The 67,897-nt window shown below is 43.1% G+C and overlaps 2 protein-coding genes across 5 annotated transcripts; one reads left to right on the plus strand and one right to left on the minus strand.

The window, feature by feature from the left end:
• The first annotated feature begins 19,599 nt into the window (after positions 1–19,599).
• LOC103122705 (intelectin-2-like) lies at positions 19,600–28,864 on the plus strand. Of its 2 annotated transcripts, XM_060198095.1 has the most exons (9): positions 19,600–19,682; positions 20,436–20,558; positions 22,683–22,746; positions 23,323–23,412; positions 24,100–24,347; positions 24,663–24,821; positions 25,278–25,398; positions 27,613–27,716; positions 28,589–28,864. In XM_060198095.1, exons 3-9 carry the CDS (start codon positions 22,731–22,733, stop codon positions 28,739–28,741), a joined length of 891 nt encoding a protein of 296 aa, XP_060054078.1. In that variant the 5' UTR covers positions 19,600–19,682; positions 20,436–20,558; positions 22,683–22,730; the 3' UTR covers positions 28,742–28,864. The 2 variants fall into 2 exon arrangements, with proteins under 2 accessions (XP_060054078.1, XP_007533375.2); XM_007533313.3 differs by lacking the exons at positions 19,600–19,682; positions 20,436–20,558 and adding an exon at positions 22,358–22,482.
• An 18,322-nt stretch (positions 28,865–47,186) lies between these two features.
• On the minus strand, positions 47,187–59,920 carry HSD17B7 (hydroxysteroid 17-beta dehydrogenase 7). 3 transcript variants are annotated; one of them, XM_016192662.2, is made up of 9 exons: positions 59,762–59,920; positions 58,017–58,220; positions 56,400–56,492; positions 54,446–54,560; positions 52,225–52,419; positions 50,959–51,063; positions 50,019–50,075; positions 49,467–49,565; positions 47,187–48,319 (listed from the first exon to the last, which is right to left on the minus strand). In XM_016192662.2, exons 1-9 carry the CDS (start codon positions 59,794–59,796, stop codon positions 48,212–48,214), a joined length of 1,011 nt encoding a protein of 336 aa, XP_016048148.1. In that variant the 5' UTR covers positions 59,797–59,920; the 3' UTR covers positions 47,187–48,211. The 3 variants fall into 3 exon arrangements, 2 of the variants coding, with proteins under 2 accessions (XP_016048148.1, XP_016048150.1); XM_016192664.2 differs by lacking the exons at positions 47,187–48,319; positions 49,467–49,565; positions 50,019–50,075 and having other exon boundaries at positions 50,999–51,135; XR_009551611.1 differs by lacking the exons at positions 47,187–48,319; positions 49,467–49,565; positions 50,019–50,075; positions 50,959–51,063 and having other exon boundaries at positions 52,401–52,419; positions 54,446–54,534; positions 59,762–59,919.
• Positions 59,921–67,897: the final 7,977 nt, after the last annotated feature.

A 67,897-nucleotide genomic window follows, 5' to 3' on the forward strand; every position in this document is an offset into this window, starting at 1 on the left:
CTGCATAAAAATCTTTGATCCTTATTTCCAGAGGGATAAAGAATATGGAAACCCTTTCTTTAAGGTTTTTCTTTATTTGGGGATTAATGGTTGTTTGTTGTTGTTGTTGTTTTAATATTTATTTACTCCCCTTTTTTGTCCTTGTTGTTTTATTATTGTAGTTATTATTGATGTTGTCATTGTTGGATAGGACAGAAATGGAGAGAGAAGGGGAAGACAGAGAGTGAGAGAGAAAGATAGACACCTGCAGACCTGCTTCACTGCCTGTGAAACAACTCCCCTGTAGGTGGGGAGCCGGGGGCTTAAACCAGGATCCTTATGCCAGTCCTTGCACTTTGCGCCATGTGCGCTTAACCCGCTGTGTTACCACCTGACTCCCTGGGGGATTAATGTTTTACAGCTGAAAATAAATACAATAATTTGTACATTCATAACATTTCCCAGTATTCCACATAGCAATACAACTCCCACTAGGTGCTCTGCCATCTTGTTACAGGACTTGAACCCTCCCCAGCCCACACCTACCCCAGAGTCTTTGACTTTAGTGCAATACACCAACTTCATTCCAAGTTCCGCTTAGTGTTTTCTCTTCTGATCTTGTTTTTCAACGTCTGCCTATAAGAATAAGGAAACTTGTAATGGAGGGAAGGGGATATGGAACTCTGGTGGTGGGAGTTGAATTGTATGGAATTATGCCCCTCATCCCACAACCTTGCCAATCATTACTAAATCACTAAATGGAAAGATAGAAAGGAAGGAAGGAAGGAAGAAAGAAAGAGATAGAGAAAGAGAGAAAGGAGGAAAGAAAGAAAGAAAGAAAGAAAGAAAGAAAGAAAGAAAGAAAGAGAAAGAAAGAAAGAAAGAAAGAAAAGGAGAAAGAGATAAAGAATCTTTTCATTCTAGAAGTGTTCCTGTTTGGGCACCTGCTGGCTGTTGCTCTGTATAAAGATTCCTCCTGCTGTTTATCTCAGACCCCCAGCTGTTCCAGAAACCTAGATGGCTCTGTGATTCTGGGTACATTTTCATGAGCAAGATGTAGCAGGCCAGATCTCTAAAAGAGACCTTCCCCCATGTGTGACCCTTCCTTCCATATGGTAAATTGTGAACTGTACCCAATGCCAACTGGCTCCTGTATAATGGTAGAACTTTTCTAGTTGTTTCTCATATTAGTATCTTGATCTCATGAGCTTCCCCTATTTATTATTTAATCCTACAGATGATAAAACCTTTTGGATTTGCTAGAAATGACACAGAAATGAAGTGGCAATGGGCACCAGGTGGGTTGTTCCCCTGCTTAAGCACTCACATTACGGTGTGCAAAGACCCAGGTTCAAACCCCTGGTCCCCACCTGTAGGGGCAACTTCATTAGTGGTGATACAGGGCTGCAGGTGACTCTCTATTTCTTTCTCTATCTTCTCCTCTCTTCTCAATTTCTCTCTGTCTCTATCAAATAGATAAATAAATAAAATTTTAGAAAAAAAGGAAAGGAAGTAAAAGTGTGAAGTGTTGATCTGTTATATTTGTAGAATAACTAACTATACTCATCTTTCTCTCCCTCTCAACTCTACCAGAGCACTACTAGCTGTGGTTTATGGTACTGTTTGGGATTAAACTTGGGGCCTTGGAGCCTCAGGTATGAAAGTCCTTGAATAGCCATTGTGCTATCTACACAGTACATGACACTCTATGTCATTTTGATTCACAGTCTGGCTGTTTGCACATATCATGGGTTCCATATTTACTTAGGAGATAACAAGTGTTCAGGTGAAAGTCTCAGGACTTTTTCTGCCATCTGGGGAGCGACCAGGGCCTATCTTAGTCTTTCCCAAGGAAAGCCAAGGTCAATGTTTGTTCTTATTGATCAGCTACAGGAGGGGGTGGACAAAATTTAAAATGTTAGTCAGGAGAGTCACAGGCAGGTGGCCTAGTGGTGGGGCTGTGAAAGTCTGTTTGCATAATCACTGGATTATCTCTGCCACACCCTGATTTATCTCTTGGTCAGGAGTCAGTGATTAAGCTAAGAAGCCTACTTATAGATTAAAAGCCCTTGGTCTCCCATAAGCTACAGGGAAGAAAAAGAACAAAAGAGGCTTTTAAACCACTGAGCTCCAACTCAGGGATTAAATTACTATTGAAACAACTGTCAATTTCCACAACTGTGAACTCTTTAATTACCTTACTTAGACACAATTCAATCCAGGCAACAGTGATCAGTAATTTGAAAAGTACTGAGAAAGGGACCTCACAACAGACTATATAAAATGGTTAAAAGAACAAGAAGAAATATTGGAGAAATGAACCAGGACAAGAGTCCAGCTAAAAGCCCCCCCCAAAAAAGGTTGAATCACAAAATAATGAGGTCAGCATCCAAACACTAGTTAATAATCACAGGACTGAGTAAAGACTTTGAAAGAATTGTCATCAGAAATGAAGAAACAACAAATGAGACCATGGAAGAAAACACTAATTATCTCAGGGTTATTAGAGAGCTGAAAGCTGAAATAGCTGATCTAAGAACAAAACTAGCTGAACAAGCTAAAACAGTATCAGAGCAGGATAACAAAATAGATGAACTCCAGAAAACAGTAAGGGGAGAAAGAATAGAGTAAATAAGGCTGAAGACATAATTAGCAAGATTGAGGGTGAATTAGAGACAACTAAAAAAGAAGTAAGAGATCTCAAAAAGAGATTAAGAGATACTGAAAACAACAACAGAGACCTATGGGATGACTTCAAAATAAATAATATACTCATTATTGGCTTACCAGAGGAAGAAAGAGAGGAAGGAGAAGAAAGCATTCTTCAGGCCATAATAGCTGAGAACCTCTCTAGTCTAGAAAACACCAAAGACATAAAGGTTCAAGAAGCTAAGAGAGTGTCAAACAGAATTAACCCAGACTTAAAGACAGCAAGACACATCCTATTTAGAATGGAAAGTAATAAGGATAAAGAAAGGATCCTGAAGGCTATAAGAGAAAAACAAAGAGTCACCTACAGAGGAAAACCCATAAGATTAGCAGCAGACTTCTCCACACACACACAACAGGCCAGAAGAGAATGGCAAGATATCTATCAAGTGCTCAATGAAAAGGCTTTCAACCAAGACTAGTGTATCCTGCTAGACTGTCATTCAGACTAGATGGAGGCATAAAAACCATCTCAGACACACGCAACAGTTGAAAGAATCAACTATCACCAAGGCTGCCCTGAAAGAAGTTCTGAAAGGTCTCCTATAAATAACCAGATGACCATAAACATGCCATATATCAGAACACTAAAAATCTATAAGAATGGTACTAAAATATATTCAATCTTTGATACCAATAAATGTCAATGGCCTGAATTCACCTATTAAAAGGCACAGAGTAGGAAGATGGATCAGAAAACATCACTGTCTACAGGAAACCCACCTAACTCAACTAGACAAACACAGACTCAAAGTGAAAGCATGGAAAACTATCATACAAGCCAACAGCCCACAAAAAAGGGTAGAAACAGCTATTCTCATATCTGACATGATAGACCTTAAAATAAATAAACTTTTAAAAGATAGGGCTGGACCCTACTTAATGCTCAGTGAATCAGTCAATCAAAAGGACTTAACTATTATTAACATCTATGCACCCAATTAGAAGCCATCTAAATACATCAAACATCTACTGAAAGAGCTACAGCCATGTATATTTTTTAGTGTTTATTATTTTTTTAAATTTTTTATTTATGAAAAGAAAACATTGACAAAACCATAGGATAAGAGGGATACAACTTCGAACAATTCCCACCACCAGACCACCATACCCCATATCCTCTCCTGATATCTTTTCTATTCTTTAACCCTCTGGAAGTGTGGACCAAAGATAATTGTGGGATGCAGAAGGTTGAAGGTCTGGCTTCTGTAATGGCTTCCCCGCTGAACATGGACACTGACAGTTCGATCCATACTCCCAGCTGTCTTTTTCTCTAGTGGGGAAGAGCTCTGGGGAAGCAGAGATCGAAAGCACATTGGTGGGGTTGTCTGTCCAGGGAAATATGGTCACATCCTGCTAGTAACTGGAACCTGGTGACTGAAAAGAGAGTTAACATACAAAGACAAACAAATTGTTGACCAGTCATGAACCTAAAGGCTGGAATAGGCAGATGAAGTGTTGTGTGGGTCCTCCATTTTGTAGACAGCTATTAGGCATATTTTAGTTATATTTCAAAGGGCCTGTAGTTATACTAGTGTTTTGTTTTGTTTTGTTTTTGCCTGAGCCTGAAATCTGATATGCAGGTGGATCCTAATTATTGTCTGGGGAGATGATGTCATGGCTAGAAGAAGGACCAGAAAGCTGGATGAGGGAAGAGAGTAGCTTCCTAATATGGGAAATGTGTATAAATACTGCTGATTGTAAACCCCAATGATTTGATGTGATATGGGGCCCATAATTAGCTTAGGAGCCTGTGTGACTTCTGCATCCCTGTAGATCTGAGCTCATATTCTGTGGTCATGATTAGGATCATTCCATGTTGCCCCAGTATCAACCCATCTTCCTTCGGTGTAGCATAGAGTATGTTGTCCATCCTCTCTTTGGAGGATGGAACATTCTCTACCATTGTTGATCCAAGTTGAGGGCAAAGTCCTATGGAGTTCCAAAAAGTGGTCTAGTATGCTGTTCATGATAGAAATGACCAGATAAAAGAGAGAGAGAGATTTATTTGAGTTCTAGACCCATCAAGTCTGTTTGGGAATCTCAGAACTCCCTGATTAGGGCTCCAGCTGGTGGAATGGCCTGATAGTGACTAAAGAGTCATAGTTAAAGTATCCCAGTCACTTGCCCTTATTCAACAGGACTATATTAATAGCAACACAGCCATAGTAGGGGGTGTCCACACCCCACTCTCTCAACTTGACATATCATCCAGGCAGAAAATCAAAGAAATGAGGGAGCTAAATGAGATATATAAACTAGAACTATTGGACATTTTCAGACTCATTTAGCACAAGAAACTGGAATACACATTTTACTCAAGTCCACATGGGTCATTCTCAAGGATAGACCATATGTTAGACCACAAAGACAACATCAGCAAACTCAATAGCATTGAAATCATCTCAAGCATCTTCACAGACCACAGTGGAATTAAACTAACACTTAACAATCAACAAAATATTAGTAATAGTCCCAAAATGTGGAAGCTCAACAGTACACTACTTAACAACTACTAGGTCCAAAAGGAAATAAAGGAAGAAATCAAAATGTTTTGAGAGTTCAATGAAAATGAAGACACAAGCTATCAAAACATTTGGGACACAGCTAAAGCACTACTGACAGAGGTTCATAGCCATACAAGCACACATTAGGAAATAAGAAAAAGCACAAACAAACAGCCTGATTGCATATCTTAAAGACCTACAAGAAGAACAAAGGAACCCTAAAGCAACCAGGACAGAAATCACTAAAGTTAGGGCAGAAATAAATAACATTGAAAATAAGAAAACCATACAAAGATCAAGGAAAGCAAATGTTGATTCTTCCAAAGAGTGAACAAAATCGACAATCTTTAGCCATACACACGAAACAAAAAAGGGAGAAGACCCAAATAAATCAGATAGTAAATGAAAGAGGAGATATCACAACAGACAACTGCAGACATTCAGCATATCATGCAAGACTTCTATGAACAACTATATGCCACCAAGCTAGAGAACCTGGAAGAAATGGACGATTTCCTAGATACCTACCACTTCCAAAGCTAAGTAAAGAGGAACTAGATAACATGAACAGGCCCATCACAGCTAATGAAATTGAAACAGTTATAAAAAATCTCCCCAAAAATAAAAGTCCTGGACCAGATGATTTTACCTATGAATTCTACAAAACCTTCAAAGAAGAACTAATACCTCTACTTTAAAATATTCCAGAAGAGTGAAGACACTGGAATACTCCCTTCCAGCTTCTAAGAAGCCAACATCACTGAGATATCAAAAACAGACAGAGACACAACCAGAAAAGAAAACTACAGACCAATATCACTGATGAACATAGATGCTAAACTATTGAACAAAATTCTAGCCAACCAGACACAGCAGTATGTTAAAAAGATTGTTCGTCATGATCATGTGGGGTTTTCCCAGGCATGCAAGGTTAGTTTAATATACATAAATCAATAAAAATGATCCACCATGTCAATAAAAGCAAGACCAAAAACCACATGTTCATATCAATAGATACAGAGAAAGCCTTTGACAAAATATAACATCCTTTTATGATAAAAAACACTACAAAAATGGGAATAGATGGAAAATTTCTGAAGATAATGGGGTCTATATATAGCAAACCTACAGCCAACATCATACTCAATGGTGAAAAACTGGAAGCATTTCCCCTCAGATCAGGTACTAGACAGGGCTACCCACTATATCACCATTACTATTCAACATAATGTTGGAAGTTTTTGCCATAACAATCTGGCAGGAGCAAGGAATTAAAGGGATACAGATTGGAAGAGAAGGAGTAAAACTCTCCCTATAGCATACATAGAAAAATCTAAGAAATCCAGAATGAAGCTTTTGGAAATCATCAGGCAATAACAGTAAGGTGTCAGGCTACAAAAATAACATTCAAAAGTCAGTGGCATTCCTCTATGCAAACACTAAGTTAGAAGAAGTTGAAATCCAGAAATCAATTCCTTTTACTATAGCAACAAAAACAACAAAATATCTAGGAGTAAACCTAACCAAAGAAGTGCAAGACTTGTATTCTGAAAATTATGAGTCACTACTCAAAGAAATTGAAAAAGACACAAAGAAGTGTGTTGTATGCTTTACATTGGGTTGTTCTAGCTCTCCCCCTGCCAAGAAAATTGGTTCAGTCCTGCTATTTTTGCGGGCCCGCTTGTCCCCGCCCCAAGGAACCCCGAGAGAGTTCCAGAGTTCCAGAGTTCGAGAATGCTTGGCGCCGCCACGGGGGAAAGAGGCAGCAGAGTTCTGTTTGGTGATTAGTTTGGTTTAGTTTATGAATCATTGTTCCTGAATAAAGAAATACAGCTTCCCTGCCCGGCCGTATGTCTCTGGTCGTCTCTGTTACCTGCCCGTGAAGCTAGCCCAGCCAGCTGGAGCCTCCGAATTTTAACAACAAATGGCTCCCACATGGACCTGACCTGCGCATCTCTCAGATAAGTGAAGACAATTTGGCCACCTATGTACTATGGCCTTCTCTTCTGCTTGTGAAGAGATCTGCAAAGGCCTCTGCTCTTTCTTCATGAGACTGTTTTGCTGTTTCTGGAACATTTATCTCTGGACCACTCTGTGGTTTCCACTTGCTCGGGCAAACTCAAAACAGCCAGCAGAGTCGGGAAGAGCCAGCGGGCAAGAGGCGAGGCGCGGAGCTGCTGTTTCCACCTGGTTAAACAGCCAGCCAGCCGGCTGCACCCAGACAACCCCATGCATCGCGCCCGCAGCCCTGCAGCCCTTCAGCCCACACGCCACCACACAGGAGCCCGATGCCAACATGCAAGAGCCCGATGCCAACACGCTGGAGCCTGATGCCAACATGCAGGAGCCTGATTCCAGCATGCAGGCCAGGCCACAGGAGCCGGCTCTCCACCGCGTGGTGCAGGGTACTGGATGCATGATCCCTCCACCCTGCTCAGCCACTGCGAACAGGGCAGCAGACATGGCAGGGCCATGGGGCAGGGCCGCGGCAGCCTGTCATGGCCGCCACCCCTGGGCACCTCGGCCCACACCTTATACAAGGCTGACCCGCCCGCCCTCATGCTATGAGTTCTGGACAGATCCTGAACCTCCCGGGCTCCCTGCCGAAACTGGGCACACTGGCCGAGATCCTCAGCTCTGGTCTGAAGACAGACAAGCTGGAGTACGCAGAGATTCATGCAGAGATCGCAACCTGCAATTCCTTGAAGTGGAGCTGCGCGGGAAGCCACCTCCGGATGGTGACCCCCCCCCAACAACTAAGACAGTACATATCTAAATTCATGTTTAAAATGACATGTCTTTGTAACAAAGGTTTCTCTCCTTGTGTATTAATGACCATGTTTATGTGTATGTTTAAAGTTTGGTAAACAGTAACTTTAAGGCTAAATTCTTACTAGTCAAAGTTAAATGAAAAAGGTTTTCAACGTAATTCTCATAAAGATAAAATTAACTTACATTTAAAGACTGAGGTAAAAATTAGTTAACAATCAATATATTTTAACTAAGTTGTTCTAAAGACCTGTGCACACCTAGGGTGTGTCTCCATCTTGAATGAGTATAACAAAAGGTTAAATAGACTTGTTGATATGTAAAACTCTCGATTACCTTCTCTATTAGAAATGGTAGATTACACAATGGCTATGCTAATTATTCTCATGCCTGAGGTTTTCTTTCCTGCGCACACCTAGGGTGTGTCTCCATCTTAAATAGGTGTAACAAAAGGTTAAAAAGACGTTGTTGATATGTATAAGTCTCAAATTCCTTCTCTATTAGAAATGTTAGATTGCGCTATGATTATGCTAATGACAAGTTTTGTTTCATAGTAAGTAAATTGCAGCCAGCTGCCTTTGGGACTCTAGGCTGTTCCCCACCCCCATACAAATGCCTGTCGAGGCAAGTACGCCCCCCAAAGGCAAGAAATGTTTTTTTAAGCTGATAAAGTTTTGCCCACAGAGGCAAAAAAATGGCCCCCTCAGGCCTTCCCTTGGCAGCACACTGGTTCTTGTTTCTTGCTTACATGTTTCTCCATGTTTGTGCTGGTTTCTTTTTTAAAAATGCCTGTATGATAGAGGTTTCTGTTCACCCCACACCCCTGATACTGTGGTCATTTAGTTAAAAAGAAAAGGGGGAATTGTTGTATGCTTTACATTGGGTTGTTCTAGCTCTCCCCCTGCCAAGAAAATTGGTTCAGTCCTGCTAGTTTCATGGGCCCGCTTGTCCCTGCCCCAAGGAACCCTGAGAGAGTTCCAGAGTTCCAGAGTTTGAGAGTGCTTGGTGCTGCCGCGGGGGAAAGAGGCAGCAGAGTTCTGTTTGGTGATTAGTTTGGTTTAGTTTATGAATCGTTGTTCCTGAATAAAGAAATACAGCTTCCCTGCCCGGCCGTATGTCTCTGGTTGTCTCTGTTACCCGCCCGTGAAGCTATCTCAGCCAGCTGGAGCCTCCGAATTTTAACAACAGAAGTGGAAAGATATCCCATATTCATGGGTTGGAAGAATTAACATCATCAAAATCAATATACTACCCAGAGCCATCTACAGATTTAATGCTATCCCCATCAAGATCCCAACCACATTTTTTAGGAGAATGGAACAAATGCTACAAATATTTATTTGAAAACAGAAGACACCTAGAATTGCCAAAACAATCTTGAGAGAAAAGAACAGAACTGGAGGTATCACACTCCCAGATCTCAAATTGTATTATAGGGCCATTGTCATCAAAACTGCTTGGTACTGGAATATGAATAGACACACTGACCAGTGGAGTAGAATTGAGACCCTCAGAAGTAAGCCCCTATGCCTATGGACATCTAATCTTTGACAAAGGTGCCCTTACTATTAAGTGGGGAAAGCAGAGTCTCTTCAACAAATGGTGTTGGAAAAAATGGGCTGAAACATGCGAAGAATGAAACTGAACCACTGTGTTTCACCAAATACAAAAGTAAATTCCAAGTAGATCAAGGACTTGGATGTTAGACCAGAAACTATCAGATACTTAGAGGAAAATATTGGCAGAACTCATAAATTTTAAAGATATCAATGAAACAAATCCAATTACAAAGAAGACTAAGGCAAGCATAAACCTATGGGACTACATCAAATTAAAAAGCTTCTGAACAGCAAAACAAACCACTATCCAAACCAAGAGACCCCTCACAGAATGGCAGAACATGTCATACATCAGACAAGAGGCTAATAACCAAAATATATTAAAAAAACTTGCCAAACTCAACAACAGGAAAACAAATAACCCCATCCAAAAATGGGGGAGGACATGAACAGAATATTCACCACAGAAGAGACCCAAAAGGCCTAGAAACACATGAAAAATTGCTCCAAGTCTCTGATTGTCAGAGAAATGCAAATAAAGACAACAATGAGATACCCCTTCACTCCTGTGAGAATGACCTACATCAGAAAAGGTAACAGCAGCAAATGCTGGAGAGGTTGTAGGGTCAAAGGAACACTCCTGCACTGTTGGTGGGAATGTCAATTGGTCCAACCTCTGTGGAGAACAGTCTAGAGAACTCTCATAAGGCTAGACATGGACCTCCCCTATGATCCTGCAATTCCACTCCTGGGGATATATCCTAAGGCAACCAACACACCCATCCAAAAAGATCTGTGTACACATATTTCTTAGCAGCACAATTTGTAATAGCCAAAACCTGGAAGCAACCCAGGTGTCCAACAAAGATGAGTGGCTAAGAAATTTGTGGTATATATACACAATGGAATACTACTCAGCTATAAAAAAATGGTGACTTTGTGGGTTGGATGGTAATACAGTGGGTTAAGCACACGTGGCTCAAAGCAAGGATCCACAGAAGGATCCCGGTTCGAGTCCCCAGCTCCACAACTGCAGTGGAGTCGCTTCACAGTTGGCGAAACAGATCTGCAGGTGTCTTTCTATCCACCTCTCTGTCTTCCCTTCCTCTCTCCATTTCTCTCTGTTCTATCCAACAATCAATGACATCAACAATAACAATAATGACCACAACAAGGTTACAACAACAAGGGCAACAAAAGGGGGAAATTATGGCCTCCAGGAGCAGTGGATTCCATAGTGCAGGCACTAAGCCCCAGCAGTAACCCTGGAGGCAACTAAATAAATAAATAAATAGATAAATAAATAAATAATAAAAAATGGTGACTTTACCCTTTTCAGTCGATCTTGGATGGATCTTGAAAAATTCATGTTAAGTGAAATAAGTCAGAAAGAGAAGGATGAATATGGGATGATCTCACTATCAGGCATAAATTGAATAACAAGATCAGAAAAGAAAACACAAGTAGAACCTGAACTGGAATTGGCGTATTGCACCAAAGTAAAAGACTCTAGGGTGGGTGGATGGGAAGAATACAGGTCCAAAAAGGATGAAAGAGGGCCTAGTGGGGGTTGTATTGTTATACAGAAAACTGGAAAATGTTATGCATGTACAAACTATTGTATTTACTGTCGAATGTAAAACATTAATTCCCCAAGGAAAAAATTTTAAAAATTCAAAATAAACTAAAAACATTTTAGTGGTGGGAATGGTGTGGAATTATACCCATGTTATCTCATATTTTTTTTCTGAGTTTATTGATGATTTCCAGTTTGGGGTGTGTTTGTTTGTTTGCTGGTTTTCTTTTTGGTAAGGTTTTTTTGGCCCCCTAGGTATAGCATCATGTCATCTGCAAATAATGATAATTTAACATCATCCTTTCCCAGGGATGACTCCCACTTGGTTTGATGGATTAGTCTCTTAATAATTCAATTGGATAATTGGATTCAATTAGTCAAGATTTTGCTGAAGATCTTTGCATCAATGTTTATCAGGGACATAGGTCTATAGGTTTTTTGTTTGTTTGCTTTTTGTTTGTTTTTTGTTTGTCTTTTGGAGTCCTTTTCTGCTTTGAGGATTACAGTGATAGTAGCCTCATAAAATGTGTTCTATTTTCTGAGTTTGAGGAGAATATATATTCATTTTTTCTATAGTCTTGCCTTCTCTTTCTTTCTAAGTCACACCTATGTCTATTACGATTTCTGAATATCCTTCCATTTTTCCCCTCTTCTCTCTGTAGGTGCTGATGTAAATTCAGTTTTTATTTTTAGATATAGTGTTCTTTTAAAGATTTTATTTATTTATTAATGAGAAATAGCTCTCATGGGAACGGGAAGGGGGAGGAGTAAACAAAGTATTCCAGGATAGGATAATAGCTCTCCAGGGAACAGGAAGGGGGAGGAGTAAACAAAGCACTCTAACTATCACAGGGAATTGACAATGCCCTGAGGGGACAACATGGCAGCTGTGACTGCATCTGCACAATTTCCCAGCATCTCCCCCTTTCCTTTTACCTAATGGCCACAGTATAGGAAATTTAGAATGGAGCAGGCTTAAATGTTTTTTAAGGAATGCCATGCTCATGTGGGAAGATGTAGGATGTTTTTGTGGGGAGAGCTATTATCCTATCCTGGAGTGCTTTGTTTACTCCTCCACCTTCCCATTATCCTATCCCCAAGTGCCTTGTTTCCTAGCCAATCACATCCCGACTTTCTCCTATAAAAGCCCTTTTTCTTCGGCCCCTCGCTCTCTTGCTCACTTTTTACCTTGTTGATTAGATGCAGAAAAGGGTGATGCATGAGGTGGCCATTTTTGCTAGCTCCACGTGGCCCAAACTCCCATGCTGTCACCCAACTCTGAGGTGCCTGCACGAATAAAGAATTGTGTTCCCTCTCCACTCTGGATCTCCTCTCTCTCTCCTCCACATTGCAGCCCGAGAGTGGGGCTATATATTGGAGACTTTCCACATTGTTCTCCTGATGAGAACATGGTGAATAATTGTGTCAGAACATACAGACTATAAACAGGACTTTTTTTCTTTTCAAGCAACCCAAAAGGGGCAAGAAGAGATGTTAATTTGGGAAGGGAGAAGCCACTAGGATAAGAAATGGTAGAGTGAGCAAGAGCAGAGGGGCCAGAGCAGGGGAGTCATGCAGGGCCCCCTCTAGCATACACACTAAACAGGACTTGTCTAGAAACTCACAGGGCCCAGCAGGGCTACCCAGTTTGGCAGAGAAGCTGAATTGAGCCTGGAGCTTTGGATCCTTGGGGTGTGGGAGTCTGTGCATAATTGCCGTATTATCTCCCCCCCCACCTGCTTTATTTGTAATCAGGAGTGAGTGATTAAGCTAAAAAACCTACTTATAGGTAAAAAGCCCTCAGGCTACCATAGCCTAGAAGGAAGAAAAAGAACAAAAGAGGTTTTAACACCCATTGTGTTTCAACTCAGGGCTTGAGATAACATTGAAATTACCATTAATTCCCACAACTGTGAACTCTTTAAGTACCTTACTTAGAAACAAACAAATCCAGCAAGTGTGATCAGTAGACTGAAAAGTATTGAGAGAAGGACCTCATAACACACTATTATCATGGTTAAACGAAGGAGAAATATTGGAGAAAGTACATTTCAAAAAGTCCAGCTAAAAGCCCCCAAAGGTAGAAACACAGAAGAATGAGATCAACATTCAAACACTAGCTGAGGAATTAGTCTTTCCTCACAGCAGTGAAGAAAGAATTGTCATCAGGAATGCAGAAGCTATAAATGAGACTGTGAAAGAAAGCACTAACTTTCTTGAGGTAATTAGTGAGCTGAAAGCTGAAATAGCTGAGCTAAGAGCACAAATAGCTGAACAAGCTAATACAGTATCAGAACAGGGTAACAAAATAGCTGGGCTACAGAAAACAACAGAGGGGAGAGAGAATAGAATAAATGATGCAGAAAACAGAATTAGCAAGATTGAAGATGAACTAGAGAAAACTAAGAAAGAAGTAGGAAACCTCAAAAAGAGACTGAGAGATACTAAGAACAACAACAGGGACATATGGGATAACTTCAAAAGAAATATTATACACATTATAGGCTGACCAGAGGAAGAAAGAGAGGGAGGGGAAGAAAGCATTCTACAGGACATAACAGATGAGAACTTCTCTAGTCTAGACAACATAAAAGACATAAAGGTTCAAGAAGCTAAGAGTGTCCCAAACAAATAAAACACAATTAAAGATACCAGACACATCATATTTAGAATAAAAATGAGTAAGGATAAAGAAAGGATCCTGAAGGCTGCAAGAGAAAAACAAAGAGTCACCTACAGAGGAAAACCCATAAGATTAGCTGCAGATTTCTCCACATACACACACACACACACACACACACACACACACACACACACACACACACACACACACACACACTACAGGCCAGAAGGGAATGGCAATATATCTATCGAGTGCTCAATGAGAAAGGCATTCCACTAAGACTCCTGTATCCTGCTATACTGTCATTCAGACTAGATGGAGGCATAAAAACCTTCTTAGACACATGCAACAGTTGAAGGAATCAACTATCACCAACGATGCCCTGAAAGAAGTTCTGAAGGGTCTCCTATAAACAATCAGATCACCATAATCATGACATATATCAAAACACTCTAAAAATCTACAATAGTGGCATTAAAATATCTTCAGTCTATAATATCAATAAATGTCAATGGTCTGAATCCACCTATTAAAAGGCACAGAGTAGGAAGATGGATTAGAAAACATAACCCAACCATATGTTGTCAGCAGGAATCCCACCTAACTCAACAAGACAAACACAGTCTGAAAGTGAAAGGATGAAAAACTACTATACAAGCCAGTGGACCACAAAAAAAGGGCAGGAGAAGATATGCTCATATCTGACAGGAAAGACCTTATAATGCATAAAGTTTAAAAAGATAGGGATGGACATTACATAGTGCTCAGAAGCTCAAACAAGAGGACTTAATGATTATCAACATCTATGCACCCAAGGAGAGGGCATTAAATGCATCAAACATTTACTTAAAGTGCTACAGCAATATATTTACAAGAACATGGTCATAGGAGAGGACTTAAACAGCCCTCTCTCTACTTGACAGATCATCCAGGCAGAAAATCAATAAAGAAATGTAGGGCTCACCTAAACCTCAAGGAAAACTGTGATGATACAAACCCAGTTTCAAGGAAGACTAAAGCATAAACAAACCAATGGGACTATCTCAAACTGAAAAGCTTCTGCACAGCCAAAGGAGACCAAACAAGGAGACCCCTCACAGAATGGGAGAATATCTTCACATGCCATACATCAAACAAGAGACTTATAACCAAAATATACAAAGAGCTCACCAAATTTAGCAACAAAGAAGCAAATGATCCCATCAAAAAATGAGCAGAGGAAATAAACAGAACATTCACTACGGAAAAGATCCAAAAGGCTAACAAACACATGAAAAATTGTTTCAGGTCACTGATTGTCAGAGAAATGCAAATAATAACAACATTGAGATACCACCTCACCCCTGTGAGAATGGCATACATCAAAAAGGACAGCAGCAACAAATGCTGGAGAGGCTGTAGGGACAGAGGAACCCTTCTGCACTGCTGGTGGGAATGTAAATTTGTCCAGCCTCTGTGGAGAGCAGTCTGGAGAACTCTCACAAGGCTAGACATAGACCTGCCATATGACCTAGTAATTCCTTTCCTAGGAATATACCCCAAGGACTCCATAACAGTGAACAAAAACGTATTTGTACCTATGTTCATAGCAGCTCAATTTATAATAGCTAAAACATGGAAGCAACCCAGATGCCCAAAAACAGATGAGTGGCTGAGAAAGCTGTGACATATATACACACAATGGAATACTATGCAGCTATTAAGAACAATGAACCCACCTTCTCTGACCCATCTTGGATGGAGCTAGAAGGAATTATGTTAAGTGAGCTAAGTCAGAAAGATAAAGATAAAGATAAAGATGAGTATGGGATGATCCCACTCATAAACAGAAGTTGAGAAGTAAGAGCAGAAAGGGAAACTCAAAGCAGGATTTGAGTTTGGAATAGGGCACCAAAGTAAAAACCGTGAGGTGAGGGTGAGGGTGTATGTTCAGCTTCCCAGGCAGGGAGGTGGATGGGATGGGACATATTCTTTTGGTGATGGGAATGGCCTTTATGTAAACTCCTATTAATCTGTAGTCACATAAATCACTATTTAATTAATATGAGAGGGGAAAAATTGATTGTATGTCTCAAATTTTTTAAAGCACAGACTGAGTCTTTTTAATACATAGGCTGAGTCTTTGATATGTTGACTCTCTTAAAGCTTAGACCAACGAGAACAAAAGCAACTGGTGGCACAGCTACATACAAATAATGTCAAAGGACATAAATTATGGTGATGTTGGGTGTTATACAGCAAATCGTAACAAAGGAATTTTTCAAAGTTAACCCAATTACCAAATAATGTGATTATAGCAATAACTATCTATTGTCTTCTTAACCCTAAGACAGCAAGAACCTCCTGCTTCCTCTTTAGAGCCTATATTCCCCCCAGTCCTGGAACCTCTGAGGTGGGGATCACTTTCCTGTATGCTTCTCCCAATTCATACCAAATGATATTACATCCGCCGATCCCAACCTAATCAATGCAGTGAGTACCACCTCAGCATGCTTCACTTCAGACTGTGTCCAGAGACGTCAGGCATGGAATGCCAACCCATCACCCTCTTTACTCGGGTGAGACCTTTCCTTTCATGGTATTCTCTAATTCCATTCCAGGAGGTTCACTTCCTAATAAAGTCCCAAAACCTAGATATAGACCAGATCCTGTAAGATAGAGCATATGTTCACGTGTATCCATAAATTAGGGCAAAATATATATCTGAAAGCAAAAATACACAATAATCTGAGTCAGTATCAAGTTCATAATGAAGTAGCATCCACTTAGACTTAGATACCCTCCTCACCTACTTCCTATTACAGTTCTCTCATTCACTCCAAAGCTAACCTTAGCAAAGCAAGAACTGCAAAAGCTGAATAAGACAAGAGACTGGCATACTTTAATGATGACTCTTCAGTCACTATCAGGCCACCCCATCAGCTGGGGCCCTATTCAGGGAGTCCTGAGATTTCCAAACAGACATGATGAGCCTAGACCTTGAATAAATCCCTCCATCCATTGTTACTGGTTATCTCTATCAGGAAAAAAAATTAGACCCCTTTGTGGGCCCCCCATAGGACTTTGCCCTCAACTTGGATCAACAATGGTAGAGAATACTCCATCCTCTGAAGGAGGATGGACAGAATACTCTATGCTACACCTGATGATGATGGGTCGATATTGGGGCAGCTTAGAATGTTCCTACTCATGACCACAGAATGTGAACTCAGATCTACAGGACTGCAGGGGTCACATAGGCTCCTAAGCTTAATATGGGCCCCAGACCAAATAAAATCAATAGGGTTTACAGTCAACAATATTTATACACTTTTTCCATATTAGGGAGCTACTCTTTTCCCTGATCCATCTTTCTGTTCCTTTTCCAGCCATGACATCATCTCTCCAAACAATAACTTAGATCCACCTGCATATCAGATTTCAGGTTCAGAGGGGAAAAAAACCCACTAGTATAGCCATAGGCCCTTTGGAATATGACTAAAATATGCCTACTAGCTATCTACCAAATGGAGGACCCCCAACACTTCATCTGCACTATTACAGCCTTTAGGTCCATGATTGGTCAACAATTTGTTTGGCTTTGTATGTTAACTCTCTTGTCAGCCACCAGATTCCAGATGCTAGCATGATGCAGACCAGACTTTCCTGGACAGACGACCCCACCAATGTATCCTGGAGATCCACTTCCCCAGAGCCCCACCCTACTAGGGAAAGAGAGAGGCAGGCTGGGAGTATTGATCGACTAGTCTATGCCCATGTTCAGTGGGGAAGCAATTACAGAAGCCAGACCTTCCACCTTCTGCATCCCACAATGACCTGGGGATCATCCTATATGTCTCTGTTGTTATTTTCAGTGTCTCTCAATGTCTTTTAGAGCTCTTTTACCTATTTATTTGTTTTCTCTAGCTCATCCTCTGTCTGGCTAATTCTGTTTTCTGCTTCTGTTAGCCTGCCTTCCCTTCCCTCACCTTCTTTCTTCAGTTCAGTATAGTATTAGAGTGTTCTGATAGTTGGCCTTTTAGCTCAGCTATTTCAGCTTTCATTTCTCTAATTAACCTGAGGTAGCTTGTATTTTCTTTGAGGTTCTCCTCTGTTGTTCCCCTAATTCTGATAGCCCTTTCCTCCATAGTTGTCTTCATTTCAGTGATTATTAGGTTTACTATTGCTTGCATACTTTTCTTATCTATGGTTACTTCTGACTGATTTGGAGTTTCTTCTGGGCTCCTGTCTTGATTCATTGTGGTAGTAGTTTTATTTGCTCTTGATTTAACCATTTTTTAATTGATGTGTTTTTTATTTTTCTGTTCTGTTGTTCTTCAGTTGTTGTGCTTTGAATACAAGGCACGCTATACTAAAGACCTTTATGACAAGTGCAGTCACCAACCTCATAAATTACAATAGTTACTGAGGCAAGAATTGATGCAGTTCAAACCATACCATTTAGCTAAACAATACCTCTAGTCCAAGAAAAAAATAGCAACCAAAAAAAAAAAAAAAAAAAGAAATTAACAGGAAAAAAGGGAAAGCAAGAATAGACAGTTATGCAAATCTACTGTCCACTATAAATTCTAGGGATAGGAAGGGTAGAAAGGGAAGCAGAGAAGACACACACACATAAAGTCCACTCCAAGTCATATTTCTTTCCCAAAATAATTCACAAGTGAGTATCAGTGAATTCAGAAAACAAAAGAAGGAGGAAGGACAAAAAGAATTTAAAAAAAAGAAAGAAGGAAGGAAAGAAGAAAAAAAGAAGATCAGTGAAAGTAAAGAGGTTTCTTTACTTTGGGTTTTTTAATTAGCTAGGAGGAGGGAAAAAGGAGAGTGGAGAGAAAGGGTAGAGAGAAATAAGCTCCTCTCACAATGGATAGGATACCCAGTCACCTATCAATGGAAAAAAACAACAATGATTAATTTTGGTCAACCTGAAGAATGTGGATGGAAAAGACACTAACAGTAGTAATAAAATAAAATAAAATAAAATAAATAAAATAAAATAAAGTAGAAAACCCCTAACAGTCAGTCTGCAGTTTGGACCACTCAATTGGCTGTAGGCAGCCTGAGCAAAGACAGCCAATTGTAAGAAGTGGCAAAAAAAAAAAATAAAAATAAAAAAAATTTAAAAAAAAACCTCCAGGTAGTCTTTCCCAGGCAAGGATGAGGCTCTGATTGGTCAGATATTTTGTCACTCAAATAGAGCTCCAGCCACTTAAAAAAGAGAGAGAGAGAAGTTAAAGGAAGATGCTTGGAATGACACCCCTGGTGAGCCAGGAATCTTGGTAAAGAAAATAGCTCAACAGGGAGCTTGCTAGGAGAAGCTGTTTGTCAGCCCAAGAGAGAGTTATGGGACTGTATTTTTGGTGTCACTCTGACCAGCTCGTGTTCACCCTCCTACAGACATCCCAGTATCCTACCCTATTCAGCGGATCTCAGGTTGCAAGCTGCTGCCTCTTGGAACTCACAACAGCTGCGGCTCCAAAGTCGCCATCTTGGCTTTAGCCCCCCCTCCCCAACACACACACAAAATGACCTTGGGTTCAGACTCACTGAGGTATAAAGAATAGGAAATCTATCAGGGGAGGGGAGGGGAGATGGAGAGCTGGTGGTTTCAGAAATTGTGCAGAGTTATACCTCTCTAATCCTATGGTTTTGTCAATGTTTCCTCTTTATAAATAAAAAAATAATAAAAGAATAAAAAAAAAGAAATGTAAGAGCTAAATGAAAAGATAAGTAAACTAGAACTATTGGACATTTTCAGAGTAAAAATGGTGATTTTACCATTTTCAACCCATCTTTGATGGAGCTTGAAGAAATCACATTAAGTAAAATAAGTCAGAAACACAAGGATGAGTATGGGATTATCTTATTTACAGGCAGAAGTTGAAAAACAAGATCTGAAGAGAAAAAACTAAGTAGAACCTTGACTGGAGTTGGTGTATTGCATCAAAGTAAAAGACTTTGGGGTGAGTGGGGGTGGGAAGTTTAGGTCCTGGAACAGGATGGTAGAGGACCTAGTGGGGGTTGTATTGTTGTGTGAAAAATTTAGAAATGTTATGCATGTACAAACTATTGTATTTACTGTTAACTATAAAACATTAATCCTCCAATAAAGAAATTTTAAAAAGAAGCAGCTTGAAGCCCATGGTTCCCTACCTGCATGGGGAAAGCTTCACAAGTGATGAAACAAGGTTGCAGGTGTCTCCCTGTTTCTCTCTCCTTCTATATCTTCCACCCACCTCTCAATTTCTCTATGTCTCTATCCAATAATAAATATTTTTTCTGTTTTAAAGTTTTTAAATTTTTTAAAATTTTCTTTATTGGATAGAGACAACCAGAAATTGAGAAGATAGGGGAGATAGAGAAGGAGAGAGAAAGAGAGACTCCTGCAGCACCGATTCACCATTTGCTAAGCTTCCCCCCGCTGCAGGTGGGGACTAGGGGATCAAACCCAGGTCCTTGCGCATAGTAACATATGTGCTCAACCAGGTATGCCACCACCCAGCCCCTAAATAAAATATTTTTTTTAAATAAAGATATTTTATGTCAAAGAGACTCAGAGAAAGGATTCAGACTAAAATAGATAACCAATACCCTCAATATCATAAAATCCAAACTGTGTCCCATGAGGAGGAGGAGCCAGGATCAGGGAGCTTGACTTTGAGGGTCTCACTGTGTGGGCAGCTGATCCTCCCTGTGTCTCTCCTCCCTGCTCCCAGCTCTGCATCCGTGGAGGAAGCAATTTCCCAGAGAGAAGCCCCAAGCATACAGGACATCCTGCCAGCGCCTGGAATGGATATGGGACTCACAGTGGCTGGGGCAGCAGCCGAAACATCACTCAGGTAATTGTGCTCCTGTTCTACCACTGAGAGCTCTGAGTTGTAGAGCTGAATCTCACTCAAACACTAGATCCCTAGAATGAAAAAGAAAAAAAAGATTCTAATAGAATAATCATGCCCATTTGTAGCACTGTTTCTATCCATCATTTTGACCATTTGGTAAAAAATAAATCCATGACTTAAAACACCTGTGATCCTTAGAGAATTCCACCTCCAACACCTGAGGTTGAAATTTAAACATTCAGGTGACCCAGAACCCACTGGGATTTTTTATTTTTATTTTTATTTTTTTTTTGCCTACAGGGTTATCGATAGGGTTTGGTGCTGGCACTATGAATCCACTGATCCTGGCAGCTTTTTTTTTTTTTCATTATATTGGATGGGACAGAGAAATTGAGAGGGAAGGGGAAATAGAAAGGGAGAGAGAAAGAGAGACACTAGCAAACCACTCATGAAGCATCCGGGGTGAAAGGTGGGGAGCAGGAGATGTCAAACTCAGATAATTGAAGGGGTTCTCTCACTTAGAAAGAGCTATATGCACTTTATTAGGTACACCACTACCCAGCCCCTGGACTATGATCTTTTTCAGCAACTCTGAGAATATATTAAGAAATCAGTGAAGGATTTCATTTACTTTTTCTACCACGTACTGTGCTAGTGTAACCATTATTCTCAATAAGAACATCTCTAGAAGAAAATACATTACCATTTAATTAGTTGATTAATTAATTAATTATTTAAATTTTACAACAGTATTTCTCAGCTCTGGGTTATGGTGTTGCTAAGGATTGAAACTGAAACCTCAGAGACTTAGGCAGAAAATCTTATTTATTTATTTATTAATTGTTGAGCACTGTCTGCTCTAGCTATGGTGATCTGGGGGAATAAACTTGGGACCTTGGGGGCCTCAGGCATGAGAGTTTCTTTGCATAACCATTTTGCTATCTAACCCCATCCAGCAGAAAGTCTTTTTTAAATAGCCATTACGCTATTCCCCCACAAGCAATTTTATTTATTTATTTATTTGTTGTTTACACAATGTAGATAGAGATTGGAGGGAGAGGGAGACAAACCAAAGCTTTGCTCTGGCACATGGGGCACCAGGAACGCCTTGATACAAATGCTATTGTACAATGAGCATTAAGATCAGCTTTCCTATTAGTGATGCTCCTTTAGAGATGAAGAAAGCACAGATGAATGTACTTTTCCTCAGATTGTTCAACATAGGGCATGAGTGTGTGTGTGCTTAGAGAGCACAGGTGCTAAAGCAGATGGGGGAGATGATCTAGCTGGTGGTGATGGCAAATGCAGGTAAAGGCTGCATGCATAGTTTAGTACTGGTTTCATTTTGCAGCTTTGATCATTTTAAAGTAGTTATAAGAGTGAGGTGTGAGTTTGCACAAAGCCCTAGAAAGGACCCAGGAGGAAGCAAGGGGGTCAGTGAGTGTGTCAGTGGGTGTGCTAGAGAGCCAAAGACTGTGAGGTCTGCACAGTCCTGTGTCAGAGAAGCCAGAGCCCCTGAAGAGGGCATAGGAGAGGGTGTAGGGAAGAGTTGAGGTTCCACCATCCTGGTCTGATATCACCTGTCACACTGTGTGGCTCTGACAAAGCAAATGTCCTTATCACATATGTATGATGTCACCTGTGTGAACACACAGTCCCTCCACCAACAGAGGCAACGCATCTGTTCTTTTGCAGAGGATGGGGCAGGGAGGGGTAGGGAGCGGGTGTGGTTGTGCCCATAAAGGGCCCAGCACAGTCCCCACAGCAGCACCTCTGCACAGGCAGGAGCTCTGAGTGAGGCTGCACCTGGCAGGGACTCTCAGCACCTGGCTCCTGGGGGCAGACAGGAGGGAGAGACTCTGCTGGGAGGAGGGTGATTCTGACCCAGACCAGACCTGTGTGGGGAGCAGAGATGGAGCCTCAGGTGGGGGCTGGCCTGAGGGTGGGTTTTGGGAAAGGGGCCATGCACTGGGGTTTACAGGCTGCCTCAGGATGGGCTGTCCCAGGAGGTTCCAGAAAGCCAACAGACCTATCACTGGGGGTTCCTGACTAGAGGGTCAAGGTCCAGGGTGGAGGGGGGATAGGAAGGTCAGCCAGTGACCTTGTGCCTCTTGCCCCCCTTAGAGGACACTGTCCAGATGCTGCTTCCTGTTCTTTCTTGCAGTGGCGACCATGGTGCAGAGTGTTGGTGAGTCCCTGGGCAATAATGCAGTGTCTGTGTGCATCCTGTGTGTGTGTGTGTGCATCATGTGTATGTGTGTGTATGTAGGGGTGGTGGTGAGATGAGGAGATGAGAGTTTGGATAATCAAGCTTTGGCCATCAGGGAGTCCTAGATGCTCAGAAGCTGGACTGGGCACCAATGTGGTTTGTGCATCTTCTCTGTGACCTGGGTCTCACAGCCATGGTCAGGGAGTAAGGCCTGAGGGCCCCATGGCCCCCACTCCATGTGGCCTGTGTGTCTGCGAGGACTCAGCAGGGAGGGGTGGGAGGATCATGTCCCCTTTCAGCTTCTGCTGCTCCTGTGGACTCACTGTCTGAACACAGAGTCCCATGCTCAGAGACACAGTGGTGGGGTCTGTCACTAGTGGAGAGGAGAGTTCTGTGTCCTTTTGTGCAGACAGGGAACAGAGAGTCCAGCAGACGAAATCCAGAGTCATGCTCACAGCAGGCAGCTGAGCTAGGGACACAGCAGTGTTAGTGCTGGTGACAGGAAAGGTGATGTCACCTGAGCAAACATCACAGGAGGTGTTCTCATTCCTTTAGCTGCAGCACCAGATGGGAGTTGCCCCACTCTAGTGTCCTCACTGCCTCGGAGTTGCAAGGAAGTAAAAAAGCGCTGCTCTGGAGCCAGAGGTAAGTAAGGACACAAAGAGCTCCTCCTAGAAGTACTTGACCCTGTCTGCCCAGCTCTTTCACCTGGTGACGAGGCCTGTATGTGGCCACTAGGTCACATCTGAATGTCCTTAAGAACACAGGGACTCAATGTCCCTGGTCATATTCAGAGTGGAGCACACAGGAGGCATGTGAGATGATCATGCTTTCACTGCTCCTGGAGGCCATTTTCCCATTTTCTTGCCCTTGTTGTTAACTCTGTTGGTAATGTTATTATTGTTATTGCTGTTGTTGTTGTTGGATAGGACAAAGTGAAACTGAAAAAGGAGGGGAGACAAAGATGGGAAAAGAAAGACAGACACCTGCAGACCTGCTTCACTGCTTGTGAAGCGACCCCCTTGCTGGTGGGGAGCTGGGGGCTCAAACTGAGATCCTTACACTGGTCTTTACCCTTAGCACCATTTGTGCTTATGCAACTGCTCTACCACCTGACCCCCACCCCCAGCATGTCTTTTGTACAATCTCTGGTGAGTTTCCAAGGACAGAATTTTTCAGCTCTGCCCCCAGTTCACCCCAAAGAATCTTCTTCCACACAGGGAGGCCATGTGTGTGGGGACACAGGAGGTGCTGTCTCCTCCCAGCCCTCCTCTCCTGGACCTGTGTGACCACAGCACTCAGACAGGGGGCTCTGGACTCTCCCCTCTGCAGATGGCGTGTATACCCTCCTCACCAAGCAAGGGACCACCTACCAGACCTTCTGTGACATGACCACAGACGGTGGTGGCTGGACCTTAGTGGCCAGTGTACATGAGAACCACATGGCCGGGAGGTGCACGGTGGGCGACCGCTGGAGCAGCCAGCAAGGCAACCAGGCAAACAACCCTGAGGGTGATGGCAATTGGGCCAACTACAACACGTTCGGCTCTGCAGAGGGGGCCACCAGTGACGATTACAAGGTGGGGGCCACTGCCACTCTTGCAGAGAGTGGGGGGATGAGGCTGAACACCCCAGGCAAAGGAAGGGATAGGATAGAGATGAGGTGGAGAACAGGTGGGGAGAGGAAGAGATCCCTCCATGTTTTGGTCACTGAGCCATCAAATAGGTGTAGGGAACTGGGCTATCCTTTCTTACTGCAAGTGGGGTGTCTGAACACTGCTCCTTCTCCCCTCTGCCATCAGGAGTTGAGTTCTAGGCCTCAGTGAGGCATGTTTGATGGGCTTGGGAGTGTGGGGGGGAGTCCTGGCTTCAGGCTCATTGTCTGTCCCTTGCAGAACCCTGGCTACTTCGACATCCAGGCTGAGAACCTGGGCATCTGGCAGGTCCCCAACAAGACCCCAGTGGAGAACTGGAGGAGCAAAGCCCTGCTGAGGTACCGCACCACCTCAGGATTTTTCCAGACCACAGGAAAAAATCTGTTTGGCCTTTACCGGGTAAGGATGTAGGCAGCTGGCTAGGGGACTTTTCATCTGAGCCAAGTGCTGGGTGAGGACTGAGATCTGGCCTCTGCACTGGCTGCTCTTATCCTCTGTTGTAACTTGACTGTATGTGTGTTCCTCTCTCAGAAACTCAGAGTCAGGCTGGAAGATGCTGAGAGAGACAGTGGGGGTTGAGAGGGTAGTGAAAAGGGCTGGTGAAATATTAAGCCACTTGGATAAAGCTCTGCTTTTCCATGGCTGTGACTCAGGTTTGAGTCCAGCTCACCCTGTTTTGTAGGAAGTCTCAGTGCTGTGGTATTTCTCTAAATATATAAGTGAGAGAGAGAGGGAAGGAAAAGGATGTGGGATGGGTGTCACTAAGACTGATTTGTGAGTGTTATGTCTGAGGCATCAGTCTTAGCAAGACAGCATCCCACACTTTTCTCACCACCTGTGTTTGGGGTCCTCCAGAAATACCCAGTGAAGTTTGGAATCGGCACATGCTGGAAGGATAACGGCCCAGCCATTCCTGTCGTCTATGACTTTGGGGATGCTAAGAAAACTGCCTCTTATTACTCGCCTGTTGGTCAAGGTCAGTGTCTTGCATCCTTCCCTGCACTACTGTCAAAGTGGTTAAGCACAGCCCTTCTAAAGGTGAACATTTACAAACACTTCCATGTGCCAAATCTTTTTCAATCCTTTTAATCATCACCAGAAAACTCAATGTTAGCATTATTATTTTCTCAGGCTGAAGAAACAACATAAGGGTTCTGCAAAAGGCACTCATGCCCAAGACTCTGAGGTACCAGGTTCAATTCCCAGCACCACCCTCAGTTAGAGCTGAACAGTGCTCTGGTCTTTCTCTCTGTGTATCTTTCTCATTAAAATAAATAAATAAATAGAATATATTTTTTAAAACAATTACTATCTTCTCCACATTAAAATCAGTACTCACTGTTTAGCCTGCCTACCATCAGTTCCAGCAGTTAAGAAAAGAGCAGCCCTTTAGTGCCCTCTGTTGGTAGCACATAGCAGTTACCCCCAGTTTGCTCCAGGCTAAATATATCAATATAAGCTGAACTAAAGTAGTGAAATAATATACATCTTTTTTTTAAAGAAAAAAATTTTATTTATTTATTCATGAGCAATGATAGGAGAGAGAGAAAGACAGAACCAGATGTCACTTGGGTACATGTGCTGTCAGGGATTGAATCAGGACCACATTCTTGAGAGTCCAATGCCTTATCCAGTGCACCACCTCCCAGACCACAAATAAAATACGTCTTTACAGAAGTAAAGGGAAGCAGAGGCAGAAGTGCTTAGACTCCCAACTCCAGAAAGAAAGAACATCTCTTAACTCCCTAGTAACCTCTTTTCAGGAAAGTAATTGAGACTTGGAGGGGACTCTTGACTCTCTCTCTCTCTCTCTCTCTCAATCAGATCACTGATGGTATATGGCTTATTGTGGTTCTGGCTTTTGGTGTGTGTGTGTGTGTGTGTGTGTGTGTGTGTGTGTGTGTGTGTGTGTGTCTGTCTGTCTGTCTGTCTCTCTGTCTGTCAGGGGGCGATTGAATTCAGGATTCAGAGCCTTAGGCATGAAAACTTCTTGGCATAATCATTATGCTGTCTCTCTCACCCTGTCTCTATTTTTGTGAAGATTTATTTACTTCTTTATAGGAGAGAGGAGGAGAGAAACAGAACCAGAACATCTCTCTGGCACATGATGCCTGACATGGAACTTAAAGCCTCACACTTGAGAGTCTAATGTTTTGTCCATTGCACCATTTCCTGAGACATTAAAACCAAACTTTAAAGAAAGACAATGTGTGATAGCAAAATGGTTTATGCAACAGACAATCTGTTCAATGCCTGAAAGGACCAGAGGTCAGCGCTGAGCAATGCTCTACAACTAATTAGGGGTTGGGTGATTTCTCACTCAGTAGAAGACACCTGCTTCCATTCACAAGGACTCAGACTTGAGGGCTTGTTTCCCATGTGCATGGGCTTCAGGCATTTTCCTTTCTCTTTCTAAACCTCTTTCTTCTTCTTTTTTCTCTTCTACATCATCATCATCTTCTTCTCCTTCTTCCTCTTTCCTTTCCCCTTCTTGTTCTTCTTCTTCTTGTTCTCCTCCTCCTCCTCCTCCTCCTCCTCCTCCTCCTCCTCCTCCTCCTCCTCCTCCTCCTCCTCCTCCTTCTCCTTTTACCAGAGCACTGCTCATCTCTGGCTTATGGTGGTGTGGGAGATTGAACTTGGAACCTTCTAGCCTCAGGTATGAGAATGTCTTTCCATAACCATTATGCTATCTATCCCATCCAGAAAATTTTACTTCTATAAATTGCAGTAATTAACTTCTTTTTTTAAAGAGGCATTTCTCTCTATCATCACAAAAATAAATCTTGTTAGGCAATTATTACTTTTACTGTGAGTTTTTTGTTTGTTTATTACTTGGTGTGCCTATTCTCCCAGGAAGTGGCAGAGTGCCCCCTGTTGGAGACGTCAGATAATCAGACATGTCACCTCTGACCATGAATCCCCCTGCTGGGCCTCTGCAGGATTCCTGCGGATTTTTATGGGAGTCTGGCTCCTCCTGGGGTCTTGTGCAGACCAGGTGCTCTTTGAGCCCAGGCATGTCCTCTGCCAGATGGAGAGAGGGTCATTCACAACCAAGGCCAGGCCCAGGCTGTGCTGTTCTGCAACTGCTGTAGTATTGAGGTGCAACCGGGCAGGGAACCCCTGCAGTCCCAGGGATGCAGCCTCTAGCTCCTCCTCTGACACCTGACTCCTCTCTCCTCTTCTTTTCTAGGTGAGTTTGTGGCTGGATTTGTCCAGTTCCGGGTATTTAATCATGAGAAAGCAGCCAACGCCCTGTGTCCTGGGATGAGAGTCACTGGCTGTAACACAGAGCACGTGAGTTTTATGGAAAGAAGGTGTGTGTGTGTGTGTGTGTGCACTTACACATAAGCAGGAGCCACTTTGGTTCATTGGTTGCCAGGAATCATACCCCGGACCTCATACTTGAGAATCTAGAACATTACCTACTTCCCTGCCTGCTCATTAGAGAATTTTGGGCAAGTACTGTGTGACTAGTTCACTTATGCTGTGGTGATGCTGACAGGGGTAGGAAAATGGACATTGGTCAGGGAACTAGGGGTTAACAAACCTGAAGCTGGTGTTCTGGACAAAGCTGAAGGAGCAGGTGGGTCAGGGACACTTAGCAGGTGGATCAGCCATTCCTGATACCAGATTAACAGGGATGGCAAGGAGAAAGCCAACATCATTTTTATTTTGTATGATTGGGTCCTGAGAATTAAAAAAGGTGACAGGACAGGAGAAGGCACAGGGTTAACGGGAGAGTGGGTGTGTCTGTGGGCTCCAGGAAGGGTCTAGAAAGTTGGGGTGTCCAGGTGGAGGCACTCAGGGGCAAGTGCAGGTGGGTCTCCGGCAGGAAGCAGAGCTGGGGTCTCAGACAAGCAGGAGTCGCTGGTGACAGGGACAGGGGACAGGAGCTCATGTCCTAGAGGGGAGGAGCCCCAGCAGAGAAGGGGTGAGGACTGAGCCCTGAGAGGCAGCACTGGGTGATGGCTGAGGAAGAGGGGGAAGGAAGGCTGAGATTGAGGTGGAGAAAGCAAGGCAGTGAAGACAGAGGGGACCCCAGAGCCCAACAGGGAAGAAGGAAGATGAGAGGGTTGTCTAGTCCCATGAGGTCTGGGAGGAGGCAGGATCAGGGAGCTTAACCTTGGGCAGCTGACTCTCCCTGTGTCTCTCCTCCCTGCTCCCAGCACTGCATTGGTGGAGGAGGCTACTTCCCAGAGGCCAGTCCCAAGCAGTGTGGGGACTTCTCCTCCTGGGATTGGAGTGGATATGGGACTCACACTGAAGCCAGCAACAGCCTGGAAATAACCCGGACAACTGTGCTGCTGTTCTACCGCTGAGACATCAGAACTGGAAAACCAGATCCTCTCCTCACCCAGATCATCAGGGGTGAAAACAAAATAAAACAACAACAAAACTATACTAACTAGGACAGCCCGATAATAAATAATGTGAACTTGCAACACTATGTGTTTTTTTGCATTATTTTGAAATTGGTAAATACAATCAATGATTTTAAACACCTATTCTCAGGCTGGGGAAAAGACTCTCCTGCCTGAGCCTCTGAGGTCCCGGGTTCAATCCCTAGCACCACCATAGTCCAGAGCTGAGCAGTGCTCTCGTCTCTCTTTCTCTGTATCTCTCTCTAATAAAATAAAAGACCCATTCTCCTTGAACAATTCCACCTCCATCATGTGAGTCTGGGAGTTTAAACAATGAGTGACACAGCACACATCCATGCTTTTTCTAGAGAAACCAAAAATAGATTGAAGAAAAATGGAAGGATTTCATTTCTCTTTTTCCTCCTCCACCACTTAGCCTAATCATCTCCCTCAGTAGAAATAGCTCTAGCAGACAGCATGCTTTTATGTAGGTTTTGGTGACACCAATAGAAACACAGCCATCCATTTCCTGTATTCTTCCAGCACTGCCAGTCCTTTGAGTGTTTCCAAAATCATTCTGATCCCAATTTCATCGTATCCTCATAGGTTTGTCAGATACTATATTGCTCCACAATTCACCACAGTTCTGACACCCTCTGCTGGGATATGGCCATGGATCTGGATCCCATGGTTGAGGTTTCAGTCCTCAGGACCCTCTCCTCCATCTACCCCAGTTGTCACTGTGCTGCTGACAGGAGGTTTCTACAGCCTTTGTCCTGGTTTCAGCTGATTTGCTTGAACAGCTCACAGAATCCAGAGAGACACGTCGCTTACTAGGCTTGGGTGTCACAAAGGACACAATGGCCAGGTGAGGGCAGCGAAGCAGCTTCTGGTCCTTTCCAAGAACTGCCGCTCAGCTTTAGACTCACAGAGTGTGTTTTTTATTTATCTTCCAGCTAGAGTGGGTGTCTGACACCTGTACAGCTCTGTCCATGCCAAAGAGCAAGATTTTAATAGAGTGTGACAGACAGAGAAGGAGAGAGAAATGGAGAGACACCTGAAACCAATAGCCCTGCTCCATCACTGGTGAAGCTTCCCCCTTGCAGGTGGGGACCTGGGGACTGAACCCAGGTTCAGTTGTGAGCTCTACCCACTGATCTAACACCTGGTCCTTTCATAATAGTAGGATTTTATTAATTGTTTTTATTATGTATTTGGTATATTGATTTCAAAGCTCCTGATATGTATTAATTCTAAAGGCCATAGAACCTTTTGGATTTGCCAGAAATGTCATCCCCGTCCCCCCCAAAAAAAAGCAGGCGTGGGGAATGGCAGTGTGGAGCATTAATATGGCATATTTAGTAATCAGACATAATCTCATGCCTTCTTCTGTCTCTCTTCTAACCAGAATACTGTGAGCCCTGGCTTATGGTTTATGGTTCATGTTACTATTGGGGATTGTCCCCGGGGCCCTGGAGCCTCAGGTTGGACAGTCTTTTGCATCCCTGTTATGCTGTCTTCCCAGCCCATGGCTACTTCTCTTTATCATTTTCAGTCACAGTCTGGGTGTTTGCAAATATCATGGCTGCCATCTTCACTTAAGAGACAACAAGTGTTCAGGTGAAAGTGTCAGGACTTTTTCTGCCATCTGGGGATTGAGCAGTGCCTGGTTTAATCTCTTCCAAGGCAATTCAATGTCAATGTATGTTCTCATTGATTAGAATTAGGAGGGTGTGGAGAAAATTTAAATGTTTAGAGAGCTAAACCAGATGCTTTAGGAAACAAAAAATAAATCGGGGTAGATAACATAGTGGTTTTGCAAAGAGACTCTTATGCCTGAGGTTCAAAAGTCCCAGGCTCAATCCCCTGCACTAGCTTAAAACCAGAGCTGAGCAGTGCCCCAGTTCAAGGGAAAAATAAATGTTAGAAGGAAACAAAATGAGTTCAAGATCAAGTATAATTATAGTTCTATAATAACAAAAGTTCAAGGACAATTAATGATATTAGAGTCTAACATTGACAAAAGAGCCAGTATAATTTCCCTCAACTACATCCAACATTTTTCCAAAGACTCTTTTCTCTAGAGTGCAGTTTGATCGCATTAATTTGACCAGCTTGTCTAGATAAGGAAAAATACTTTTAAGAGGGGCCAGCTGGTGGTGCACTTGGTTAACTGCTTACATTACTGTGCACAAGGACCCAAGTTCAAGCCCCTGGTCTCCACCTGCAGGGGGGAAAGCTTCAGGAGTGGTGAAGCAGGGCTGCAGGTGTCTCTCTCTCACTCTCTATCTCCCCTTCCACTCTCAATTTCTCTGTCTCTATCCAGTAATAAAAATAAATATATAAAATTAAAAATAAAACATTTTTAAGGGGGATGGTATGGCAGTTATAGAGAAAGACTGTCATGCCTGAGGTTCCAAGGTCACTGATTCAATCTCCAGCACCACCATAAACCAGAGATGAATAGGTTGAGTCTGTTCTCTCTCTCCTCTCTCTCTCTCTCTCTCTCTCTCTCTCTCTCTATATATATATATATATATATATATATATATATATACACACACACACACACACATACATCTGTGTATCTCTCATTAAAATAGCATTAAAATGTTTTTAAAAGAGTGGTTGGTGGAACCCTTAAATATCTTTTGAGACTGAGAAAGTAAGTCAGGACTCACCATCAGATAGGACTTACTAGGCTGGCACAATCACTGACCAACCTTGTGTACAGATAGTGTACAGTTTTGTCATGGACATGACCCCGACTGAGCTCAGCTTCTGTGGCACTGAGGGAAGCTTTAGCGCTGTGCTTTCTCCTTGTCTCTATCTCTGTCTCTATGCAAAAGTTCATCTAGAGGGGGTATGCGGTGGTGCGCTCAGTAAAGAGCATGTTAGCCTGCATAAGGACCTGGGCTCAAGTTCCCTGTCTCCACATGCAGGGGGGAAGCTTCCCAAGCAGTGAAACAGTGCTGTGGGTATATCACTGTCTCTCCTCTTCTCTCTCTCTCTCTTTCCCTCCAGGGTTATTGCTGGGACTCAGTGCCTGCACTACAAATCTACCGCTCTTATGGCCATTGTTTTGATTTTTGGATAGCACAGAGAAATTGAGAGGGGAGGGGAAGACAGAGAGGGAAAGAGAAAGAAAGATACTCACAGACCTGCTTCACTGCTTATGAAGTAATTCCCCTGCAGGTAGGGAGCTGCAGCTCAAACTGGGATCCTTGTGTGTTTCATACTATGTGCGTTTAACCCAGTGCCCCACCACCCATCTCCCCTCCCCTTCTCTATATCCCCTTTCCTCTCAATTTCTCTCTATCTCTGTCAAATAAGTAAATATAAAATGTTAGTCTGCAGCAGTGAAACCCCAGTGATGAGGAAAAAAATGCATATATCATTGCCTATATCTCTGGACATTTCTTCTCACCTTGAGTCTTATGTACTGAAGTTATTGGAAGCCTGTTCTTGTCCAAATCCTTTCCCTGAGTCTCTGACATTAAGTATATTTATAGGAAGAACATCTAAAACAACTGTCATACATGACAGAAACAAAAGAGTAGTCAGGGAAGATGCTGGGAGACAGCATAATGGTCCTGTAGAAAGACTTTCATGCTTGGGGCTCCAAAGTCCCAGGTTCAATCCCCAGAACCACCATAAGCCAGAACTAAGCAGTGCTCTAGTGAAATAAATAAATAACAACAACAAAAATAAGCAGGTGGGGACCAGGGGCTTGAACCCGGGTCCTTATGTATTGCAACATGCTCAACCAGATGCACCACCATCTGGCTGCTAGAAGTTTTGTGTTTTTTTTTTTAACTTTATTTTATTTGATAGAACAGGGAGAAATTGAGAGGGGGTGAAGTAGAGAGGGAGACACAGAGAACCTGGGTTCTGCTGCATCATTCATGAAGCATCTTCCATGCAGGGGGCCACCAGGGGCTTCAACTTGGGTCTAGGGACTAGGTAGGCAGGCCCTGTGCCCTATTACTGAGTATTTAACCTAGCCATTTTTTTTCTTTTTTAAAAGTGACTAAAAGTCAAAGTTATTTTCTTAAGGGAGAGACATTTCAGAAACAAGATGACATCTGCAAACAAAACCTGGGTGTCAGGGTGGGCCTCTGACTTGTAGTTAATGCAGGTTTCCTTGCTGCCTCCAGGCAGCCCAGGCTCTCTTCTTTTGGAAACTTTGAAGCATGGTTGAAGCGTGACCCCTTCAACTCTGAATTGTATCCATATTTTCCCAGTGCCTTCGCAGGCAAGTGCCTTTGTAACAATTGCTAACTCTCTTCTTTTTCATTTAATAGGTATTTCATAATCCCAAAAGTGAGAGAGCAATTGCAAAACACACACACACACACACACACACACACACACTCACACACACACACACACACACACACATGCGTGTGCGCATACATCGTGTGAGAGAGAGAGACAGGAGGGGAAGGGAGGGGAGGGGAGAGGAGAGGAGTAGAGGGGAGGAGAGAAGAGGAGAGGAGAGGAGAGGAGAGGAGAGGAGAGGAGAGGAGAGGAGAGGAGAGGAGAGGAAAGAAGAGAAGAGGAGGGAGCCGGGTGGTGGCGCACCTGTAACACATGTTACAATGGGCAAGGACCCAGGTTCAAGTCCTTGGTCCCCACCTGCAGGGGGAAAGCTTCAAAGTGGTGAAGTGCTGCAGATGTCTCTCTGCATCTCTTCCTCTCTATCCCCGCCCCTTCCTTCTGGATTTCTGGCTGTCTCTATCCAATAAATAAAGATAATAAAAAAAAATTTTAAAAAAAGAAGAGAAGAGGAGAGGAGAGGAGACAGGGAGAGAGAAAACTGCAGACCTGCTTTACCACTAGTCAAGCTTTCCCTCTGCAGGTGAAGACTGGGGCTTGAACCCAGGTTCTTGTGTTGAAGGACAGGGGGTACCTGGAGGGTACCATCCAGAAAATGGGAATGGTGGCAGGTGTGGTTTGGAAAGGTAGAGGCGGGGCTTGGGTGTTAAAAGCTGGACCTGTGGGTTTCTATGGCTTTCTGTCTGTCCAGGTCATCATGTGCATATGAGCTCTTCTCTCTCTCTCTCTCTGTGTGTGTGTGTCTTGTCTTACACTCTCTCTACCTAATGTGAATGCTCTCAAGTTTTCAGAATAAAATTAAAAATCCCTGACAATCATGCTCTCTCCTCTTCTTGTTGTTGAGATAATGCGTGACCATGAACTTTTTGTGTGTTGTGGAAACAAGTGCCAGCCCCCCTTTCCCCCAATACACTTGTACTTTGTAACATGTGAACTCAACCAGTGCACCACCACCTTGCCCCATGAAAACATTTTTAAAAGCTACATTGGCCCCATCCAACAAAACAAAATAAAACACAACAAAAAAATTGTGAGTGGTACAATGCTGGGAAGGCCAGCAAACAAGCCCCAATGTGCACCATTAGATTGCCGCCTGTGGACACAGTAGAATGCACCTTAGGGTCATCTCCAGTGGTCCAAGAGGTGGCACAGTGGATAAAGCACTGGACTCTCTTGGCCCATGTCTACAACCTTAGGGGAACTGTGGTGGGTTGCAGGGGGGAGACTGAAGATTCAGAACTCTGGTGGTGGGAATGGTGTGTATTCAAACCCCTGTTGACATGTAATTCTGTAATATAAAAATAAATAAAGTAAATTAATAAATAAAGCACTGGACTCTCAAGCGTGAGGTCCAGAGTTCAATCTCTGGCAGCACATGTATCAGAGTAGTTTCTGGTTCTTTCTCTTTCTCTTCTATCTTCTTCTGAATAATTAAAGAAAAATCTTTGAAAAAAAGTCATTTTCAGATATGCTTCACTTTGGGTGTCAAATTCTGTTTTTTAAAAGATTTTATTTATTTATTTATGAGAAAGGAAGATGGAGAGGAAGAACTAGACATCACTCTGGTACATGTGCTGCTGGGGATTGAACTTGGGACCTCATGCTTGAGAGTCCAAAGCTTTACCCACTGCACCACTTCCCAGACCACTGGGTGTTAAATTCTTTATAGTTATCCAGCCGTCAGGACATGGCTCAGTGGTGGACAGCAAGACTAAGATGTGAAGGTTTAATCCCTACTTATCTAGTGACTAATGTTTTCTGAAGCCTCTATCTCCTTTGCTTAGTACATAAATACCTGGTGAAAAGAATGAAGCTATACTCAATGAGGAAATTGGAGAGCACTCAGATATGCCCTGCTTCTTGCACAAAGGGCTGTCTCCTTTGGGGCCTAAACCTGGAGGGTGTGTCCAGCTGTTTAGTTCTCTGGAAGCTCCCTGTGAACGTGGACATGCCTGTTGACAGGTGAAAAAATAAAAGAAGAAGAAAAAAGGTACTGTCAGAAGGTACAGTTATCACAGCAAAATTGAGCACAGAGCAGGTTCAATCCCCTACGCCACCATAAACCAGAGCTGAGCAAGCCAGCAAACAAGGCCTAAAACGATGTTTTGTCGCCACCGTATGGACATAGAGTAGAATGCACCTCAGGAGAGAAAAGCATCCAATATAAAGCTGAAGAAAATACACTGAGGCATAACCACTCCCATCATGGAAAGAACTGATCTCATGAAACAGACTGACAGGGACATGCTGGGAATAAGCAGACCCCTCACCCACACACGAAAAACTTATTTTACTTCTGCCTGCACCAGACACATCTGACCAGAAATATCTCTGAATAGATTATAAATCCTATCAAGACACCAGGAACATCCCCTGAACCAAGACACTATGTAGGGCCCATCAGCTTGTCCCAGGGTGGGCTCCTCAGCTCCCCTGGCTGGGCTCTCATGCTTCCCTTGGCCAGGGCTCCTAAAACTCCTCTGGGTATTACATTAAAGCTTTCCTTTGTCTACAGCTGGTTCTACTTGCCTCATTTATATGTCATATTTCTTTTTTCTTTCTTTCTTTATTGGGGGATTACTGGTTTGCAGTCAACAGCAAAATACAGTAGTCGGGGGGGGGGGCGGGTGGCAACGCAGTGGGTAATGCACAGATGTTGTGAAGCGCAAGGACCGGATCCCAATTTGAGCCCTCTGCTCCCCACCTGCAGGGTGGTCACTTCACAAGTGGTGAAGCAGGTCTGCAGGTGTCTACCTCTCTCTCCCCCTCTCTGTCTTTTCCTCCTCTCTCAATGTTTCTCTTTCCTATTCAACAACAGTAACAACAGCAATAACAACAGTAACAATAACAAGGGCAACAAAATTGAAAAAATGGCCTTTGGAGCAGTGGATTCATAGCGCAAGCACTGAACCTCAGTGATAACCCTGGAGGCAAAAAGAAAAAGAAAAAAATAGAGTAGTTTGTACACGTGTAACATTTCTCAGTTTTCTATGTAGCAATTCAACCCCCACTAGGTCCTCCTCTGCTATTTTCTGGTATTTCAACTCTTCCCCTTACCCCACAGTCTTTTAGTTTGGTGCAATACCCCTAACCCAGTCCAAGATCTGCTTTGTGTTTTCTCTTCTGTTCTTATTTTTCAACTTCTATGAGTGAGATCATCCCATTACTCTTCCTTCTTTTTCTGGTTTACTACACTTAACATGATTTCTTCAAGCTCCATCCGAGATGAGAAGAAAGTGAAATCACTGTGTATATATAGTATTTCATTGTGTATATAGACACAACTTGCTTATCTGTTGTTGGCCATGTGGGTTTCTTCCAGGTTTTGGCTGTTACAAATTATGTTGTTATGAACATAGGTATACACAAGTTATTTTGGATGGGTGTGTTTGGTTCCTTAGGATATATCCCAGAAAAGGAATTGCAGGGTCATAGGGTAGATCCATTTATAGACTTCTGAAAGTTCTCTAGACTCCTTTCCACAGGAGCTGGACTAATTAACATTCCCACCAGCAGTGCAGGAGGGTTCCTTTGTCCCCACAATCTCTTCAGCATGTTTTTCTTTTTTAATTTTTTATTATCTTAGAAGACAGAGACGGGGAGAGAAAGATAGACACCTGCAGACCTGCTTCACCACCCGTGAAGGGATTCCCCTGCAGGTGGGGAGCCGAGGGCTGGAACCGGGATCCTTATGCCAGTCCTTGCGCTTCCTGCCGCCTGCACTTAACCTGCTGTGCCACCGCCTGACTCCCCTTCTTCTACATGTTTCAACCCAACTTTCCCAACACAATTTGTTGAAGAGACTCTTTTACCTATTTAATTATCTGGGCACCTTTGTCAAAGATTAGGTGTTCACAGGTTTAGGGGCTTATTCCTGGACTCTCAATTCTGTTCCATTGGTCAGTGTGTTATTTGTTCCAATACCAAGAAGCTTTGATTACAATGGCTCTGTGATACAATTTGAGATCTGGGAGTGTGATGCCTCCAGTTCTGTTCTTTCTTTTCAAGATCATTTTAGCAATTCTAGTTATTTCTAATTCCAGATAAACTTTTTTGTCTTATTCTCCTAAAAAAATTGGATGGGACCTTGATAGGGATTACATTAAATTTATATATGGCTCTGGGTAGTATATTCATTTTGATGATGTTAATTTTTCTGACCCATGAACATGGAATATCTTTCCTCTTTTTTGTGTCTTCTATCTCCTTGAATAGTGACTCATAATTTGCATTATTATTTTTTTTAATTTTATTTTTTAACCAGAGCACCGCTTAGCTCTGGCTTATGATGGGGCGGGGGATTGAACCTGGGACTCTGGACCCTGAGGCATTAAGAGTCTCTTTGCAGTACACAACAGTCTGCAGTGGCCCAATATGTACATCAAGCAAGCAGAAAGACTTAAAAAAGACAACATAAAGTATTTAATCAAATAGTTTCTACTTAGACCTAGATACTCTCCTCACCTACTTCCTATTCCACTTCCCTCAGTGACTCCAAGGCTAACCTTGTCAAGATAAATTCAGGACTACAAAAAGCTGGATAAGGGCAAGAGACCAGCATACTTTAGTGATGGCTACTTTGATTACTACCAGGCCACCTCATCTCCCAGAACCCTAAACAGGGAATCCTGGGATCCTCACACAGACATGATGGGCCTATACCTCTAACAGATCCCTCTCACTGCCACTGGTCATCTCCCTCAGGAACAATATAGTGGGCCCCTTTATGTGCCCCTACAGGACCTTGTACTCATTGTGGATCTTAATGGTAGGAGCTACTACATTCTCTGAAGGGAGGCTAGACCAAAATACTCTTAACACCTGAGGAAGATGGGTTCATCAGTGGATGCAGCCTAGAATGCTCCTAGCTATGATCACAGAAAGCGAGCTCAGACCTACAAGGATGCATATGTTACACATGCTCCTGCACAGAATATAGATCCTAGATCAAATCAATGGGGTTTACAGTTAACAATATCTATATACTTTCCCCATATTTGGGAGCTACTCTCTTCCCTGATACAGTTTTTAAGTCCTATTTCTTTTTTATTTTTATTTTTTAAAATTTATTTTAAAAAGGAGACATTAACAAAACCATAGGATAAGAGGGGTATAACTCCACACAATTCCCATCACCAGATCTCCATATCCCATCCCCTCCCCTGATAGCTTTCCTATTCTTTATCCCCCTCGGAGTATGGACCCAACGTCATTGTGGGATGCAGAAGGTGGAAGGTCTGGCTTCTGTAATTGCTTCCCCACTGAACATGGGCATTGACTGGTCAATTAATACTCCCAGCCTGCCTCTCTCTTTCCCTAGTAGGGTGGGGCTCTGGGGAAGTGGAGTTCCAGGATATATTGATAGGGTTGTCTGTCCAGAGAAGTCTGGTCGGCATCATGTGAGCATCTGGAACCTGGTGGCTGAAAAGAGAGTTAACATACAAAGCCAAACAAATTGTTGACCAATCATGGACCTAAAGGCTATAATAGTGCAGATGAAGTGTTGGGGGGTCCTTCATTTGGTAGATAGCTAAGAGGCATATTTTAGTTATATTTCAAAAAGCTTGCAGCCATACTTTTTTTTTTTTTCCCTCTGAGCCTGAAATCTGATATGCAGGTGGATCCAAGTTATTGTCTGGGGAGATGATGTCATGGCTGGAAAAGGGACAGAAAGCTGGATCAGGGAAGAGAGTAGCTCCCTAATATGGGGAAGGGGTATAAATATTGTTGACTATAAACACCACCAATTTGATTTGGTCTGGGGCCCATATTCAGCTTAGTAGCCTATATGACCTCTGCAGTCCTGTAGATCTGAGCTCACATTCTGTGATGATGAGTAGGAACATTCCAAGCTGCCCCAATATCGACCCATCATCCTCAGGTATAGCATAGAGTATGCTGTCCATCCTCCCTTCAGAGGATGGAACATTCTCTACCATTGTTGATCCAAGTTGAGGGCAAGGTCCTATGGGGGGCCCACAAAGGGATCTTTTTTGTTGTTCCTGATAGAGATGACTGGTAACAATAGAGAGAGGGATTTATTTGAGGTCTAGGCCCATCATGTCTGTTTGGGAATCTCAGGACTCCCTGAATAGGGCCCCAGCTGATGGGGTGGCCTGATAGTGACTAAAGAGTCATCATTAAAGTATGCCAGTCTCTTTCCCTTACTCAGCTTTTTCAGTTCTTGCTTTGCTAAGGTTAACTTTGTAGTGAGTGAGAGAACTGTAATAGGAATTATTACAGTTCTCTCACTCACCAATAGTATGTGAGGAGGGTATCTAAGTCTAATTAGATACTATTTCATTATGAACTTGATACTATTGCAGACTATTGTGCACTTTTGCTTTTAGGTATATATTTTGCACTAATTTATAGATACATATGAACATATACTCTATCTCACGGGACCTGGTCTATATCTAGGGCACCAAAGTAAAAACCCTGAGGTGAGGGTGAGGGTGGATATTCGGCGGGGGTGGGGTGGGGTGGGGTGGGGTGGGATGGGACACAGTCTTCTGGTGGTGGAAATGGTGTTTATGTACACTCCTATTAATTTGTAGTCTTATAAATCACTGTTTAATTAATATGAGAGGGGAAAAAGTCTCAAACTTTTTAAAGCACAGACTGAGTCTTTTTAATAAATAGGCTGAGTCTTTGATATGTTGACTCTTTTTTTATTTATTCCCTTTTGTTGTCCTTGTTTTATTGTTGTAGTTATTATTGTTGTTATTGATGTCATCATTGTTGGATAGGACAGAGAGAAATAGAGAGAGGAAGGGAAGACAGAGAGAGGGAGAGAAAGATAGACACCTGCAGACCTGCTTCAACGCCTATGAAGTGACTCCCCTGCAGGTGGGGAGCTGGGGGCTCGAACCGGATCTTTCAGCTGGTCCTTGTGCTTTGCGCCAAATGTGCTTAACCTGCTGCACTACCGCCTGACTCCCGATATGTTGACTCTCTTAAAAGCTTAGACCAGGGAGAACAGAAGCAACCGGTGGTACAGCTATATACAAATAATGTCAAAGGACATAAATTATGGTGATGTTGTGTATGATACAGCAAATCCCAACAAAGGGATTTTTCAAAGTTAACCCAATTACCAAATAATGTGATTATAGCATTAACTATCTATTGTCTTCTTAACCCTAAGACAGTAGGAACCTCCCATTTCCTCTATAGAGGCTATATTTCCCCCAGTCCTGGAACCTTAGGATGGGGTTCACTTTCCTGCATGCTTCTCTCAATTCATACCAAACGATCCCAACCTAATCAACACAACGAGTACCACCTCAGCATGCTTCACTTCAGACTGTGTCCAGAGACTTCAGGCATGGAATGACAACCCTTCAACTTCATTACTCGGGTGAGACCTTTCCTTTCATAGTATTCTCTAATTCCATTCCAGGAAGTTTACTTCCTAACAAAGTCTAGTCCTATTTCTAACTCTGACAACATCTCCCCAGACAATATCTTTGGTCCACCTGCATGTTAGCTATTAGGAATGGGCAAAAATTAGTAAAGTCATGGGCCCCTTGGAATATGCCCAAAATAAATCTACTAGCTTTTTCCAAAATGGAGACCTCAAATCTCATCTGTTATATTCTTGCCTTTAAGTTCCTGACTATTAAACAATTTATTCTTTATATCTAAATGCTTTTTCAGACACCAAGTTGCAAATGCTACCATGATGCCAAACTGACTTCCCTGAGCAGAGACCTCACCAACATATTCTGGAATTCCACCTCTCCAGATCCCTGTCCCACTAGGAAAAGATAGAAATAGGCTGAGAGTATGGACAGACCTGTCATTGCCCACGTTCAGTGGAGAAGCAATTACAGAAATTAGACTTTCCCCCTTCTACATCCCATAATGATCCTGGGAGCATGCTCCCAGAGAGAATAGGAATAGGAAAGCTTTCAAGGGAGGTCATGGGATACGGAACTCTGGTGGTGGGAATTGTGTGAAATTGTACCCCTCTTATCCTATGGTCTTGTCGATATTCTCTATTTTATAAATTATAAAGGAGTCTCTTTGCATAACCATTATGTTATCTCCCTCCACAAATTTTTTTTTTTTAGTTTTATGACTCAAAATTTTCCGTATACAAGTCTTTCACTACTCTTGTTAGGTTTATTCCTAGATATTTTGTTGTTGTTGCTATAGTAAAAGAGATTGATTTCTGGATTTCTTCATCTTAGTGTTTGCATAGAGGAATGCCACTGACTTCTGTATGTTAATTTCATAGCCTGACATCTTACTATATTGCCTGATATTGTCCAAGAGCTTCCTGCTGAATTCTCTAGGTTTTTCTATGTATACTATCATATCACCTGCAAATAGTGAGAGTTTGACTTCTCTTCCAGTCTGTGTCCCTTTAGTTCCTTGCTCCTGCCTGATTGCTATGGCAAGAACTTCCAACACTGTACTGAATAGTAATGGTGATAGTGGGCAGCCCTGTCTGGTACCTGTTCTAAGGGGAAATGCTTCCAGTTTTTCATCACTGAGTATGACGTTGGTTGTAAGTTTGCTATATATGGACTGCACTATCTTCAGGAATTTTCCTTCTATTCCCATTTTTATGTAGCATTTTGATCATGAAGGGATACTGAGTTTGTCAAAGGCTTTCTCTGCATCTATTGATATAATCATGGGGTTTTTGGTCTTGCTTTTATTGATGTGGTAGATCATGTTGATTGATTTATGTGTATTAAACCAACCTTGCATCCCTGGGATAAATCCCACTTGGTCATGATGAACACTTTTTTATATACCGTTGTAATCAGTTGGGTAAAATTTTGTTCAATATCTTAGCATCTATGCTCATCAGATATATTCCAGAGCTCCAGTGGCGCAATTAGTTAGCACATGGTACTTGTACAGATATATTTCTAACAAATGTCATCTTTAGATATGCTGAAATATTCATGTCAATTCCTTATGGGAAATAGAGAAGCTGGTGAAGAGACTTATACAGAGCAAGACTGGCATGTCTGAGGTCCCATGCACCACCACCACCACAGACACACACACACACCATCCTTCTGTGCCTGATTGTTGTCGAGGCCTCTATTTCCTCTGCTGAAAACATAAATACTTTATAAAGAATGAATTCCTAAGGGCCAGGTGGTGGCACTCCTGCTTAAGTGCACGTTATAATGCACAAGGACCTGGATTCAAGTCCCCGGTCCCTAGCAGCAGGGGGAAAGCTTTGCAAATGGTGAAGTAGGACTGCAGGTGTCTCTCTTCCTCTCAACTTCTGTCTGTCTCTATTCAATAAATAAATAACAAAATAAGTGAAGAATGAATTCCTGGCAAGTGTGGAAAATGGAGAGCACCCCAAACCAAGGAAACAAGGGAACATGAAACCCCTCACTTTGATGAGGGGCTCCAGAGTCAGAGATCCTGTGCTGGTATCTAACAATGCAGAGAGAGAGAGAGAGAGAGTCTATGGTGGTGGTGGGTCCTCCTCTCTCAAGCAGCTTTGCTCTGTTGTTTGAGAGCTATCTTTGCCCTTGGTGGCATAGACAAGACCCCAAACCTATATATTGTTTCAGTGGCAGTGTGGCTTTGATGTCATAATTAGAGGAACAATTAGAAATCTTCTATAATGACCTGCCTCTTTTGTCTTTTACTTCAAGGTGCTCTTGATTCTGGGGTGTCCTAAATCCGGATGCTGGCTGACTAGCTCCCTAAGGAAGTCCACAGCTGCCTGTTCAGTGGGCTGCTACCTCTGGAGGAAGTTATCAATTTTTGTTTTTCACCAGAGCACTGCTCAGCTCAGACCTGTGGTAGTATAGAGGTTTGAATCTGGAAGACTCAGGCATGAGAACTGTTTGCATCACCATTATGCTGTCTCTCCTACCCTGGTGAGCTTTTCAGTCCTTTGGAGGCTCCCAGTGAACTGGATATGCACGGACAGTTGTTCATTCTCTAACATCAGCATGGCATTATCTTAGTCTCTAGTATTAGCAGCTGCTCAAAGAGATTGTTCAAGTTAATTCCGTAAGACTCTCTGTTAGTGGATTATTCATTTCTATGGGCGTGCGTGTACACACATACGTACACGTACACACACAGTGTCCAGCTCAGGATATCCTTCCATGCCTCTGATAATCAGGTCTTGTGTGCTAGTACTGAGTTTTCCATGGCCAAATTGCCTTTTTAAAAAATAGATAAGGATGGGATGCAGAGTTTTAGTAGTGGGAATTATGTGAAATTGTACCCCTCTTATCCTATGGTTAAGTCAATGTTTCCTTTTTATAAATAAAAAATTAAATTAAAAAAATAGTCTATATGTGGTCCGGGAGGTGGCACAATGGTAAAGCTTTGGACTCTCAAAGCATGAGGTCCCAAGTTCGATCCCCAATAGCACATATGCTAAAGAACCAGAATGATGTCTGGTTCTTTCTCTCTCCTCCTATCTTTCTCACACATAAAATCTTTTTCAAAAGAGAGAGTTCTACCATAATGCCAACCTAACTTAGGCAGACCTCACCAATGTGTCTTGGAGCCCCACCTCCCCGGAGCTTTCATTAGGGAAAGATAGCAACAGGCTGGGAGTATGGATCAACTCTGTCAATGCTGATGCACAGCAGAGAAGCAATTAAAGAAGCCAGACCTCATACTCCATAACGATCTTTGACCCATACTCCCAGAGGGATTAAAGATACAGAAGCTTCCAATGGAAGAGATGGGATATGGATCTCTTGTGGTGGGAACTGTACCCCTCTTATCCCACAATCTTGTTGAACATTATTAAATCACTAATAAAAATAGATCAAAATCAAATAGATGGGGCTTGCAGTTAACATTTGTATACTTTTCCCATAATTGGGAGCTACTCTTTTCCCTGATACAGCTTTCTAGTTCTATTTCCAATTCTAACACTTCTTCCCAGATAGTGCCTTTGGCCCACCTGCATTTTAGCTGTCAGGCTCAGGCAAAAATTAGTAAAGTTATGGGTCCCTTGGAATATACCTAAAACAGTACTAGCGTTTTCCAAAATGGAGATCCCAAATCTTATTGGCTATATTCTTTTAGGTTCCTAATTATTAAACTATTTATTTTGCTTTATATTTTAATGCTTTTTCAGCCAGCAAGTCACAGATGCTACCATGACACCAACCTGACTTCACTGGATGAATGACCTCACTGATGTGCCCTTGAATCCCACCTTTCCAGAGCCCTGCCCCACTAGGGATAGAAACAGGCTGAGGTCATGGATCATCCTGCCAACACCCATGTCCAGTGGAGAAGCAATTTTAGAAGCCAGACCTTCCACCTTCTGCACTCCATGATCCTGGGTCAATGCTCCCAGAGGGATAAAGAACAGGGAATGATGGGAATTGTACCTCTCTTATCCTATAGTCCTCTGTGCTGGTTCTCATGCAACATTCCTAGCTCTTCTTCATATATGAGTTTTTTCTCCTTATTCCAGAGAGAGGGGGTCACACAAGCAATTGAGAAGGAAACAGACATCACTGGTAACACCTCAGTGATGGTATGCCTTGAACCCTGGCAGCTGGCAGTGCACACTACTGACAGAGCTAGTCTGATATTTCCTAGCCCTTGAAATGAAGATAGATGATGACAACAATAAAAAGGTACAGCTATTTACCCCCACTATCAACAAAACAGTACATTTTACCATTCTGTTGACAGGGAATCCTAGCAAGGAAGGCCTAAGGCACTGTTTGTGTCCCCACCTTGTGGGCATGTGGTAAAATGCAACTCAGGAGGGGAAACCTCAATCAATCTAAATGTCATCTTTGCATATTCTTAAATATGCCTGCCTTTCTTTGCAAATAGAGCAGGTGGCATTTCCCCTGTCCAAACTGTTTCTCCTTTGACCAAGCCTTGGTTTTATGACAATAGAGAAAAAAGAATGGGGGGGGGCAGGTGGTGGTGCACTTGGAACACAATGTGCAAGGACGTGGGTTTGAGCCCCTTACCACCAGCAGGGGGAATGCTTTGCAAGTGGTAAAGCATTGTTGCAGGTGTCACTTTGTCTCTCCCTCTCTATCACCCCCTTCCCTCTTGATTTCTGGCTGTCTCTATCCAATAAATAATATTAAAAGAAATTAAAAAGAAAAAAGGATGGTATCTGCATAGAGAATGGATCCAGGGTGGAACACCAGTTTACCAGTACAGTCCCCTTCCCACTGCCTCCAGGCTCTCTTCCTAGGCTCTCTACTTAGGAAACTCTGAAGCAGAGTTAGAGTGGCAGACCCCAAACCCTGGAAGATCCCTGAATTTTAAGTGTTTTCCCAGCTTCCCAAGCACTCCATGTGTTGGTTCCCCTGTAACACTCGTTTTTATTAAAGAGATATTACTTTATTACTTACTTCAGAATGGAGAAACAGGTAGGTTATACTGGTGATGAGAGAAAGAGAGCCCAAGACTGCAGCTCACTAAGTTATCGGCACTGACCTTAGGTGGCCTGAAAGTCCTGTGCTTCATCAGCTGAGCCAGTCTGCCTGACACACTCTAGCCCTTGGAGTAAAGGAAAAATACATATTTTCCCCTAAGGTACCTCAGCTACCCCATCCATGAAAGCAAGACATAGCACAGGAGAGCAGGCAGTAAATTTGCAGGGAGGCCAGCAAATAAGGCCAAAGGTGCTATTATGTCACCACCTTGTGCTGAAATATTCTCTAAATGCCAGCCTTATAAATATATAATAAAATACCCTCAGGAGAGAAGGCTGCATCCAACCCAAATGACATCTCCGTGTGTGTGTGTGTGTGTGTGTGTGTGTGTGTGTGTGTGTGTGAGACAGTGAAGTGTGAGCCCTGCATCTAGGCAGCTCCAGGCTTTCTCATTTTGTAAACTTTGAAGCAGAGTAGGAATAGTGACACCTGCAGCACTGTTTCACTGCTTGTGAAGTTTCCCCTCTTTAGGTGGGGACAACCAGGGGTAAGGTCCTCGGGCGTGGCAATGTGAGTGTTCAGTTGGGTGTGCAATGCCTAGCCCTCCAAATATTCTTAAATATGTGTGACAATTCCTTAAAAGAACCAGAGCAGTTGGGAAGCAGCTTAGTGGTGGAAAGCAAGACAAGGATGTGTGAGGCCCCTGGTCCCATCCTGTTTCTCCAATACCTGACTGCTGCAAGGCCTGGATTCTCCCAAGGAAGACACAACCTATTAACTATATTCCTACACTGGGTCTCTGAATCTGGAAGCAGAGTGGTGCCACTTCCTTCTCTTGCTGTGTTTCTGGGCTCTCTCCATTTTCCGCACTGAGCATGGACTCATTCTTTTCAAAGACTTTTATGTATTAAGCAAAGGATACAGAGTGATGACACTATCTGGAGGCTTGCTCTGCCTGCAAGGTTGAAGACTGACCTGATAGGAATGTTTCAAAGTTCAGTATCAGGTGCAGAGAATGTATGCCCTAAGACATCAAAGTTGTCAGGGTTTGGAGACTGTGTTCTCGGGGCAGAATCCAGTCTAGTGTCTGTTTTCTGGCACTGCATTGGTGCTCAAAGGCAGTGTTGGCAAGTCCCCACCAATGCAGTGGAGACTGGGCTTGAACCTGGCCTGTGCACATGGCAAATCAGCTCACCCAAGACTCTGTTTGCCTTGTGGGCTGGTGAGAGAGCATAATGGTTATGCAAAATGTCTTTCATGCCTGAGGCACCAGAAGTCCCAGGTTCAATCCCAACCAGCATTACCATAAGCTGGAACTGAGTAGTGTTCTTGTTAGAGAAACAAAACAAAAACACCTTGTTTGTCAAATTAAACATTCCAGAAATCTCCATTGGGCCTCCCAATCAAGCCTACAGTCTCAGGGCCTCTAAGCCATGGTTGACACGTTCCAGGTTAACATGGGTCATTGCTGGAGGTTGTGTCTCCAGCCCTCACAGCAGGCTCCCTGGCAGGCTGGGGCCCTGGTTCTTTGAAGCCTATCCTAAGCAACTCTCCTTCTCCTCACTGTCCATTGGGATAGACAGAAGACCCTGACAGGGGGCTGAAATGAGAGAAATGTGCTGTCCTGCTAGCCTAGGGACACCTCAGGATGTCAGTTCAGTCCATGAAAGGATGAGGAAGCATGTAAATCAAGAGACTTTGGGGAAAGCAAAGGTGTATTCATTGGCTAGGAATGAGAAGGGGGAACCCACACTCAGGGGGGAAAATTTTTTTAAAAATCTGCCCCCTGATGGATGGAGCAGATGAAGTATCGGACCCTCAGGCACGAGGTGCTGAGTTCAGTCCTCTCCAGTGGTTGCCAGAGACATCTCTTCACCCCTTTTCCAAAGCATCAGGCACCAAGGCAACCCAACACACACACAAAGGCCAATAGCCCCCAAGATCCGAGGAAGAGCAGAGTGTGCCTAAGAGCCCCCACAGCATAGAAGCGAAGGCCCTCGCCTCAGAGGAAGATTCTAGAGGGCCTGTGTCCTCTACTGAGGACATTACCACTGGAAGTCAAGATCACAAGGTCACAACCAAGAGACTAGAGTGAGGTCCACTTCCTGCCTAGCCAGGGATCTCAGTGAAAAGACACTTGTAAACTAGAGTGAGTATGGATTTCAGCAGCCTAAACACATCTGTGCCTTTGTCCTTGTGGTCAAAAGCAGGGCTGTTTGGATCACAGTTACCAGGATGTAATAATCTCAAGAATTCTTGGAAACATCATGTTGCAGGAAGAATTAAGTCCAAAGGCAGAATAAAACTGCCACTAAGAAGAGGGAGAAAGTTAATCTGGCCACACAGAGTGGGCAGGAGTCCTCCTTCCTGGGGACCGGGCCCAGAAGAGTCATGGCCTGCAAGAAACAACAGTCTGGAGAACGACATTTTACTCCACCAGTCCCTTCCCTATGTGCACACACACGGCCTTAGAGAGAAGTCAGAGAGGAGAGGAGAGGCGACCAGAGTTCTGAGTTTGCCACAGATGCACACCACCCAACTCAAAAGGAGAGAGCCAGGTAAAGGAGGCATCAGCTGTCAGTGTCAGCTCTGCTTCACTTCCCTTCTTTCTCTTTTGTTGCTGCCAGGGTTTCAATCCTACGGGGCAACTATTTAGATAGAGACAGAGGGAGAGAGAAGACACTCCAACACTGAAGCTTCCACTGAAGCCTTCTCAGGTGAGCTAGCTCACTAGACCATCATCTGCTTTCTGCACGGCAATCCTGATATGCTTTTGCAGGTGCAGTAAGTTCTGGTAAAATTTTTCAGCAGTGTCTTCATCCAGGTCCATCTGGGGGAAAAAAAAAGGAAGAAGAAAGGAAGTGAGTAGTATTTGTACAACAGGACTCAGAGGGGCTCATGCTCAGTGAGTTAAGTCAGAAGGAGAAAGAAAAATGCCATATGCTCTCACTCAGACGTGGAAGACAGAGAATCAGCATTCCTTTCAACAATGGGACTTATTTTTAGTAATAATGAGAAATCATGAGAGCATAGAGCTTGGTTCCCTTGGGCCTCATGCTGGTGATGTGCAGACCAACTTCACTGCCTATAATCTGACATAGATTAGACAATATATTCACCTCAATCCAGTTAAAAAATTTTTTAAGACAGAGATAGGGAGGCAGAAATAAGAGACCACAGCACTGTACTATCCAAGTGAGCTGTTTTACCAGCTTAGTCATCCTAAACTTTAATCCAGTTATTTATTTATTTGATAAAGACAGAGAGAAACTGAGAAGGGAGGGGAAGACAGAAAGGAAAAGAGACAGAGAGACAGCCGCAGCCCTGCTTCACCACTTGTGAAGCTTTCCTCCTGCAGGTGGGGACTGGGGGCTTGAACTCGGGTCCTTGCACACTGACATGTGTGTGCTGAACCAGGTGTGCCACCACCTGGCCCCTTTAATCCAGTTTTACCAATACTTTATGCAATGTCTTCTCACGACAAGTGAGGCTAAAATAAACATCATTTGTGCCAAGAGGACAATACAAACAATTCTGACAGTCTCAAAATAAGTATTTTTTTTATGTCCTAATATGCAGCTTGATGTTGGCTTTCTTTTAGAAGAGTAGAGAGTCCCCTGGCTTTCCCCCACCCTACCCCCTCCACCTCAGCCTCTTCAGATCACCAAACTACCAGAAACAGAAAGGAAGCCAAACTGACTTCAGAAGGAGTTTCTGTCTCATCCATCTTGAGGTGTGCTTTTCAAATACCTATATGTGGCATGACATGAGCACTGTCTAGAAAATGTTCAGAAAGTGAGCTAGTCAGGAGATTAAAGTAGGATATGTAAGATGGGTTAAGAGCACTTCCAGGAGAAAGAAGATGTGCAAAGGCCCAGAGGCAGGAAAGCAAACAGAAAGGACAAAGAGCAGAGCCCAGAGTTAAGAAGGGGAAGCCTAGCTCACAGGCCCAGAAGCAAATGCTGAAACACACCCACCTTTTGGGTTCTGACGTAAGTACTTCCGAAGCCAGAGGTGCCACTCATGTATTTGGTCAGAGCATCAAGAGACTCTGGTTTTTGGTGGAAAAGCCAGATCTGGAAAGAAAGAGCAGGGAAATGTTTTTCTTTTTCATCTGTTCTAGATGAGTGAACTTGGGAGGGATTTTCTGACCTATTTGCTCAGCCTCCTATTTTCCCAAAGAAAATCCACTTAAAGACATTTGTCTCCTCTTCTCTTACTCAAATAAAAGCTATTTTACTGGCCCTATGCAAAAAATAGTATTTTTACTATTCTATGCTTTGCCATTTTTTTTTCTCACTTGAGCCATAGGCCCCGAAGATATTTTCAAGTTAGTGTATGTAGAGCTATTTTTGTTCTAGTGGTACAGGACATGGAGCTCAACCTGGGTTGTGCAGACGGCAAAGTAGTGCCAGTGAGCTAGTTCACAAGCTCAGTAATTTCACTTTTGGGACTGTCCCACTAACAGTGGGCTTTCAGTTTACACTTGCTAAGCCATCAGACAGGCTGCGGAGACCTTTGTAACATACCAGAGCTTCTGTTCCATTGGACGATGTCAAAGTGAAGGAGTCTGTAAAGAAGCGAAGCTGAGGAAAGAAAGCAGTAATTACTTCATGCTGCAGTAGAACAGTCACAAAAGCATCTATATCTTAACCAAGAGTTGGGTGGTAGCGCAGTGGGTTAAGTGCATATGGTGCAAACCGGTTCGAGCCCCCGGCTCCCCACCTGCAGGGGAGTCGCTTCACAGGCGGTGAAGCAGGTCTGCAGGTGTCTATCTTTCTCTCCCCCTATCTGTCTTCCCCTCCTCTCTCCATTTCTCTCTGTCCTATCCAACAACAATGACATCAATAACAACAATAATAAAAGCAACAAGGGCAACAAAAGGGAAAATAAATAAATATAAAAAAAAATTAAAAACCAAAACTTGTAGTAAAGTACACCTTTCATGTATCAATGAAAGGGAAAAGGAGCTAAACAAGAAGAAACACCAGACTCTTATCACACTGTCTTGCAAACCTGCCAGGTTGGGGGACACTCTGTTTGTCTCAGCTCTAGAAGAGCAGGACATTTCTGGGAAGTGCCATTTCCTGGTGTGTGCTGGAGAGCAATGGCTCTGCAGTGTTCAAAAAGGAAGAATGAAACAAATAAAAGATGGCTCTGTGGTCATATAACGCACAACCGCCTTTTTGGGGAGGCAACTTTGAATTCCAATTGTTTCACATAGGAATCACCAAGTTATGTCACCGGAGGACTTTTGAATCCCGAGTGTGTGAGCAGACGGACATTCCCTGAAAGGTGGGAGGAGCAGGAGGAATGGACAGAGGTGTGAGGGCCAGTGGCTTTCAGACCATGATGTGGGATTCTGCCTTCCCAGGTTCCATTGCTCCATTCACCACCCAACTCTCAGACCCAACATTTTGGTGCTCAGATCCCAAACTGAATATCTGAAGAAGCAAATGCATCACTCACCAGCCATGTGATGGGCATCAGCAGCATCCAAACAAAACGAGGGAGGATTCCATAGGTCATGTTCGTGAGCATTGTACCAGGGCACACTACACTGGAGTACAGACCCTGGGAGTGCAGGAAGGGGTCAGAGCGGGACTTGAGTTTAGTGTGCTCCGGCTCAATCCAGCCTTCATCTCACTGATGAAGAAGAGAAAAAGACCCAAGAGGACTGGGGAGTCAGGACACAGCATCTTGAGAGCTGCCTTTTTAAAACGAGATTTATTTATTGGGCTGGGGAGATAGTCTTAATGGTTATACAAAAAGACTTTCATGGCTGAGGCTCCAAAGGTCACAGGTTCAATTCCCAGTACCACCATTAAAACAGAGCTGAGCAATGCTCTGGTAAAACAAATAAACAGATTTATTTATCTTAATATTTATTATAATTTTAACTTGATACAACAGAGAGAAACTGATAGAGAGGGAGCAGTGCTACGCACTCTACAGCCTCCACAGGTGTGTGCACAAGGATTCTATTGGGCTGTCAGAAAAGTCGTGAATTATTTTTCTATGTTTTTCTATGCAAAAATGCATCATGACTTTTCTGACAGCCCAATAGCTCCTGCAGAATGACAGGGAGGAGACTAGACCCAACAGGCCAGGAGCCAGTGACCTCTGCCTTATACTTCCCCATGCGTCAGTTCTGAGTCTAGCTGTTCGTGTCTGGCTTATCCTCAGAGCAATGTTGCTCAAGATATGATGGTGCAACTTTTCTTTCCTTCTTTCTTTCTTTCTTTCTTTCTTTCTTTCTTTCTTTCTTTCTTTCTTTCTTTCTTTCTTCTTCCTTCCTTTCTTTCTTTCTTTCTTTCTTTCTTTCTTCTTTCCTTCCTTTCTCTCTCTCTCCCTCTCTCTCTCTTTTAAATAGAAAGGTGGGGCCTAGGGACATAGCACAATGGTTATGCAAAGAGTCTTTCATGCCTGAGGTACCAAAGGTCTTAGGTTTAATCCCCAGCACTACCATAAGCCAGAGCTAGCTGAGCAGAGCTCTGGTAAAATAAATAAATAAATAAAATAAGAGGCACATGGGGGAGGGGGGATATCAAAGCACTGAAGCTTCCTGAAAATGTGGTGAGGCCAGGCTCAAACCTGAGTTGCACACCTGACAAAGCAGCACACTATCCAAGTGAGCTATTCTGTCAGCCCCAGTACAACTTCTAATCTCCACAGACCTAAAGCCAATTTCTAATCTCCAGCCCCACTGTCAGCAGGCCTTTTAAGAGGGCTCACCCATTGGTTGAAGTTCCTGTTCAAAGCCACACTCAGGAGGTCCATGGCATATTTGGAAGAGCTGTAGGGTTCCTGGCCTTTGCTGTGCTGGAAGTCCTCAAGGCTAAAGTTGGATTTCTTGGCATTGCGAGAAGATGTCCAAATGACTTGAGAAGGACTGTCCCCATGACACAGGAGAGCCTCTAGCTCCTGGATCTGAGGGAGGAAGAACACACGGTTTACCCAAGTCCCTACTCAACCAAGAGGTGACCAGGAGCTGAGAGGGAACCGAGAGCAAAGAGGTGGCCCTGAGCAGCAAATGGTGGCAGCCAGACTCAGCTGGACTGTTATCCATAGACTCTCTGAGGGAAATGGGCCATCCACTATCAGCACTTGGGATTCAAAATGGTCTTGCTGGGTCACGCTAACTGGGAAAAGGACAACCCAGAGGAAGAGGCTGAACTAAAGAAAAGGAAGGATGATGGTCTGGGAGGTGACATAAAGTGTTGGATTCTTAGGCATGAGGTTCCAAGTTTGATCCCTGGTAGCATTGCACCAGAGTGAGGTTTGATTCTCTTTCTTTCTGTTCCTTTCTCTCATAATAAAAACATAAGATCTTCCCTAAAAGGGGGGGAGGGTGGCCATCAGGAGCAGTAGATTTCTACTGCAGGCACCGAGCCCTAGCAATAACTGTGGTGGAAAAAAAAAAAAAAAAAAAAAAAAGATTTGGAGAAGACACTTGATCAAGTAGAAAGCCCAAACATGGAGCTTGTTGGAATCCAGCAGCTCAAAGGTTTATAAGCTGCAGCTCTCTGCAAACTCATTGGGAGTATAAAAGCCAACTGGCTCCCCACCAATCTTCCTACTCCTACACCTACTCTCAATGAATAAGCACTGACATGAACTTGAAGTCATGTTCTTGTTTCCTATGTTTATGCTTTCTTCTTCACCTTGTTCTTCCTCCTCCTCTTATTCTCCTCCTACTCCTATTATTTGCCACCAAGGTTATTGTTGGGGATAGGTGCCTACATGGTCCCACCATTATCAGTAGCCATTTTCCCCTCTTTTCTCTCTTTGATAGGTGACAGACAGAGAGGAAAGACACCTGCAGCACTGCTCCACCACTCCTGCAGCTTCCATCTTGCAGGAGGGGACCAGGGGCTTGAACCCAGGGTCTTTTTACATGGTAAGGTCTGCACTCTACTAGATGAGCCACCACCTGGAGCTGCACACATATTTTCAAAGATTCATTTTATTTGTTACAAATGAGAGTGAGTGTGTGAGTCACATGCAACAGAGAGAAAAGGAGAAAGACAAATCACTGTAACTCTGATATATGTGGTGCTGAGGACTGAACCAGGAGCCTCAGACATGCCAGCATGATGCTCTGCTAGTTGAACTATTTCCCCCAGTTGCTATCTTTTGATTTACTATAAAGAAGCACTGGTCATCAAGGAGGTCCACTTTGGAAGGGACTTATCAAAGGGAAGAAGATAGCAGGTGTGATACAAGCCAATCCAGGAACACAAGTTTTCCCAGCACCAAGGAACTCTGGGCAACCGACAACACGTTCAGGCATGACATTTAAGCCGTCTGATGAGAATAAATCTGAGCCAGAGCACAAAGCAACCCAAGTAGGCCCTTTTGCCCCACCTCCCGTGTGCTCCCGTCATTGCAGCACACATGAATAAGTACTGGAGACGTCAGATCCAATTGATAAGAAGCACTATTAGCAGGGGCAGGCCTGATACCTCTCCTCTCTGCTGGCCAATGCAGGTTCAACCCACACAGAGTGGGACGGAATCTTTTCCTCAGTCTGTATAGTCTTCCCTCCTTCCTTGTAATTTTATTGGTGGTGGTGGTGTGGGGGGAGCCAGGTGGGTAGGTGAGGCACAGTTATGGTTTACAGTACAGTTGCCGACACATGGGTATAATGTCTCTTCTCCCCAGGATAGGCATCTGCAGAACACTCTCACCTCCAACTAGGTCCTTTTCCATCAACATGCACCAGAACTCTTAACACCTTCTCCCCACTCCCTTCCCCCTTCCCCAGAGTCTTTAGTGTAATAATAATACACAGTACAATGTTTACCATGTCCTCGGGCTACCTCAGGGGAAGGCAGAGATTTCATACAAGCCACAGACAAACAGACAGATAAAGCAGCTCGGAGCTGTCTCTTGCATGCCTGGAGAATCCCAACACTGAGCACTGGCTTATAAAGGAAGCACCAAGTCTCCTTACCAGGATAAAGTGACCAAAGACATTGGTTTCAAACACCTCTTGGAGTCCGTCAGCAGTGAGCTTGTCTTCCTGGGTCAGCAGTCCTTCAGCTGTGGAGAACATATGAATCACTCTTCTGAAATAGCAGAAAAGAATGCATGACTTTTATCCATTTTTTGAGCTAACAGTCCTGGAAAGACACTCCCTGCACCCAATTATACCTCTTGTGATTCTACAGTGATAGGAATAAAAAGACTGATTCTCAGAGTGGGTGATCACCAAATTAACAAATGTCTCAAGCTTGATAGGCCTTATCTTCTATGCCACCTCTTGGGCCACTCCTCAGCTCATCTATGTATCTATACGCCTATCTATTTTTAGAGAGAAAGAGAGTAACCACAGCACCAAACCTTCCTTCAATGTGCAGGAGCTAGGTTTGAATCTGGGGTGTACATACAGCAAAACAGCACACTATCCAGGTGAGCTATTTTTCTTCCCCCTCAGCTCTTAACTGAATCAGTTTATAGAAGGGGAGAGTACTGTGCCCTGGATAAAAAGCCTTGCCTATTGTGAACTCATGTCTGACTGCTGGTGCAAGTTAACCAGGCCCTCCTTTGACTGAGAGTTCTAGACCAGTGAATATGCTGGTGCAGTGCTTTAGCCAAGAAATGATTTGGTAGTTCAAGGCCAATGTGTATGTGTAGGTGAGTGAGCATGTGGAAAGGAAATAGAGTAATGGCACTTTTGTAAGTAGGGGTATCTATTTATACCAGATCTACCAGATCACAAAATAAGTTGGAGCTGAGCATTTTCAGAAGCCACTATGTTTGTCTGTATTGTGAAACTCCCAGAAAGTAAAGGCTTATATTATTTTAATTTATATCATATGAGAAAGAATTTCAGATGAGAGTGAGAGAGAATAACCACAGCATCACTTTGGTACCTACGGCAATGGGAACTGAAATGGGAACAGGGCTAGGGAGATAGCATAGTGGTTATGCAAAAAGGCCTTCTTTCATGCTGGAGGCTCTGAGATCCTAGTTCAATCCCAGAGCTGAGCAGTGCTCTGGAGGAAGAAAAGGAAGGAAGGAAGGAAGGAAGGAAAGAAGGAAGGAAAGAAGGAAGGAAGAGAGTGTTAGGTAAGTAAGTCCTGAGTTCTACCAACTGGACTATTTCCCCAGCCAGTCACCAAAGTGTTTATTAAATTTTGCATTTTTGCAGTTTCTGGCTCCTAGCACATAACCTCCAGTAGCTATCCCAGGTACTGGAGCCTCACAGACAACTCTGCTTAGTTCATGGTTTGCCAATAGGGTTACTGTTGTGGCTTGGGGCCTGAATGACTCCACCATTCCTGCTAGTAAAAAAAAAAAAAATTTTTTTTGATAGAGGGTTGAGAGACAGAGAGGAGAGATATACCTGCAACACTGCTCCACCACTTGTGAAGCATTTCCCCTTCAGATGGGGACCAGGGGCTTAAACATGGTATCTTATAGGGGGTCTACTAGGTAAACCATTACCTGGCAAATTCTGCTTAACTTTTATTATTTTAAAGGCATTTTATTTAGTTATTAATGAGAGATAGGAAGAGAGAGAGAGAGAGAAAGAGAGGACAAGAGCATCACTCTGGCCATGTGCTTCCAGGGATTGAACTTGTCACCGCATGCTTGAGAGTCCAATACTTTATCCACAGCACTACCTCCTAGACTACGCTGCTTAATTTTAAAACATCCTTATTAGCAGGTGCATCTGGGCAGACACAACCAAAGTTGACCTTCTGAAACACTGGACAATCAGAGTCTTGCTTCCCAGAAACTTCCCAGGACATGCAGCACTCCCCACAAAAGAGAGATGTTTCTCTCTCATGAAGGGGACTTTAATCCTTCTTGCCTTCATTCTTGATACCCTTGTGTCCCCTAGACTTAATCTCCAAGGGCAAACTAGGCAGCAAAACTCGTTTTTCTAAAGTGGAAATTACCTGGAAAAGAGGCCTGAGAAAAGTGCTTTGATGTTCAGCTGTGGATTGGGCATAATTCCTGCATTCAGATAAATGTAGTCTAGTCTCTGATACCTGTGGGGAAAAACCCAGACAAGAAGGTTAAGTGTCTCCAAGTTGACCAGAATGAGAGGGCCTGTGAAGCACAGAGAATGCTTTCCCAGCCACAGAGATACTGCAGCTACAAAGGGGAAGGTGGAAGAAACTGGTATGCTGCTCTCTTAGAGATGTTCTCTAGTTATGAACAATATTTGAGCTGAATCTGGGACACTCTAACAGGCTTTGAAGTTCATCATTTCTGATTAAGAATTCCTTCCAGTTTAGCCCTCCCAGTTAGGTATCCTGACCACTCTCTGTCTGTTAAACCTACTCTTTTTCTAGACTGGGAAAGGAACCTGCTCCCTTATTTCAGGTTTTTATTTCCCTTGGGTGACAGGTAAAATTTATCTAATGCTAATAATCACTTCACCTGCTCCATTAGCGTGGAATAAATGAAAACATCAAGATAACTAATAAAGCAGAAAGGCTGTGTAGAGGTGGCTTCTTGTTTACTGCCAGGTACCCTGTATCATTCACAAGACCATGACGAGGTGACAGAGTTGAATGACAGGAAGGCACAGTTGGTAGTTCCCTTGGGACAACTGTCAAGTAGAAAGCCAGACAGCATTGTCCCTTTTAAATCTATCTGCATCTTCCACTAAGACTATTCTTAGAGACCTAGGTTCATGGAAAGTCTAGGTTGATCTTAAGCCTCACAAGACACCAGGAATACTCAGAACCTCTCCTAGAATATTCTATGTCCTCCTGTCCCAATGCTCTCTGTAGAGCCCAGAACAACTAAGGCTGCCGCTTAGAGAGATGACACTTGCCAATAAACATGTGGTTACTGGCACAGATCATGCACAAGTGTGTCTTCATCATCCTAGCAATAATGGGAGAAGCAGTGCCGTAGATGTCTCTTTTTCTTTCTCCTTATCTTCCCTTTCCTTCTCAATTTGTCTCTGCCCAACAAATAAATTAATAAACTGTATATAATAGAATAAAAAACTTTCCTAGGGGCCAGTTGGTGGCACACCTGGTTGAGCTCACATATTACAATGTGCAAGAACTTGGATTCAAGCCCCTAGACACCACCTGCAGGGGGAAAGCATCATGAGTGGTGAAGCAGGGCTGCAGGTGTCTTTCTCTCATTCTCTCTCTATCTCTCTCTCCCCTTTTCTTCTTGATTTCTAGCTGTCTCTATCAAATAAATAAAGATAATTAAAATTTTCCCATGCCCCTCCAAAAGTACAAAGTGCTGGTGGGGGCACAGAACTTTGATGATGAGTGTAGTGTAAAATTATACCCCTGTAAGCATATAATTTTTAAATCACTATTAAGCCATTAGCATTGTACAATTATCAACACTTTAGTATACCCTTTCTAGGGAGTTATACTGCATCCAAGGTCTTTATTCCCTCATACTTGAAATACTCATTGGAGACCTGGGACAAGTCATTTACTGTATAGAAGCCCCTAGCATAATATCTCACTCTCCTGCTTCCTTTTTTCTGCCCTATCCTAGTGTGCTAACCATTCTACCACACAACCACAGCGTACCTTTGCTTGAGCTCTTGGCAGGCCCGGAGCACAGACCGCACATTGCTGACATCCACCTGCACAATGGTGACCTCGGCACGGGGATGCAAGGCCAGTAGTTGGGCACGGACACCCTCTGCTTTAGCCATGTTCCTGCAGGCCAGGCATAGGTGTAACTCATCGTTCTCCTCCAGAAGCCGCTCACAGAGGGCAAGGCCAAGGCCACTGCAAATAACAGAGGATGCATTAACCATGAAAGTATCCCATAGGACCACTTCTCTCTGGTTTGGGAGGGGGGGAGGGGACTGTCACCTTTAACTCTCCTTGGGAGCCCAGGCAGACAACTAAACAAAAGACTAAACATCTACTTAAAGAAGGGGGAAACCTCCAACCCCAATCACTAGTTCAAATGCTGCCAGAATTTGTTTCTCTTGTTCTGCAAAAGTTGGATGACATAGTTGGTACACTGCAAATAACAGTTTCCTTTGCATCTTTTTTTTTTTACTTGCCAGTGATTTTCATCTTGTGCTTATTGAGCTACCCACCCCCAAGATTGAACATGTTTTACTTCACTAACTTTCCCATGGTCAAGGTTTCCCTGCTGGTATCACTGCCACTACTGAAATCCCAGATAAGGAATGGAGAGACCTTTTAGAAGAGTCATCAGCAATAAGGCAGGAGGTATAAGGCCCTCTCAGCCATGTACCACTCAGCAGGATTAAGTAGAAGAAAGAAAGAGGAAATATAAGATGGGGATCAAGAAAGAGAAGCAGAGATGAGCATCTAGTTCTAAGACAAACTACAACAGGTGCTCAAATAACATCATTTCATTCCATGTTGCTTTGTTAAAACATTGATGAGAAGACAAGAGTTGGGGCCGGCTTTGAAGGACATGTTATTTGAGGACCTGGTTTCAGTCTATCTTGTTTGCAGTTTCTGAAAACTAGCCCATGTGAAGTGAGGGCTCAAGAGTATTCTGCACACACATAGCAGACTAGCTTGGTGAATCACACTGAAAACCTGGAATTGACTGTAGGCAGAGTGAGACGACCCCTCTCAACCTACCCCCACCCAAAGAACCCGTACCATCAGCAATTCTTTAGTCTTTTTTTTTTTTAATCTTTATTTATTGGATAGAGACAGCCAGAAATTGAGAGGGAAGGGGATGTTAGAGTGGGATAGAGACAGAGAGACACCTGCAGCTCTGCTTCACCACTTGTGAAACTTTGCCCCTGTAGGTGGGGAGCCGGGGGCTCGAACCGGGATCCTTACGCCGGTCCTTGTGCTTTGTGCCACCTGCGCTTAACCTGCTGCGCTAACACCCGACTCCCAGCAATTCTTTAGTCTTTCAACTGTCCGCTAGATATATTTATGTGCATTAGTCCCACTTGAGAATAGCGAGCCTTTACTCTAAAAACGCATTTGCTCATATGACAGCAGATGTAAGAAAAGCAGACATAATCAACTGTGACTTACTTAAGCAACTTCAACACAGGGCAGGACACAGGGAAAGTCTGCCCACTCCAGCACCTACCACGCTGGTTTAGTGCATGGTTCTTAAATGACATATAAAGCCTCCACCTCTCTCAGTAACAGTGACTCAATAACAATGAAGTAAGAGTCAGGGTAGGTGACTGATCTCCATGCTTCCCCAGGAAAAAAGCAGCTCTTCTCAGGGCTTAGCCTAGGTTAAAGCTCCAGCCCCAGCCTGACCCCAGCCGCGGCTCCCCGTGAACCACCCGCCGCCAAGTCTGCAGAGCCCTCACCTGCTCGCCCCCGTAACCAGCACCACTTTCCGCATAGCTGCAACCCGCAAGTAGCAACGCTCACGCTCAGAAGCCCGGGACAAGGGCCCAGAACCCACTCATTCCACCATCCAATCAGAGTCTCAGGAGGCCTTTCCGGCCACGTCCACTCTCCAATCAGAGTAAGCAAAATCCGCCTCCTTTTGCGTCAACGCAACACGCCATGCAGGATCGGGTGTGTAAGATAGGCCGAGGGGCGGGGCCACATGAAGAAGCGGCGTGAGCCAATCCTGGAGCTTCCGAGCACTAAGGTACCCGCCCACCCACGCGGGCGCTCAGGTTGCCCAGACACCCGTGAGCTTTGTCCGCTGTGGGGCGTACACAGCCGGCAGACGCTGTGTCTGGACTGGGGATCTGCGATTTCTGGGGAGAGATCTGACCCTGGGATACGAAGTTTGGGCATTCTCTCAACTTTCCACTCCTTTTTTTGGATATGGGGACCCAGGGACTGTACTCCTTCGCAGCCCAGCGTCTGCTCCCAGACCTCTCCTCAGTTTAACCTGTGCTACATAGCAACTATCTTGTAAATCATTATTTCCTCAATGAAGAGATTTAAAACAAAATCAGTATTTTAAAAAAGTTTCTTTGGGAAAAATGAGCTTTGTTTTTGGTCTAGGAAGACAGTATAATGGTTATGCAAAAAGACTTTAATGCCTGAGGCACTAAAGGTCCCAGGTTCAATTCCCAGCATCTGCACTAAACCAGAATTGAGCAATGCTCTGATTAAGAAAAAAAAAAAAAAAAAGACAAAAGTTTATATCTCCAATGGAAAAATTCTGATTTGTTAAATCTTTTTTTTAATTTTATTTTTTAATAGTTTGTTTTTTTAAACATTCCCTTTGTTTTATTGTTGTAGTTATTTTTACTGTTGTTGTTGTTGGACAGTACAGAGAGAAATGGAGAGAAGAGGGAAGACAGAGAGGGGGAGAGAAAGATAGACACCTGCAGACCTGCTTCACTGCATGTGAAGGGAACCCCCTACAGGTAGGGAGCCAGGAGCTCGAACCGCGATCCTTACTCCAGTCCTTGCGCTTTGTGCCACGCCACGTGCGCTTAACCCGCTGTGCTACCGCCCGACTCCCTTGTTAAATCTTTAATTACTCAAAATTTTCTCAGATATATAAGACAATAATGGGTATAGAGATGATTTCAAAGAAAGAACGTATGGATCTTAGGTTTCTTTCTTTTTGTTTGTTTTGTTTTTGATTCCTAGAGACACAGAATAGATGGGTGTTGCTTTTTAATCTATTCAGTCACTCTGAATCTTTTGGCTGGTGAATTTAAGCTATTTTTCACATTTAGGGTGATTATTGACAAATGTGCCTTGCTTATAGTCATTCTGGTTTTTGTTTTGAGATTGTTTTATGTTCTTGTTGACTCTTTTCAGAGTCCCCAAAGATCTCCCTGTCATATTACAGGGGAGAAAGATCAAGCACCATCTCCCTGTCTCTGATGGAGACCTAGAAGAGAGTTAGAACTCAGAACTCTTGTGTATGGAGCCAAAGTCACCCAGTTGAATGGAAAAAGAAGAAGATGAAAAAGAGGAGGAGGAAGAAAATGTCAATTAGGCAAGACTCAACTGGATTTTAGGTTTCATATGATATTTATTTATTTATTGTCTGCAGGGTTATTGCTGGGGCTCGGTGGTGCAGGGGGTGGGGGCTCGAACTGGGATCCTTGCATGGATCCTTGCACTTCATACTATGTATGCTTAATGCTGACATTTATTTATTTTAATTAATTAATTAACTTTTTGGCTCCAGGGCTATAGCTGGGGCTAGGTGCCTACACTACGAATCCACTGTTCCTGGAGGCCTCAACACCCCACCCCCATTATATTGGTTAGGACAGATAAAAATTGAGAGAGGAGGGGAAGGTAAAGGGGAGAGAAAGATAGACACCTGCATTGCCCATTAGTGAGAGGTCAGTTGTTGCCTGTATACCAGAAATTACTGTGCTGGGATGGGGTTGGTCAGACAATGGCACCCAGTAGAGTGCATATGTTACCATGTGCATGGACTAGGTTCAAGCCTCTGGTCCCCACCTGCAGGGTAGAAACTTCATGAGTGGTGGAGCAGTGCTGCAGGTATCTCTTTTTCTCTGTTTCTCTATATTTCCCTAAAAATGGCAGCCACAAACAGTGGAGTCATGTAGGCACTGAGCCCCTGTAAAGCGACCCCCCTGTAATTGAGGAGCCGGGGACTCCAAGCAGATTCCTTGCACAGGTCTGTGCACTTTGTACTATGTGTATTTAACCCAGTGCACTACCACCAGACACCCCCCTGACATTTATTGTTTATGTAACTTTTCATCTTGTTTTAAATTGTAATGGGATTATAGGGTAATTATTTTTTTTAAATGGTAACTTTTTAAAAATTTCTATTATATTTATTTATTTATTTATTTATTGGATAGAACCAGCCAGAAATCAAGGGGGAAGGGGGTGATAGAGAGAGACAGAGAGACACATGTGGCCCTGCATCACCACCCTACAGGTGGGGCCTTGAACCTGGGTCCTTATACAGTGTAATGTGTGAGCTTAGCCAAGTGCACCACCACCCAACCCCAAAATGGTAACTTTCTTAATGAAAATAGAGAATTCGATTTTTCATGGTGAAGCAATGTAATTTATACAGTCATTTATAGTTATACACTCCTGATATTTTTCTCAATAAAAAAGAAGAAGAGAAAAAATGTTATAGAGAGGTAGGTAGTGTTACAGAAAAAATCCTTCATATAGCTCTCTAGAGTTACAACTTAAACGTAACCAAAGAATGAGGCTGAGGTGGCTTAGAGGGCACGGGGCTACATTTATTTCTTATTAACAGTCTTCAGGTAGACTCCTATCAGGCCTCAATACATTTTTGTTTTGTTTTGTTTAGCCTCAGCACCAAGCCTTTTATCTTTTTTCAAGCTGGTGACAGCACAAGCTGATTGGTTACAGAGCCCATCACGGTGCTGACAATGTCAAAAGGTGAGAGCAGGTTGGCTACAATCCAAGTCCACCAAGGTCTCCGGGCCTACTGGAGTGTGGAAGTGAGTGTCTACCACTCAGCAGCAGTTTTCTCTCCTTCATTCTTCTGTGGATTTTTCTTTTCGGAGTAATATTATTTATTTTTTAAAAATATTTATTTATTTATTTGTTGTTGCCCTTGTTTTACTGTTGTAGTTATTATTGTTGTCATCATTTTTGGATAAGACAGAGAGAAATGGAGAGAGGAGGGAAAGACAGAAAGGGGGAGAGAAAGATAGACACCTGCAGACCTGCTTCACCGCCTGTGAAGGGACTCCCCTACAGGTGGGGAGCCGGGGCTCAAACCGGGATCCTTAAGTCGGTCCTTGGGCTTTGCGCCACGTGCGCTTAACTCGCTGCCTGATTCCCGTATTATTTATTTTTTAATTTAACTTTTATTGCCATCAGGCTTATTGCTGGGGTTCATGCATTGCCTGCACACCAAATTGGCTGCCCCAGAGGCCTCCCCCCTTTTTTTTTCTTTTTATTTTGATAGGACAGATAAAAATTGAGAGGGGCAGGGAAGATATAGAGGGAAAGAGAAGGAGAGATACCTGCAGCCCCGATTCACTGATTGTAAAGCTTTCCCACTGTAGACAGGGAGTGAAGGCTTGAACCTGGGTCCTTGTATGTAATGTTTGTGCTCAACTGGTTGCACCACTGCTAGGCCTAGGTTGTAGTAATTGTAGAATCTTGGGATGCAATATCGGATAAAAGGGACTCAAATTTTCATGAATGCAACCGTCTATTCCCAGGCTTCTCAAACTCTTGCCAAAGAGAGTTTTTTTCAATCTTGTCTTCCCAAGCCAGGTTATTTTTGAAAAGACAGTAAAAATGAATGATTGTAAAATCAAAATAAACAGGGGAGTTGGATGGTAGCACAGCGGGTTAAGCGCACGTGGTGTGATGCACAAGGACCAGCATAAGGATCCCGGTTGGAGTCCCTGGTTCCTGCAGGAGAGTCGCTTCACAGGCAGTGAAGCATGTCTGCAAGTGTCTATCTTTCTCTCCCCTCTCGGTCTTCCCTCCTCTCTCCATTTCTCTCTGTCCTACCTAATAATGACGACGACGACAACAACAGTAATAACTACAACAATAAAAACAACAAGGGCAACAAAAGGGAAAATAAAATTTTTAAAAAATCAAAATAAACAGCAAAAAGCATGCAATAAACATGCCCCAGTTTGTAATTATCACATTAACACAATATCTGAAGTCTCTGCTAAACTGCACTAATTTTTTTTTTAAATCTTTACTTACTTATTGGGGAGATAGGAAGAGAGACATAGAGGCACCCACAGCACTGCTGCACCACTTGTAAAACTTCTCCCTTGCAGGTGGAGGCTGGGAGCTTGATTCTAGCTTGAATGTGCATTGTAACACATGCATTCAACCAGGTGCACCACCACCCACCTCCTGCACTAATTTTCTTCTTCTTTTTAAAAATTTAATCTATTTATAAAATAAAATAGAAAATATCAACAGAAGCATAGAATAAGAGGGGTGAAATTCCACACATTTCCCACTACCAGACTTCCATATCCCATTCACTCCATTGAAAGCTTTCCTATTCTTTACCCCTCTGGGAGCATAGACCCAGGATCATTATGGGGTGCAGAAGGTGGGAGGTCTGGTTTCTGTCATTGCTTCTCTGATGGACATGGGCACTGACAGGTCGATCCATACTCCCAGCCTGTCCCTATCTTTCCCTACTGAGGCAGGGCTCTGGAGAGGTGGGGCTCCAAGACACATTGGTGAGGTCGTCTGTCCGGGCAAGTCAGGTTGACATCATGACAGCATCTGCAACTTGGTGTTTGGAATGTATATTCCTTTGTTTCCTCCTTTCTTGTGGGACCCAGTTTAGTAGTTCTTGTAAAATGGGGTCGATTGTGGCAGATTCCTTTAGTTCTTGAATATTTGAGAAAACCTTTATTTCTCCCTCATATTTGAAGGATAATTTTGCAGGATACAATATTCGTGGCTGGAATTTCCTCTCCTTTAGAACTTTGAATATGTCATTGCACTCTCTCCTTGCCTCTAGAATTTGTGAAGAGAAACCTGATGACAATCTTATAGCTCTGCCTCTGTATGTAACTTCTTTCCTTTCCCTAGCAGCCAGCAAAATTTTTTCCTTGTTATTGACTTTTGATAGTTTTACAACAATGTGCCTTGGTGTTGGTCTTTTTGTATTTATAAATCTGGGTGGTTGTTCTGCCTCTTGAATGAGAATTTTCTGATGGTTTCCAAAGTGAGGGAAGTTCTCAGCTAAAATTGCTCTGAAAATGGACTCTGGGCCTTTGGCCTTGTCCTCCTCTTCAGATATACCTACCACTCTTACATTTGATCTTTTGCTGGAGTCTGCAATTTCATGGAGAGTTGCTTCAATCTTTCTAAACCATTCCTCTCCCTTATTTTTGAATTTAAAGAGTGGACTGGCCATATCTTCTAGATTGGAGATTATTTTTTTCTGAATGTGTTGAGTCTACTTCCTAATCCTTCTACCTGGGCATGGATTGGAGTTAGAGTGTCTTTTACTCCCTGGAGTTCTGACTGAAGTTCTTCTTTCAAGATTTGAAGATTCTTAGTGATCTCTGTTATAAGTTCCTCTCTCATGTGTTTTAATTCCATAGTAACATGCTCTTTTAATTCTTGCTTAATTTCTTGGAGAGTCCTCATAATTAGCTCTGTGTAGTCTGTCTCTGAGAGTCTCTCTGTAATTCCTTGGATTTTGTCTGTTTCATTTCTGTCTGGCCGATATGGCATAGTTAGTTGGCTGTTTAGTTCTGTTTTTCTGCTTGCGCATTTTCTGGTGCTGGCTATTGATGGCCAGCAGGTGGTGCTATTGTGACCTCTAGGTCCCTTCTTTGTATGATCTGTGGTGGATGGGATGGGGTGGGGAGAGTGGTTGCTTTGGGCTGTCTTGTGGTCACAAATGCCCTGTTTTATGTTGTGTCCTTTCCTTAACTTCAGAAGGCTAAACCCCCCCTGAGTCAAAGACTGAAAGGTTTTAAGCCCCTATCTCTTTTCTTCCAGCACTAGCAACAACGTTACTTGCTTGCTGTGCTTAACATGAAATTGCTAAAATGGCGCAGTTCAACACCCATGCCTCCCAGAGCTCTGATTTGACTTTGCTGTTCTTCAACCTGTGCCCACATGCCATTTCCACTCCAACCAGATGCAAGCACCCACCAGAGGCTGCAGAACTTTCAGCTGTAGATATGACTTCAGTTGGGTCTCTTGTATTTATTTGTTGTCATGGGAGGAGAGGTGATTTGGTCCCAGTTATTCCATGGCCACACCTCCCCCTGCACTAAGTTTCTAATGGCTTTCCCCAGGTTTCTGTACTTCCTGTGACCTGGATGATTTGCCTTAGCATCTAATGTCTGGGTCCAACACTGCACATAAACTATCAAATGCTACTAAACATTAATCTAGTTCCTCATTCTTTTCAGAGTTGTAATAACATAGGAGCAACTTTGATCCCTGAGTGGTAGGAGACTGACCTTTGAATATCCAAGAAGTGTTGACTAATGTGACACCAGTGATTTAGCAACAGTTTTGTCTTTGTAACAATAAATTTAGATTCAAAGATAAAATCTGGTTATTTAGACATATGTTTCCTAAAGAATAAAGACATCTTAACCTCTGTGGAGAACAGTCTGAAGAACTCTCAGAAGGCTAGAAATGGACCTACCCTATGACCCTGCAATTCCTCTCCTGGGGATATATCCTAAGGAACCCAACACACCCATCCAAAAAGATCTGTGTACACATATGTTCTTGGCAGCACAATTTGTAATAGCCAAAATCTGGAAGCAACCCAGGTGTCCAACAACAGATGAGTGGCTGAGCAAGTTGTGGTATATATACACAATGGAATACTACTCAGCTGTAAAAAATGGTGACTTCACCGTTTTCAGCCGATCTTGGATGGACCTTGAAAAAAATCATGTTATGTGAAATAAGTCAGAAACAGAAGGATGAATATGAGGTGATCTCACTCTCAGGCAGAAGTTGAAAAATAAGATCAGAAATGAAAACACACAAGTAGAACCTGAAATGTAATTGGCATATCACACCAAAGTAAAAGACTCTGGGGTGGGAGTGGGTGGGTGGGGAGAATACAGGTCCATGAAGGATGATAAATGACATAGTGGGGGTTGTATTGTTAAATGGGAAACTGGGGAATGTTATGCATGTACAAACTGTTGTATTTACTGTTGAATGTAAAACATTAATTCCCCAATAAAGAAATAAAAAAATTTAAAAAAAGAGGATGAGAAAAACAAAACCAAATATATATATATGATTAAAAAACACTAAAGAGCAAATGATATTTAAAGACATAGAGGATCATATGCATGCAAATACATTACACAAACAGTATTATATTTTGTTTGTTTGTTTTTGGATAGGACAGAGAGAAAATGTAGAGGAGGGGAAGACAGAGAGGGGGAGAGAAAGACAGACACCTGCAGACCTGCTTCCCGGGAAGCTGGGAGCTTGTACCAGGATACTTGTGCTGGTCCTTGCATTTTGCGCCTTGTGCACTTAAGTCACTGTGCTATGCTCAACTCCCTGTATTATATATATAATTTATATATATAAACATATTATATAAAAATACATCTAAGGAGTCTTTTTTTGAACTGTTTTTGTCTCACTGTTTTTTTTTTTAATTTATTTATAAAAAGGAAACACTGACTAAACCATAGGATAAGAGGGGTACAACTCCACACAATTCCCACCACCAGGACTCTGTATCCCATCCATTCCCCTGATAGATTTCCTACTCTTTATCCCTCTGGGAGTATGGACCCAATGTCATTGTGGTATGCAGAAGGTGGAAGGTCTGGCTTCTGTAATTGCTTCCCCACTGAACATGGGCTCACTGTTTTTACCTGAACAACCTCTATCCATTTCCTCCTTTTCTTTTAAACTTTAAAGTTGTCTTTTTATTTCTATGGTTTTGTGTTTCTAGGTAAGTTTTTATTGTGTATTACCTTGTTTCTTTCTCTGTGGCACTTTTTTTCAGTAACTCTTGCAAGACAAGTTTGGTAATGGCAATTCCCTTTTGTTTTGTA

The sequence above is a fragment of the Erinaceus europaeus genome, chromosome 9, assembly GCF_950295315.1.
Source record: "Erinaceus europaeus chromosome 9, mEriEur2.1, whole genome shotgun sequence".
Lineage (NCBI taxonomy): Eukaryota > Metazoa > Chordata > Mammalia > Eulipotyphla > Erinaceidae > Erinaceus > Erinaceus europaeus.

What these genes read in the sequence shown, in the direction of transcription:
- LOC103122705 (XM_007533313.3), top strand. An exon ending in CCACCAGTGACGATTACAAG is followed by an intron (nt 24,348 to 24,662) that starts GTGGGGGCCACT and finishes TGTCCCTTGCAG; the next exon opens with AACCCTGGCTACTTCGACAT. An exon ending in TTACTCGCCTGTTGGTCAAG is followed by an intron (nt 25,399 to 27,612) that starts GTCAGTGTCTTG and finishes CTTCTTTTCTAG; the next exon opens with GTGAGTTTGTGGCTGGATTT.
- HSD17B7 (XM_016192662.2), bottom strand. Translation starts at nt 59,796, where the DNA reads ATGCGGAAAGTGGTGCTGGTTACGGGGGCGAGCAG. An exon ending in TCTTTGGTCACTTTATCCTG is followed by an intron (nt 52,420 to 54,445) that starts GTAAGGAGACTT and finishes TTCCTCCCTCAG; the next exon opens with ATCCAGGAGCTAGAGGCTCT. An exon ending in CTTACGTCAGAACCCAAAAG is followed by an intron (nt 48,320 to 49,466) that starts GTGGGTGTGTTT and finishes TTTTTCCCCCAG; the next exon opens with ATGGACCTGGATGAAGACAC.